We start from the raw sequence: 72,089 nt of genomic DNA, 5'->3' as shown, positions 1-72,089 counted from the left end.
GTATACATGCATACAAAGATATAGACCGAGGCGTCCTTCCCATGGCACTGCACCACTGCACTAGTGGTGCAGTGCCATGTTTTAGTCCTCTGCCTTTCATGTCCTCCATTAGGGGTTCCCAGTCTTTCCTCCTGCCGTGACCTGCCTGTGGCAATACCTTTTGGCCTGGGGCCCAAACAGATATTTTGTCCAGTTAAATAAGCAATGAACTCAGATTACCTGTCAGAAAGATGAGATAAATTAACCCACCTCTCTGTATTGTTCGTCAATCCAGAATTCCTCTTTTCGGTCTCAGCCGTCACCTACTAATGATCAGATGAACCTGACATGGCATGTCAAGTGCGCTTTCTTTCCCTTCTTCTTTTATTTCAGTATAAAACAGATGTCCGATCTGAAAAATGAAAAATAAAGTACAATTACTTTTTTTTTTTTACTGTCTCCAAATAAAATGTGTTCATTCCCGTTGACATCCCGCGGCCCATCCGGCCTCCTGCCATGGCCCACTTGTGGGTCTCTACCCATAGTTTGAAAACCACTGCGTTACATTATGCTTTATTATTGCTATAGATAGTCTTCTCGTCCCTGTACTGTCTGATATAGAAACGTGTTACAAGTTTTCAGGGGGCAGCACGGTGGCCCAGTGGTTAGCACTGTTGCCTCACAGCAAGAAGGTCCTGGGTTCGAACCCCAGGCCATTCCAGGTCCTTTCTGTGTAGCGTTTGTATGTTCTCCCCGTGTCTGCGTGGGTTTCCTCCAGGTGCTCCGGTTTCCTCCCACCATCAAAAATATATGTATTTTAGGGTTAATATTCCTACCTGTACCCCCAAGCAAGGCAGTGGAAAGATGAACTGGAGTTGGTCCCCGGGCGCTGCAGCTGCCTTCTGCTCCTATACAACAGGATGGGTTACATGCAGAAGCCAAATTCATTGTAAGAATACAATGACAAAATAAAGTGGCTTTCTTCCTTCTTCTTCTACAAGTTTTCAGTCACCCAGAAAATCATCCATCATCAAAACTAACCTGTGCGGTAAACTGGGGAAATTAAGCACTTCTGATATTTGATCAGTTCTCTAGAGCCACGTAGTTTGATATGAGCGTCAAAATACAATCGCTCTTAATTCAGTAAGAAGCAACGAGTCAAGCGAACTAACAGATCTTAATGATGTACAAAACATGAACAGTGCACTTATTGTATTTAGAGGTCCCATCATGCAAAACCTTGTAGGTGCAAAGGAACATTGTACAGTCAGTCCCAAATGTAAAGCCACTAGAAGCCAATGAAAATAGGCCAAAATGGAAGAACAGTGAGGCCTAAGATCCTCGAATACCCCAATACAGATTGTGGCGAGGGTTAGTATTACTATCCATGATTTTATCCACAATTAAAGTTGCTACCAAAAAGCCGTGAGTAACATGTCATAAATAAAAGCAAAATTGATTGATTTACTGCATTTTTGGCACATGGAAGCCTGTATTTCTGTCATGGTGGGAAAAAAATGCTTCACTTTCAAGTTCTTTATCTATTGAGCCCAAATTAATGTTCTAAATCTACACTGTCCAGCAAAAGTAATGGATTGGATCGGTGCTCGGTATCGGCCGATACTTCCTCAGAATCGGCACCAGCAGTGAAGAAGCGACACCGGTGCATCACGACTATGATCAGTCATAATCTATAGCCTGGCTGCAAAATGCTGCCATGTCTGCAAATAAGTACTAGCTGTTTGGTTGAAGCACGTATACAAGACATCCCACTGGTCAAGATGTGGGAGGCTCGCAGGGCTTAGTAGGTCCCGGAAGAGACAGGACTTTGGCTGTTTTATTCAGCTGAGCAAAAATTACACCCATTTTTATTTTTAGATGTTTACCAGTTATTAGGTGCTAGTGGACGGAGGCAGTGGCTAATTTGCATTTGGCTTGGCCTACAATGTCATCGGTTCTATTGAAGTTTACACGGAGAGAATTGAGTCTTTTCTAACGGCCGGACAGTTGTGCAGGATCTGTGTATTACCAAGGTCATTAGGATGTACTGACACGTGTCAGGGCTGCGTGACCGCCATCAACCTAGAAGCAGCAGTGGTAAAAGCAGGTTATGTACCACTGACATCAAGTATGAGCGAGTAGCTACAGCGGGCTGCATTACATACGAGATGAGTGAACTGGAGGGAAAGTGCCTCCACCACATAATACCTTTCACGTCAGAGGATGCTGACATTGCACGTTTTGTTTTCCTTAAAAAAATGACTCCTACCCTCCCAGGAAATGAGGACAGGTGGGATGAGATGTCGCTTATAGTTGGAAATCGATCGGCCGCGTTGTTGATCAACCCCCCCCCCCTTTGTTTCAGACTCAGTGTGTCAGTGTTGTACCCCTGTCCTCCACATTGCCATGTACACACAGTATGTTTGTAGAACGTAGTTGTACATGTGTACTCATGTGTTAGCGTATCCATGTGTTTACAGTGTGCATAAATGTACATTTGTATTGAGGGGTTTTAATGTGTAAGCTGTTGCAACAAATTTACTCAATAAGGACATAAAAAAATCTCTATCTATCTATCTCTCCATCCATCCATGTGTCTCTGTCTGTGTACCTATATGCTTCATACCCAGATAGCAAAATTGCTGTGGCCCGGACCCGTCCCACATCCGACACCTCATCCGGTCCACATACTGCGTGGAATGATGGCACTTGGGCGGTCCGCTCCTGCTTGCCAGATCTGGGCCAGAACCAAGCCATAGCAATGCCGCATGTGACACTTATTTGCCAAAGGTGGCCCATATCTGTTTTGTGATATTTGGGCCATATTCACCATTTACCACACGGGCCACTTCAGGGTCACATCCAGATTACATGTTGCCCAGAGCACCGCATCTTTGCCAGAAAAGGCCCACATTTGATTTGGCATATTTGGGCCGTATTTGCTATTATACATGTGGGCCACTTCAGGCTCACGTCCATTTTGTCAGGGCCAGAAGAAGGCCATCAGTGCCGCATCATTGCCTGAAGTGGCTCACATCCGGATGCTATGTGGGCATGGTAGTTCTGAAAAGAGGATTTTATTTGTTGTGATATTGAAATTCATATCTGTAATGATGTTAAGCATACACGTGTTTTTATTTAAAGATAATATTGATCACTGAAAGTAAGTGATATGTTAAGAGTAAGGGACTTTACTTGAAGAAAAAAAAAGCTGTAACAGTAGTATTGTTGTTCCTAGCTTGTTCCAGGGACTAATTTGAGTGTGACACACTACAAGAGGAAGGCTGGCTAGAGCTCCATGTAATGGCAAAAGTGTTATGTTGATTAAGTCAAAAGTAAGCAAGTTCAAGTGATTTAACCATCCATTCTGTATCGTTTAAAAAGAACAACAAAATGAAACACCATCTATCTATCTATCTATCTATCTATCTATCTATCTATCTATCTATCTATCTATCTATCTACTGGTAGTTTTTAAATTAAAGGTATATTTCGCATTTTGTGAGATCTATTTTCTCTCTTTGTTGATTCACCGCTGGGCGTTGACGATAACAGAAACATTTGGGCCTAATCTGGTGCACTTTTGGTATTACGGCTCAGTTACGGCACTGGCAACTGTTGTGTGGGCCAGACGTGGCCAAAAAGGCCATAAGCCGGGCCTGACTTGGGTTACGGCAAGTGTGTGGGCCAGACATGGCCCAAATGTAATGAACCGGGCTTGACTTGGGTTACAGCACATACTATGTGGCCCAGATGTGGCCCAAGTGTGGCTGAGTTGCGGCAGCCACACTCACCATGAGTCGACGCCGTCATTCAAGGCCAAATGTAAGATAACGGCAGATGTGGGCCACATTTGGGCCAAAGATTCTTTGCTATCTGGGATCAACTTCCATGCTTTTTTTTTTTTATGGAACGGTTTCAAAACGTGAAAAGAAAAAAGAAAAAGGAAATAAAAGAGAAGCATGAGATGTTTCTGGGAACAGAAGGCCTTCCAAATGCATTGTGAATGCAAATTATCCCCATGAACAGAATTCATAAGTAAACTCAGGGGAGACGGCGGCGCTCTTTCTCCCGCCTGCTATTTGTCTTCATGTTAGCATAACTCCTTGCAGAAAACACCACTAGTGTGAGAGAACACACCGGGCAACGTGGCGAATAAAATATGCAAATTGAAAGCAGCGTGCATCCATCAAATGTTTCTCTTTTGTGTTGGCGGATGCTCGCGTTGTGCCGTCTTTATTTATAAATGCCCCAGAACCCCGCGAAAACACGACAGGTTTACACGCCCCCCCTTTTTTTGAGCTGTACCCCACCAACCACCGCCAGCTAACGCTCGACGCTGTGAGGCTCATGGTGTTTGACGTGCACTTGTTAGACATGCAAATGAGCTGACACTGTTATGAACAGCTGACTGCTTGTCAGACTCTTTGTTTGGTGTCAGTTACACTTAACTTTTAATCTGAAGATCTTCCCCCACCCTGAACAGCGCTTTTACACTTCACGTAGCGTAGCCACATATTCATCGCTCATGGCAGCCGAGCTATGTCAGTACGGGGAGTACCGATAAGACAGACAACATAAATAAGATGGAGTCACGGTGCTTCTACTAACATGCTCTATACATGTAGCGGATTAATAGCCCTCCCAGATAGCAAAATTGCTGTGACCCGGACCCGTCCCACACCGACACTTTCATCCGGACCACATACTTGGGCAGTCCGCTCCCGTTTGCCAGATCTGGGCCAGAACCAAGCCATAGCAATGCCGCATGTGCCACATATTTGCCAAAGGTGGCCCATATTTGTTAAGTGATATTTGGGCCATATTCACCATTTACCACACGGGCCACTTCAGGGTCACATCCAGATTACATGTTGCCCAGAGCACCGCATCTTCGCCAAAAAATTTCCATCCATCCATTATCCAAACCGCGTATCCTGCTCTCAGGGTCGCGGGGATGCTGGAGCCTATCCCAGCAGTCATTGGGCAGCAGGCAGGGAGACACCCTGGACAGGCCGCCGGGCCGTCACAGGGCTAGGCCCACATTCAATGTGGCATATTTGGGTCATATTTGCGATTATACATGTGGGCCACTTCAGGCTGACATCCATTTTGTCAGGGCCAGGAGAAGGCCTTCAGTGCCGCATCGTTGCCTGAAGTGGCCCACATCCGGATGCTATCTGGGCTAAATGCACATTTTATCTGGACAGCCCCATCCTCTGTCTGTGCTTTGGCACACTAGCTAGCAAAGTATTCTGAAAGCACCGACTGCTAAAATCCCCTTTTTTTTGTCCATTCATTTTGATGCACTGGCAGACCAGAATCTCTGCTGAACTGGATCTGTGTATGTTGATTATAATGTAAGGAGACCGTTTTAAAACACACATCCCAGCTAGATTTAGTTACCAATACACACAGCCAGATATGAAATCGCCAGCCCAGAACGAATCTCAAGCCGGGCAAACAGCAGGCCAGGGGTTCACATTTTGTAAAGTTAAAGCATCACCAGGTCACCTTTTTTTCGCCTCAACATACCGTAAAATACATTTCAGTGGCACAGCGTGATGGTTATGGGAGAATGACACAATCTCTGTTCAGATCAGTTCCCTATAGAAGCTTTGTGCATTTTTTTTCTGCCCCCCTGGTATGAAACCTCCCGGTAAATATAGAGATTGCTTTATGGCATATATCTAGGTATAGTAATTTGAGATTACCTCATCTGTGAAGACAGCTCTTCCACAATAGTCTTTTGAGCTACGGCTTGGACATAAATGCACATCTTTTTGCTACAAGAAGAAGGAGGAGGAAAAAGCGCCTTGGTTGTCTTTGCGACAGCAATTAAAAATTATGTTACCAAAATCCAAAAATTTACCTGGTGCCTCTTTGAAATAAGCAATAAATTCTCAAATCCTGTCAGAAAGTGAGATAATAACAGTTCTCTCTCCTGCCGGGTTCAGTCATGGCCAACTCAAATGACACAAACAACGCATGTAAACAATAAACATGATTTTAGTGATAATTAGAACCATCACTGCATTGTTTGACTTGACTATCGACCTATGAAAATATTTTTTTGTATTTTTGTCCTTTTTACTGAAGTTCTATTTCTAAGCAAACTCAGGAATCAGGAACACTGTCATTTCACTGAAGTGAAACGAAATATAATTTCCCCCAGTCCACAGAGGTGTAACACAAAGACAAAAACACATATCCAAACTACAAGAACACATATAGCCAAAGTAAGAACACATGTTCTTATATGTGGGGAGAGGGCGGCGCAAATTCACGTTTGCAGCGGCCTCACCCAGTGCCGTCCATGCAGTGTCTTTGTCCACGTCTGCATCTGTTTGTCTTTGTTTGATGGCTGAGAGAGATGGCGCTTGATCGGCTGGGAGAGCTTGGTCTGCTGCATCCTGTGGGCCCAGGGACCGCAGCCCTGCCTGGAGCTGCGCCTGAAGACTTAATGCCAAGGGCGGTGTGACAGGACGCGGAAGCGGGGCAGGCTACGCTAACTGCTAGCCCATGCAAACCTGCAGTTCTGATAACACTGAGGGCTTTCTGGCGGCGGCCTCGCCTAGCCTTGACTGTGTTTTTAGTGTCGTCGTGTGGAGTGCGGGGAGGTGTGTCGAAGGTGTCTGGCTGGGAGAGCTAGCGTTAGATTGGCTGAGGGAGCTTGGTCTGCTGCATCCTGTGGGCCCGAGGACCAAGGCCCTGACCAGAGCTGCACCTGACCAGCAGTTCCGACAGTCATCCTGGCTGGCGTTCGTTCTCCTGGACAGTGATTTTTGTTGTTGTTTAGTTTAGATATATGTTCTTAGTTTGGATATATGTGTTCTTGTAGTTTTTGGATACGTGTTTTTGTCTTTGTGTTGCACTGCTGTGGGTTGGGGGAAATGATGTTTCGTTTCATTTCATGCCAAGTGTTTCTGATTCTGTTTCTGATTCTGATATAGCCAAACTAGAACACATATAACCAAACTAAGAACACACATATCCAAACGAAGATTACATATGTCCAAACTAAGAACACATATATCCAGACTAACACAAAAATGCAAACTAAGAACACATATATCCTAACTAACACATATATCCAAACTAAGAACTCACATATCCAAACTAAGAACACACATATCCAGACTAACACATACATCCAAACTAAGAATACATATCCAAACCAAGAACACATATATCCAGACTAACACATATGTCCAAACTGAGATCACATATATCAAACTAACACATATCCAAACTAAGAACACATATATCCAAACTAAGGACAAATATATCCAAACTAAGAACAAGTATATCCAAACTAAGAACACATATATCCAAACTAAGGACAAATATATCCAAACTAAGAACAAGTATATCCAAACTAAGACTAAATATATCCAAACTAAGAACACATATATCCAAACTAAGAACACATATATCCAAACTAAGAACACATATATCCATACTAAGAACAAATATATCCAAACTAAGATCATATATATCCAAACTAAGAACACACACACACACACACACACACACACACATATATATATATATATATATCCAAACTAAGAATACATATATCCAAACTAAGAACACACATATATATATGTATCCAAACTAAGAACACATATATCCAAACTAAGAACAAGTATATCCAAACTAAGACTAAATATATCCAAACTAAGAACAGATATATCCAAACTAAGAACAAATATATCCAAACTAAGAACAAATATATCCAAACTAAGAACAGATATATCCAAACTAAACACATATAACCAAACTAAGCAACAAATGTGATTATTGTGGACATCCCACAACCAACCTGGCCCATGCTGGCTGTGACCCATTTGTGGGTGGCGACTCATAGCTTCAAATCCATCACACCAGAAGACGTTTAAAGTCCTAATCGACTAGGAAAAGACTTGGCATCAAACATTTAGCAGCTGACCATCACAGATTACAATCATAGACGAGCACGTTGGTTAGACATGCAGTCATAGAGGTGCACACACTTGCTGATAAACTCAGATCTGTCCAGTTTCCGGTCATAAAAATAACATATGTTCGATATCATCATGATGGCTCCTACCAATTGAAGGCTCAATCGGGCGGCGAGCAGTTTCCTCGCACAATATAAAATAACAGAGGTTAGGGTTTCACATAGACCAATTCACTCGCCACCGTCTTGCAAATCAGTCGTCATGGCCAAACAGAGGTTATAATCGTCCTTTTAATCACGTGTTCGTGGCTTTTAGATTCGGAAGGCAAAGGGTCTGGATTAAAATGAACCTCTCCTGTTTGTCCAGCTGAATGTGCCAGTGACTCAAAGCGGTTTGCTGGCTGCATGTTGGCACTTATCAATCTGTTAAGTGCCAACATCCTCATTAGAGCCCTCTCCGTTCTCCCCCCCCCCCCACCCCCTCCGTGTTTCCCCGGTGTGCTGCCTTCCTGCTGATGTGGGGTCCTGGTGATTCGAGCCGATGACAGTCCTAAGTGCTTTCAGGGACATGTATTGATTGTAGGTATTGCGAGCCATTTACACAGCTTGGCATCTCTCATCTACTGCACTAGAAAACGGCTTCATTTTGTGCAGCACTTTGCTAAAATGTGCCTAGCTGAGGTTTTATCTGGTGTTTCCAGTTCAGGACGTGTAAGAAAACACAGACAGGGTTTTACAAAAGGGGGAAAAATAACTATAACAGTGACACACAGTAAGTGTCTGATGAATAATGCAATACAAAGGTCTGGGATGCGTGTGTGTGTGTGCGCTGATGGTTAATGACGTAGGACAGTTTTGCACCATTATGTTTTAAGTTGAATGGAGAGCTTTGGCCTAACCTTGATTAAAATATGACATTGATTTGCACAACTCATGATGGTCAAAGTTGGGATGTGGTTCTCTTTACCGTGAGAAGCATGACCTAGCTGTCGGGGGGGACCATCCTGCAGCTGGAAGTATAAAGGTGCAATTCCTGCGAGAGCCGAGTTGAACTACTTGTGAAAGAGTCCTTGAGCAAGACATTGACTCTCCCACCTGCTTCAGGGCCGGAGCGTCGAGGCCTCCAGTGAAATGCATATGTGGAGAAACCACAATTGGTCCTTATTACACGGTGCATAACATGGTGATTAAAATCGAAAAGGATCTACTACATCCTGTAACCGACAGACAGTGGAGTTGTAGGAAAATATCGACACACGAGTATTGCAATACTATCTTTAGCAGTATTATGTTGCTTTTCAAAAACATTACATCGATTTTAAGATCCCAGGCAGCATCCGGATGTGGGCTACGTCAGGCAATGATGCGGCACTGATGGCCTTCTTCTGGCCCTGACAAAATGGATGTGAGCTTGAAGTGGCCCACATGTATAACAGCAAGTATGCCAAATCAAATATGGGCCTTTTTTGGCAAAGATGCGGTGCTGTCGGCAACATGTAATCTGGATGTGACCCTGAAGTGGCCTGTGTGGTAAATGGTGAATATGGCCCAAATATCACGTAACAAATATGGGCCACCTTTGGCAAATGTGTGGCACATGCAGCATTGCTATGGCTTGGCTCTGGCCCAGATCTGGCAAACAGGAGCGGACCGCCCAAGTGCCATCATTCCACGCGATATGTGGGTTAGATGAAGTGTCGGGTGTGGGACGGGTCTGGGCCACAGCAATTTTGCTATCTGGGATTAAACACAAAGTGGCATGGCAGCGGCACTAATTTATTGTGTTGTTCACATCTCTGACCAGTAGGTGGCAGGTGCAGTATGGTAACAGGGCTTAACAGAACAGCAGCAGCAGGCGTTGGCAGTGCACACTAGCACTAGCACACTAGCTATGGCTCTGATTACTCTGATTTTATGAATATTGGGGTGCTTTTTGATGACTGTTTTATTTGCTCAATAAACACATTTACAAAAATAAAGACATTAAAGACATTATGAATACGACATAACAGGTGCTTGGCTACAGAACAAATCTAAATGCATACACACATTTCCTGACCCTATCTGTATTTAACCCAATTTCCGAATATTTTGACGAAATATTGCGATTTATCACTGCATTTGTAGTATCATGATATATATATATATATATTACATTGAATCGCGAAACTTGTATCATGACATGAGTTATATCGCCAAAGTCTTGCCAATACGCAGCCCTCGTAGATGAATACATTGGCTGAAAGACGGATCGATACGGGTCGATTTTGTTTATTCGTGCCTTGTGGTCTGTGTCGGTGTTTCCTGTATTTGTGTTTTAGCTACCTGCTCCCATCTGTACAGCACTTTGCTCAGTGTGGGTTATCTTAAATTTGACTTGACTTGATACAGATAAATTGGCTGGCTGATTGACTGATTGCCAGAATCGTCATTGCACCTGTTGTACGTCCTCGTTTTCTTCAGTCTTGGCGGTAGACAGACAGGCCTCGGCTCTTTCTTCCATTTGGATAGCTACCAGCTAAGGTTCAGCCCCCCCCCCCGTGCCCTGCTCTCTGACCTCTCGTCCTGCCCACACCGCATGGTGGTTTTGGCTCTGGCCCCGGGGTCACTGACCCTGACCAACAAACGTGGTCATTATTGCCAGCGGTCTGCTCAATCGCTCTCTATCAATCTCTCGCTCTCTTCATCTCTCTCTCCCTCTCCATCGCTCTTGCTCTCACTCTCTCGTGCTCTCTCCATCTCTCGCTCTTTCTTTTTCTCTCCATCTCTTGCCCTCTCTCTCCATCGCTCTCTCTCGCTCTCTCATCTGTCTGTCCGTCTGTCTGTCTCCATCTCTCTCTGTGTCTCTCGCTCTCTTCATCTCTCTCTCCCTCTCCATCGCTCTTGCTCTCTCTCTCTCGCGCTCTCTCCATCTCTCGCTCTTTCTTTTTCTCTCCATCTCTTGCCCTCTCTCTCCATCTCTCTCTCGCTCTCTCCATCTGTCTGTCTCTGTCTCTCTCTCGCTCTCTCTCCATCTCTTGCTCTCTCTCGCTCTCTCCATCTCTTGCTCTCTTTCTTTTTCTCTCCATCTCTTGCCCTCTTTCCATCTCTCTCTCGCTCTCTCCATCTGTCTGTCTGTCTGTCTGTCTGTCTGTCTGTCTGTCTGTCTCTCTCGCTCTCTCTCCATCTCTTGCTCTCTCTCGCTCTCTCCATCTCTTGCTCTCTCTCGCTCTCCATCTCTTGCTCTCTCTCGCTCTCTCCATCTCTTGCTCTCTCTCCATCTCTCCATCTCTTGCTCTCTTTCTTTTTCTCTCCATCTCTTGCCCTCTCTCCATCTCTCTCTCGCTCTCTCCATCTGTCTGTCTGTCTGTCTGTCTGTCTGTCTGTCTGTCTCTCTCGCTCTCTCTCCATCTCTTGCTCTCTCTCGCTCTCTCCATCTCTTGCTCTCTTTCTTTTTCTCTCCATCTCTTGCCCTCTCTCCATCACTCTCTCTCTCTCGCTCTCTCCATCTGTCTTTCTGTCTGTCTCTCTCTCCATCTCTCTCTCTCTCTCCATCTCTCCATCTCTCTCTCCATCTCTTGCTCTCTTGCTCTCTCCATCTCTTGCTCTTTCTTTTTCTGTCCATCCCTTGCCCTCTCTCCATCACTCTCTCTCTCTCGCTCTCTCCGTCTGTCTCTCTCTCCATCTCTTGCCCTCTCTCCATCACTCTCTCTCTCTCGCTCTCTCCATCTCTTGCTCTCTCCATCTGTCTGTCTCTCTCTCCATCTCTCTCTCTCTCTCTGCCCAGAGCCGCGGCCGAACCTTAATGAGTGGTGAGTCCCCTGGCCAAGCCAAACATAAGCCCAGACCGGAGCTCTCTCCCCCACCCCACCCACCACCCTCACCCACCACTGCAAATAGAGCCAAGTGGGCGTAGTGAGGGCGAAGCTGCAGCCAGTCAACCACATCACCTCACAAGACTGGCAGACAGGAGATTTAAAAGGCATCGAGTTACAGTTTTCCCTCGGGAAACAGCGTGTCCCTTTTTTTTCCTTTTTAATTTATCTAATTAATTAGTCGACGGACGAAAAAGAGAAATGCTGTATCCCCGCCTGTAACGTGATGCGGTCTTTTCCATATTCGGCTCTGTGTCCTCTTACAAAACGAGCCCGAGCGCTTCCTTGAAATTGGCACCGACATCACGGCGTTTGTTTTCCCCCCCATATAATCAACCAATTTGGGATGATTGTCTTTGCTCCTCTCCTGCCCCCCGTGGCGACCGTCGATCGCCCACACGCAGCTGTCGCGATCTCTTAAACAAAGTTTTGAATATTCCGTTCAGGCAATTCCAACTTTTGAAATTAACTTTGACCCGCGGGGCACGCTCGCGGCTTAAAGATAATCACATTAAGGGTGAGGACCCTGACCCGTTTTTGCATCAGTAAGTTTCGGGGGGGGGGGGTGGTGGTGGTGAAAAACCACTCAATCGGCAATTGTTGTCTGGCCTTTTGTGGGAATGTGAATAGCACCTTATTGATTGGAAGCAAAATGTTTTTAATGATGTAGATGAGATTTCTGGGTTGCTAACTAACGGGAGGATGGAGGCCCACTTCAATCTATTCTCAAGTCAAGTTCCAAATGGGAAAATCTTTACGGGCATAATTAAGGCTGATCCGAGAAGAACGCCGAAACTTTCTCATTTTTTCCCCCTCTTCTTCACCTATCCAACCCTGACTAGTGTGTAAATACACGACCCCCGTAGAATAGAGATGAGGCCGTGCAGGAAAGTCATGAATATAAAACAGATGGCGGTATCGATATCTAACTTAACTTAATGGGAATGATAAACATGTCTGTGTTATTGTAATGTACTTTTCCTAGATGAGCAACTCGGTGACGTTATTCAAGTGCGTTTTAAATGATTGTGAACTGCTAAAAAGACTCACTGGCCGATCAGCCAGGGGCTCGGCCCCTTTGGTCGAGCGGTTAGTCTCGTGGTGCAGTACAACCCTGGTTCGAATCCCGCAGCGGGCGGAAATAGGCTTGGTTACATTGGTGGCAGCGGTGGGATCCGGAAGTGTGCAGATCCTCATAAGTCTCCTCGGAGCGCGGGAATAATGAAGTGCTTCTGGGAGAGGGTGACCTCTGTAAACTACTAAAAGACTCACTGGCCGGTCGGCCAGAGGATCAGCCCCTTTGGTCGAGCGGTTAGCGATGTGGCGCCTCGTGGTGCAGTACAACGCTGGTTCGAATCCCGCAGCGGGCGGAAATAGGCTTGGTTACATTGGTGGCAGTGGTGGGATCCGGAAGTGTCCAGAAACGTGCAGATCCTCATAAGGTCTCCTCGGAGCGCGGGAATAATGAAGTGCTTCTGGGAGAGGGTGACCTCTGTAGACTACTAAAAGACTCACTGGCCGGTCGGCCAGAGGATCAGCCCCTTTGGTCGAGCGGTTAGCGATGTGGCGCCTCGTGGTGCAGTACACCGCTGGTTCGAATCCCGCAGCGGGCAGAAATACGCTCGGCTACCTTATTATGGGTTCAAGTAGCCGTGCTAATGTGGAAATTTCAAACAAGACCACATCAAGAACTAATTCAAATCCTCCAGTTTAAGTCAAAAGGACGCATGCTGTAGAGAAAACGTGTCTTGTTCATTCATCTTTAGGCGCGCGGGAAGACGTTTTAAGCAGGGGGGCTGCCAACTAAAATGAAAAGTATTGTGGCGACACGGCAGAATGAGTCGGGAGGCTGAGATCTCTTTTTAATCGCAGCTCCTGTGCCCCATACACCGTACGACCCCGGGGGTGCCAGAACTGACAACAACGTAACAAGCCCCCCCCCCCCCCCCATGGCGACATCAGACCCAGTCACGGTCCTCCAGTCAGTTAGTCAGTAAACGGTCTCCTACTTAGTCTGAGTCGAACCCCCAAAACAACAACACAAGAATAACCACAGCATGAACGCCACATCATTAAAACAAAAATTTAAATCTAACATGAACAGTCCCATCAGCCATTGCGCCGCCCCAGCGCGGAACCGCCGACAGCCAGAGCGACCGCCTCCCCCGGTGGCTACAGCATGACGTCATTGTTTTGCTTGTAAGGCGCGTGTGGAGCAGACTTGGAATGGAGAGTATACTACTTTATTATTAAACATGTGCGTTCCACACAGCCCTGACCCACTGTTCAAAATAAAGTTGTGTTTTATTTTACTGCATTTGTACGCTAGGAAAAACTGGGTCTAAGATGTTACACAGCCACCTACCACTACTGGGGAGGGGGGGGGGGCTGCACCCACCACCACTAGCGGGAGCTGCAGCCCCCCTTCCCGCGGTAATGCATACAACCGATTAATGAGTTAGCTCCTGCTGGAAGGTGCATCGCAACAGACGAAAACGGCACATCTCTTACCCGTTGACACAACAAGTATTGGCGTTTTCCTCACTACTGTTTACACTATGCTGTAGTGCAGTAGTACCACCAACCATAAAAACAGCATTGCTCTGCATGCATAATACATGAACCGCTTGCAAGGAAAGCCCCATGTGCACTGAAGCTTCTCAGCACGAGCAAGAGGGATTCACAGCGGAAGTGTATGGCGGACTTCTTTAAACTCCTAGCAGATACGTCTATCCCAGAGCAGCTTGCCCTCTTCGACCCGGGTTTCCGCCGAGTTCCTTCATTCCTTCAAGGTCACCAGTCCATCAAAAGTAAAGCCGGAATTGATGGTGTTGGTGAGCCTGATGATGGATTGGGTGGGCTCACGGCAGTGTTGCAAGAAAAAAAACAAAAAAAACAACAACTCTGCAGGATGCTTTTGTTATTCCTGGGTCTCATGACTCAATAAATGTTTCCATCCGACTTTCGAATAAATTTCAAGCAGAGATAAATGTCCCAGAAAAATAAAGTCAACGTGCATTTAGGTGTAAAAGGTGCATTTTTTTCGGCTCTGCCTCCAGCAAACACAACCTTGAATGCAGGCGTACATGTGCTAGTGTGTCACACGTCCATACCTGCACACCCACAGGAGAGATGGATGGAGACCATCAAGAACCCATTCATGTCACACTTCTTTCTTATTGGTTCAGCCGATGGTCATTTAATGCTGTCCGAAAAAAAGAAGGCAAATTGCACCCAACAATGTTACTGTGCAGCAAATGGACCTACATCAAACCTTGATAAGTAGCTGCACCATGAAGCTGCTGTTTCCTTTCTAATATCTCATATCTAACCTCATATCTCCTGTCTAATATCTGGTGTTGTTCTTTTCATATATCGAACGAAGGAAGGTTTCTAGTAGGGTTCAGAAAATATCCATACACTCGATTTTCACGATATTATCTTTTGTGATACTGTATCAATTCTCAAAACCACTGTATTGTGGTGGACACGTATTGGGGACAGAATTCAACCCAGGAACTAAGGGTTAAGTCATGGTTGCCCTGGCAGGTTAACGCAGGGTTAAGTTATGGTTGTCCAGCCAGTTTCCTGGTTCTTCTCGCCGCCTCCGCTCAGTCGAGCAGTGGCTTTGTTGTCTCTCTGATTTACCGTGGATTAAAGAAAGTTGCCTACACGGCTAAAGTGTGAACCTACGGTCTTCTCTGTTCCTTCGGCTCTACAGTATCGATTTTTAATCGTTTACACGTAAAGGTTCATGGCGAACATTTTGTGTTGTGCGTAACCCCGTGACCGCTAGATAGCAGCGATTGGCCTCTTCCTCTTGAGACAGGAAGTAGCATAAGCACAAAGAACACAGGCCTATGAAACCGCGATATATCGCCTTTCTTACAGTATCGCGATATATCGCGAGACATCGAAACGTAACCCCTCCTGAGGGGTGGAGCAGCGACCGGGACAGCGCGGAAGAGCTGCGTGATTGGCCAAGTATAATTGGGGAGGAAAAGGGGGAAACCCCCCCCCCCAAAACAATCAATATTGTGGTAGCGTCAATATCGGGTAATCGTGTATCTGTCATTTACCGTCACCATTTTGTGCCAAGAGAGATGATCGGATGTAAAGCTTGGAGGTGTGTATTCCAAACCTTTCTGTCTTGTCACTTCGTCCACAGTGCACGTGAAGGCGGGAACCTGCGAGGTGATCGCCGCACACCGCTGCTGCAACAAGAACAAGATCGAGGAGCGATCCCAGACCGTCAAATGCTCCTGCTTCCCCGGACAGGTGGCCGGGACAACAAGAGCGGCGCCATCTTGCGTGGACGGTACGGCGGGCTTCTAGTTCAACTTTTGGGGATTTTTCTTTTTTTTTTTTGTACGTCACATTTAGTATGGCTGAAACCAATGGCGGCTGGCCAGTAGAGGGCGCTGGGCAGCTGCCCCCTTCAAATATCAAGAGATGAAAATCTACTTAAAATATGATAAAAATAATTTAGTTGTGTAATGCAGATAATTATGAAATAAAATTATTTTTCAGCCTGTCAGCAGCCATTAAATACTGGTTTCAAATGGTATTTGGTTGGTTCCTGTCTGAATACATATACTTCCTGGGTGAGGGGCGGAGGCCAAACCATACCTGATGTAAGCCCTCAAACTTGTGGCGAGCAGGTGACCCGAGGCTGCTCTCTGATTGGGTGCTGCAGATTTTCCAGGGGGCGTCGTTGGTATTGTTTTAATGTTTTTTTCATCTAATGTGATTGGACAATTCTCGTGGCTGTCAATCATGTTCACACCCACCACGACGCCTCGTCTCGGCTGCCAATCACCCACCGCCTACGAACCCTGATAAAATCTATAGGCTACATTGTCCTTCTGAATAACTGTGTGGCTGTGGACATTAAAGCAGCTGTTAGGTGTGCTGCGCCAAGGTACATTGCCCCCCCCCCCATTTTTAGCACCAGCCGCCACTGGCTGAAACACAGCGAGGTGTAACGCCAACTGTCAGCCCTTTCACTGAGCCGCTGGTGCTTATTTCAATATGCACGACTTTCGGCGCTTTTCCCACAAAACAACAAATGTGTGAGAAAGGTGTTGTGGTGTGGTTGCGTTGGGAGTTAATGACCCCGCTGGATTGTCTCCCGCGGGGCTCAAATCGAACCGTCCACCGGTTCATTCACTCCCCCTTTGTCTGCAGTTAGCTACAAGAGCATATCAGACCCCCGCGCTCAGCCGAGTGGAGAGAAGGCCAGGTCATTTAATATCATGTCAACAGTGGCCTCTGTTGCAGGTGAATCGATCCCGATCTCCTCTTTTTCTCCCATAATGGCTCTGACAGGGGCGTCCTCCATTTTGACAGTCCTCTCCACGCTTTTAGAAATGTCAAGGGACACTGTCACTCCCCCCGTAGGCCTCCTCGGAGCAACTTAAGACCTTGATGCGCCAACCTTTCACTGCTCACTTTATTACCCCTCCTACGCACACACACACACACACACACACACACACACAAAACGCTTCACTCATGCTGGCTGCCTGTGCTCACAGCGCTGCAAGGCTTGACATTGACCCACACACTGTAATTCACTGCCGAGCACACAAAGGCATGGTGGGAATGACGGGTTACCCTGTCAGCCGCGGATCAAAACGTGTTGCCTTCACTCTGCCTGACGTGTGTGTGGAAACAGGCAGCGTTCTGTGACTGAACCCACTTCGGCCAGAGCCCCGCCGCGGCTCTTACCGTTATAATTATGATCATCACGCCGAGGACATGCCAACACAGTCCCCGTCCAAATGTCAGCTGGTTTTATATGAGCGAAGCTCTCAAATGGTCAAAGTCCAATTTCAGATGTGGATTAGTAGTGTTCCCAGGGCGTCCGGGTAGCGTAGCGGCCTATTCCGTTGCCTGCCAACACGGGGATCGCCGGATCGAATCCCCGTGTTACCTCCAGCTTGGTAGGGCGTCCCTACAGACACAATTGGCCGTGTCTGCGGGTGGGTAGCCGGATGTGGGTGTGTGTCCTAGTCGCTGCACTAGCGCCTCCTCTGGTTGGTCGGGGCGTCTGTTCGGGGGAGGGGGATAGCGTGGTCCTCCCATGCCCCAGATAGCATCCGGATGTGGGCCACTTCAGGTAATGATGCGGCACTGATGGTCTTCTTCTGGCCCTGACAAAATGGATGTGAGCTCACATGTATAATAGCAAATATGGCCCAAATATGCCAAATCACATGTGGGCCTTTTTTGGCAAAGATGCGACGCTCTGGGCAACATGTAATCTGGATGTGACACTGAAGTGGCCCGTGTGGTAAATGGTGAATATGGCCCAAATATCACAAAACAAATATGGGCCACCTTTAGCAAATATGTGGCACATGCGACATTGCTATGGCTCGGTTCTGGCCCAGATCTGGCAAACAGGAGCGGACCGCCCAAGTGCCATCATTCCACACGTTTATGTGGGCCAGGTGAAGTGTCGGGTGTGGGACGGGTCCGGGCCACAGCAATTTTGCTATCCGGGGCGCTACGTCCCCCTAGTGAAACTCCTCACTGTCAGGTGAAAAGAAGCGGCTGGCGACGCCACATGTATCGGAGGAGGCATGTGGTAGTCTGCAGCCCTCCCCGGGTCAGCAGAGGGGGTGGAGCAGAGATCGGGACGGCTTGGGAGAGTGGGGTAATTGGCTTGATACAATTAGGGAGAAAAAATCCACAAAAAATAAATAAATAAATAAATAAATAAATAAATAAATAAATAAATAAAAAATAGTGTTTCCAGTAGCTGGTCTCCTGGTGCACAGGACTGCATCAAAACACAATCACCACAAAGAAAAACAAGAGACGGGCTGATAAGGATTAGTCGCCATCGATGAAATTAAAAATTTGTTTCTAAAGCTCTTTTTTTGTGTCATATAATCTCTTTATTGGCACGTCAAATTTCCTGCCTCAGGCTACCGTGAAAACTAATATTTCAAAGATAAGAACACACACACACACACACACACACACACACACACACACACACACACACACCTTCAGCTTATTCACAACTTCAAAATCAGCATGAAGTAGTGAAACGGAAACCCGGCCCTTGCTAACTGCCTGTCTGGCGTCCTCTCTCCCACAGCGTCCATAGTTGCACAGAAGTGGTGGTGCCAGATGCACCCCTGCATGGATGGGGAGGAGTGCAAAGTGCTGCCAGACCGGAAAGGATGGAGCTGCAGTACCGGAAACAAAGTAAAGACGACCAAGGTGGGTGAAAAGCCCTCGCGGTTCATCACATGGTAGGCGTTACAGGGAAAAACGGAAACTGCAGAATAAGGGTGAAAGGTAAAATCACGAGGATTTACTTGCAAACAAATGTCGTCGTTTGATTCCGTCCGTTGCCGTCTTATTTTAGATAAAGTTTAAATCACAGGTATCCAAATCCTGCATGTTTTTGTTGTTTATTTCTACATTATGGTTACTGGCAGGTAGAAAAATAACATCCCGGGCGTCCGGGTGGCGTGGCGGTCTATTCTGTTGCCTACCAACACGGGGCTCGCCGGTTCGAATCCCCGTGTTACCCCCGGCTCGGTCGGGCGTCCCTACAGACACAATTGGCCGTGTCTGCGGGTGGGAAGCCGGATGTGGGTGTGTGTCCTGGTCGCTGCACTAGCGCCCCCTCTGGTCAGTTGGGGCGTCTGTTCAGGGGGGAGGAGAACTGGGGGGAATAGCGTGATCCTCCCACGCGCTACGTCCCCCTGGTGAAACTCCTCACTGTCAGGTGAAAAGAAGCGGCTGGCGACTCCAGATGTATCGGAGGAGGCATGTGGTAGTCTGCAGCCCTCCCCGGGTCGGCAGAGGGGGTGGAGAAGGAACCGGGACGGCTCAGAAGAGTGGGGTAATTGGCCAAGTACAACTGGGGAGAAAAAGAGGGAACCCCCCCCCCTAAAGAAAGAAAATAAATGCCCACATAATGTTATATGATGAAGCAAAGCTGATGTAGGTGTAGTTCGGTCTAAGAAAATAGTTCCTACATGAAACTGCTCACAAGGTCTGTGGACTATCTTGAGTAACCGGGTCATGATTTCTGGAAGGGGAGACAGCTGTTGAGTTTTTCAAATGTATTGCTCGCCGCTTTGAGCAGCACAAGCCGAGTGCCGCCCAGTGCCATTGTGTCCCGAGAGAAGGCGGACATCTCCACGGCCCATATCTCCAGAACTCCTCGACTCACACCCAAACCATCCAGATGGATAAACGGCACTGCAAATACGAGGAAAAACATGTATTTTGGAGGTGAACCGTCCCTTTAAATTCGTGACAGGAGATAGGGAGGGACATTTCTTCAAACACCAGGTTTATACCTAGCCAACACATTTTGCATCCATACATCCATTATCTGAACCGCTTATCCTGCTCTCAGGGTCGCGGGGATGCCGGAGCCTATCCCAGCAGTCAGTGACGGACTTGGACAAAAATAAGGCTCTGGCATTTGGTCCCGACAGGCCCATTTTCCAAAGGGGGGGTTGTGTATTTTGTAATGCAAATATCACATACACATGATCGGCACCAGCAGCACTTACAGGCCTTCTTAACTAAATGATACACACACTGAAGCAGAGCACAACACGTTCAGACGACCATCTTAGAATAACACAATGGCAATGAGTGGAATACGCGTAAAGAACAGGAGGTTATGCTCGCATAGCTTTGTTAATGCAAATGACGCTCCGCAGTTGGCACCAACAGCCCCCGCTACAGGCTTCCACAATAACGACATATCCCATGAAGTTCATTCATATTAATGTCTCTCTAGTATCTCCTCGTTAGCTTGACTCCCTCCCTTGTTATCTTGTGTCTCTCCCTCATGTCACTCTCCCTTCTCGTTAGCCTGCCTCTCTCCCTCCTCGTTAGCTTGTCTCTCTGTCTCTCCCTCCTTGTGCTCCTTTTCCTCCTCCATGCTGCTAACGTTAGCTACTTTAGTCGTTTTGGACATGGCGGGCTGCATAAACATAGTTGACTTGGCCCATTTAGCTGCGCCAGCCACAAGGCGTGTTCTTCTTCCTCTCGCTCTCTTTTTCAGCACCTCCTTTTCTTTTCTTTTCTTTTTTTTTTACTGTTTTCTTCCATTTTTAACCTTTTATTGTTGAACTCGACCAAAGATGAACTTGACCAACTTGACCGCATTGTGATTGCACGTAAGCCTAGGCCTGGGCCGATCCACTTGAGGAGGGGGACCGGCCGCCACCTTACACTAACATTATTCAACATAGTTTACCAGGGAGCCCCTCCCCCCCTCCCTACAACAGTGGGCCACCTCATCCTGTATAATTGGCTGGTGTGATACGTGATTGTAGCCGCCTGCGTTGAATAAAAAATAAACTTACGCTGCTATACTCAGAGTATAGCAGCCCAGAGGCCCAAAAGTGCAGCGGCATTTGCCAGAACTGCCAGATTGCCTGTCCGGGCATGCCAGCAGTCATTGGGCAGCAGGCGGGGAGATACCCCGGACAGGCTCCCAGTCAATCACAGGGCTGACACACACACATTCACACCTAGGGACAATTTAGTATGCTGATTCACCTGACCTACATGTCTCTGGACTGTGGGAGGAAACCGGAGCACCCGGTAGAAACCCATGCAGACACGGGGAGAACATGCACACAGGGGATGACCCAGGACGACCCCCGAGGTTTGACTATCCTGGGGCTCGAACCCAGGAACTTCTTGCTGTGAGGTGACCACACTAACCACTTCGCCACCGTGCCGCCATTTGGCATTCATGTGATCATTAGTTTATGTATACATCTTGGCTGTGTAGCTGATGTTATCTCCAGCCTCTACCTAGCTTGCGCCGTGTTAGCTACAAACCAAATCTCTCTTTTTCTTACTGATTCTCACCAGAATACAAAACTTCTTGGTCCTGAGCTGAAGTTTGTATGAACTCAAGAAGGCCTCTTAGTTTCTGTGTGACCCATGAGCAACACCTCCATTTCATCTCCGCATCTGAATTTTCACCCACATTTATGCAGCAAGAATTTGGGCTCCAGGGTTCAATCAGTGGTCTCATCTTACACGGACGTATCAGGTCAAAACGACTGAGATCATGTCCCAGAGTCATCAAAAGATAGTATTTTACGGTAAACACATTTATTTTCCCTGATTTACTATTATATACAGTGGTGTGAAAAAGTGTTTGCCCCCTTCCTGATTTCTTATTTTTTTGCATGTTTGTCACACTTAAATGTTTCAGATCATCAAACAAATTTAAATACTAGACAAAGATAACACAAGTAAACACAAAATGCAGCTTTTAGATGAAGGTTTTTATTATTAAGGGAAAAAAAATCCAAAGCTACATGGCCCTGTGTGGAAAAAGTGATTGCCCCTTAAACCTAATAACTGGTTGGGCCACCCTTAGCAGCAACAACTGCAATCAAGCGTTTGCGAGAACTGGCAATGAGTCTTTTACAGCGCTGTGGAAGAATTTTGGCCCACTCGTCTTTGCAGAATTGTAGTAATTCAGCCAAATTGGAGGGTTTTCGAGCATGAACCGCCTTTTTTAAGGTCATGCCACAGCATCTCAATCGGATTCAGGTCAGGACTTTGACTAGGCCACTCCAAAGTCTTTATTTTGTTTTTCTTAAGCCATTCAGAGGTGGACTTGCTGGTGTGTTTTGGATCATTGTCCTGCTGCAGAACCCAAGTGCGCTTCAGCTTGAGGTCACGAACAAACGGCCGGACATTCTCCTTCAGGATTTTTTGGTAGACGGCAGAATTCATGGTTCCATTTACCAAAGCAAGTCTTCCAGGTCCTGAAGCAGCAAAACAGCCCCAGACCACTATATTTTACTGTTGGTATGATGTTCCTTTTCTGAAATGCTGTTATTTTTACGCCAGATGTAATGGGACACACACCTTCCAAAAAGTTCAACTTTTGTCTTGTCAGTCCACAGAGTATTTTCCCAAAAGTCTTGGGGATCATCAAGATGTTTTCTGGCACAACTGAGATGAGCCTTTATGTTCTTTTTGCTCAGCAGTGGTTTTCGTCTTGGAACTCTGCCATGCGGGCCATTTTTGCCCAGTCTCTTTCTTATGGTGGAGTCATGAACACTGACCTTAACTAAGGCAAGTGAGGCCTGCAGTTCTTTGGATGTTGATGTGGGGTCTTTTGTGACCTCTTGGATGAGTCGCCGCTGCGCTCTTGGGGTAATTTTGGTCAGCCGGCGACTCCTGGGAAGGTTCACCACTGTTCCATGTTTTCGCCATTTGTGGATAATGGCTCTCACTGTGGTTCGCTGGAGTCCCAAAGCTTTAGAAATGGCTTTATAACCAGACTGATAGATTTCAATTACTTTGTTCCTGAATTTCTTTGGATCGCAGCATGATATCTAGCTTTGGAGGATATTTTGGTCAACTTCACTTTGTCAGGCAGGTCCTATTTAAGTGATTTCTTGATTGAGAAGAGGTGTGGCAGTAATCAGGCCTGGGTGTGGCTAGAGAAATTGAACTCAGCTTTCCAAAGATGTGATAAACCACACTTAATTTATGTTTTAACGGGGGGGGGGCAATCCCTTTTTCACACAGGGCCATGTAGGTTTGGATTTTTCTTTTCCCTTAATAATAAAAACCTTCATTAAAAAAACTGCATTTTGTGTTTACTTGTGTTACCTTTGTCTAATATTTAAATTTGTTTGATGATCTGAAACATTGAAGTGTGACAAACATGCAAAAAAACCCCAAGAAATCAGGAAGGGGGCAAACACTTTTTCACACCACTGTAGTTATCTGTTTTCAGTTCAGTTTGAGAGTAGCTTCCCCAACATGGCTGACGAGTCATCCTCATCATCCTCATCACCATCATCATTGATATCACGCATCATATGAGATATTAAAGGTACACATAATGAATAAATATTATACCACTGATCACTTTTTGAGTGACTACAACCACAATGGAGAGCTGAGTGACACGATGATGATGAAGTTTAACCACAGGGCCACATTAACATATGTAGCGCCACCTTGTGTTACCATACACCGACCGCGTGTCACTTAAAAGAAAAAGAAGAAACCTAGAGGTGAAGAAACACCTGTCACAGCTGTTGTCTCGAACACCATGAGGTGAAGAATATTTTGAAAGCAAAGAGGGAAAGAAGGGCTGCGCTGTAAATTTACAGTCTCTATTTATGACGTGTTTTGGTCACATCACTTTCTTCGCGAAGTTCATTGCTCTGACCTGTGCAACAGTCTAAATTTGATTTTAGATTATTGCCAACATGTCTGGTTACAGACGCACCGTGACCATGAAATACTGCATTGCAGTATGTACAGGAGTTGGACAGCGGCCATTTTAAATTGTTTGAAAAATAGTATTGAAAGTTGTTAGAATTTTAATTTTGGAGTCAGTTAGTTTCATAAGACATACTAACACGTGTAATGCATTAATATCTCAACTGGGTATTTATCTTGACAGATTATAGAGTTTAAAAACCGTGGCGGTCAAAATGACCGCCCATGGTCGTTCTAGTAGTTTTTAAGTTCCGGTCGTTGTTTGGGACTGTTTTAATATTTAGTTTCAGTTCTTTTTTTTTTTTTACATTTCACGTTTTATAGGCCTTGTTACATTTGTTAGATTAGCAATATGTGTTCTCCCTTTTGTTTTTCAGGTAATATTTTCACTTTTCAATTTTGCTGTTCAAGTTCGACCATATCTCTCTGAAGTTTAAATTGTTTAAAAATAGTATTATAGTTGTTAAAACGTTAATTTTGGTGTCAGTTAGTTTCATAACAGATATACTAACATATGTAATGCGTTAATATCTCAACTGGGTATTTATCTTGACAGAATATAGAGTTTAAAAACCAGCAGTCATTTTGACCACCCATGGTCATTTTAGTTAGGAGTTAAATCCCAGTCGTTCTCGTGTTAAAAAGTCAGAGCCGGCTTGGACGCTACTTCAGGCGTGTCAGTAATGCCTTGGGTACACTTGTCTTTTCAATGCCACTTTTGGCATCCGATCATGCCCGGACACATTAACTGTTGAAGCCGTTTGCTATTTAAGGTATCTAGATGTGAGGCTTGTTTCACATGACAAACATTGTTAGTCCTGCACACAATGAGCACGGTGGTCGGGCGATCTAATGGTTACGCCATCACAGAAGTGAAAGAACAGAAGTCAGGAAGTAGCGAGCAACGGGACATAAACAAAGCAAAAAGCCAAAAAGAGTACAATTTGGTGCCAATCTACTCGCTTTGTTTCTACAGCCTCCCGTGTTGTCTCTAGTTCTATTTCCTGCATCAGGGTTCTTACACTTTTTCACCAATGATTTTCCATGACTTCTCCAAAACCTTTTACTGAATTTCCATGACCAAAAGAAATTATTCTATCTCAATGGGACCACCGAAAACTAATTATCGTAACACTAAGTAAAAGCACTCTCTCTACGTAGGTTGTCACACAGGGCCAAAGCTTCAGAGCTTGGTCAGACACACTGACATTTTCAAGCCAACGGTGTCTGCAGAACTTGAGCAACATGGTGTTGCATCCAGTGGCGGTGACGAAGTCCTGATGACGAGCAGGACAATCATGGAAAAGCCAGTATAGGCTCGAGAGTGTGTGCTCAATGTCCCAGCTGGTAGCTTTGCATCCCTCTCTAAAGGCGTTGTGCATGATATGCAAACCGCAAGAACCAACGTTGAGAAGCGATCTGTCCACCTGCTTTTGCATCTCTTTCTGTAGAAGTCCGAATGCTTTCCAGTTCACATGTGGCTCGTCCATAGACAGCTGGATGAGGTTATTAACTCCTATCTCAGACAGCACGTTGCTAATCTTTTTGACGATATCAACTGCAGTGGAATGTCCCAAAAATTCCGAGCCAACATATTTAGTCTTTACTTCTGCTCCATCCCACAGCCTCACATGTAAATCCATTTGTTTGGACTGCAAATGGTGGTTTAGGCTTTCGTCAAACAGCACTGCATATGCCGTTTGTTGGGACACTTCTGACTGTAAGAGTCTTTTAAAGTGTGGAGCAAGCTCAACAGTGCAGACATAGGCACACTTGTTCTCACCACAGGTACATTTCGCTGCAATCTGGCTGTCCGGGAACATGGCGGCGAAAAGACGGCTCGTGTCCTCGGATGACTTGAATGAATAGTGTGAATTCATGATTTTTAGGGCCCACAGTATCTCCGCTTTGAGGACTTCATTTTTTGCAGAAACGTCCAAAGTTGTCTGCTTTGTTGCCGTGGAAACTGTAGTAGTGTTGCTGGATGTCCTCACAGCATCCGCGTTCATAAACTCACCTATGGGTATTGCGCTGCTAGCAACTGTGGCTACAGTCTTGTGCTGTTTCCCCTTCAAGTGGCTAACGAGCGCTGCCTTGCCCATATGCGAAATGTCAAATGTTTTACAGCACAGTTTGCATTTAGTACGCCTTGGGTCAGTGTCTTTTGCCAGCCATAATTGGTATTTATCCTTAAAAAGCCATGTATTATTGAAGCTGCACTTCCCTGGCATTTGGTCGGCATCGTCCGTTTGCTAGCAGAAGCAACTCCAGGCTAGTGGGCGTGCCTGCAGTTCCTAGGCGCTTGCACGCCGCAGGCCCAGTAACACAGACTGAGCCAGACTGAATAAACTTTTCACGCCACCAAAACATCACGACGGTCCGTGGCAATTTACATTTTATTATGCCACATTGATTTTGTTTGGATTAATTGATGAAACTTTAAGATATATTTCCATGACTTTTCGAAAACTTCTGAAAAAATATTATTTTCCATAACTTTTCCAGGGCCTGGAAATTGCATTTTAAAATTCCATGACTTTTCCAGGTTCTTCATGACCGTACGAACCCTGCTGCATATAACTCTGATTTCCCTGGGTGGCGTGGCGGTCTGTTCTGTTACCTACCAACACGGGGATCGCTGGTTTGAATCCCCATGTTACCTCCGGCTTGGTCGGGCGTCCCTACAGACACAAATTTTTGCAATTTGTGATATTGGGCTGTACAAATAAAATTGACTTGACTTGATAGTTGGCTGTGTCTGCGGGTGGGATGCCAGATGTGGGTATGTGTCCTGGTCGCTGCACTAGCACCTCGTCTGGTTGGTCGGGGTGCCTGTTTGGGGGGGGGGGACTGGGGGGAATAGTGTGATCCTCCCACACGCTACATCCCCCTAGTGAAACTCCTCACTGTCAGGTGAAAAGAAGCGGGTGGTGACTCCACATGTATCGGAGGAGGCCTGTGGTAGTCTGCAGATCAGCAGAGGGGTTGGAGCAATGACCAGGATGGCTCAGAAGAGTGGGGTCATTGGCCGGATACAATTAGGGAGAAAAGGGGCGGGGGCACCCTCGGATTTCCCTCTGTTTCCTTCCAGTTACGTCATGCTGTAAACTCATTGGCTGTGCTTTCTAAAGGCCAGCAGGAGACAGAGTTAGAGTTCAACAACACAGATCTTTAGCCAGAGTGCTATAGAGCCAGGTTTGCGTGGTGCACACCGCCGAGGTCCAGCATGCCAGGAAGCTCCAGCATGCCTGGAAGCCGAGTGTCTCGCTGTCCTCATAGGAAAACAACGGCTCCGCCAGCACTGCACCACTTTGTCGTTCTTCACATGAAATGGCCTCAAGCCTTTGAGAGGTGCCAGTGATTCCAGCGGAAGCTCGTCTCTCTAGGAGGATGTTGTGTGAGAGGGTATAAAGGCTGCACTCTGATCAAGAAGGACGAGTACGGCTAAGAGCCCCGAGTCAGCTAGCTGCCAACAGATCATTGGTGATTTTCACCATGGCTGTCTCCGTATTGTGAAAGGAGCAAAAACCAGACTGACATTGTTCAAACGACAGTTGTCAGTCAAGTGAGCGTGTACCTGAGCTGCAACTGTTCTTTCAGGTATTTTAGAGAGAAATGGTAAATTTGAAATTGGCAGAAAATTATTTAAATTGTTGGGGTCTACACCTGGTTTCTCGAGAACTGGATTCATTGCAGCTGTTTGAGAGATGAGGGAACAAGACCAGAAGTAAGGGAGGAATTGTATCTGGCCAATTACCCCATTCTTCTGAGGTGTCTCGGTTGCTGCTCCACCCCCTCCGCTGATCCGGAGAGGGCTACAGACTACAACATGCCTCCTCCGATACATGTGGAGTTGCCAGCTGCTTCTTTTCACCTGACAGTGAGAAGTTTCGCCAGGGGGGACGTAGCATGTTGGAAGATCACGCTATTCCCCCCAGTTTCCCCTCCCCCCTGAGCCCCGACTGACCAGAGGAGGCGCTAGTGCAGCGACCAGGACACATACCCACATCCGACTTCCCACCCGCAGACACGGCCAATTGTGTCTGTAGAGATGCCCGACCAAGCTGGAGGTAACACAGGGATTTGAACCGGAGATCCCCGTGTTGATATGCAACGTAATAGACCACTATGCTACCCGGACGCCCCCGACCAAATATTTCGGCAACAGCTGGGAGTTTAAAACTAGATAGGGGAGAAAATAGTGGCTGTAAAATATTTTATACTGCGGAAAAAAGAGCTGTTGTGTTCCCTCCACCTGATCTCATTAAATTTGCATGATAGGAGGATTTCGCTGTGGAAGGAGCCTCCTTATAATGAAGTGTGTCGTTGTCGTACATGGCCTTACGCACAACAAGGCCAGTTTTTGCATAAAGCCGTTCCAGGTGATGGCCTTTAGCTTTAAGGGGCAGAGTGGGTAACAGAAACAAACCAGGTTTTTAAGGAGCAAGAGCATTTGAAAGACTATAAAGTCCATGGGTTTAATGAGAGGCCAGTCGGTCTGGGGAGGATAAATTGTCTCTGTTGGTGCTTTGTTGTGTTCTATTAGTGTTTCACACAGCAGCACCCTGGCTGCCCCTTTTCACCAAGCTCCTTTTTTGTTCATTTATGGATGACAGTTTTACATTTCTACACATCTTTTCCTTATAAACACACAACTGAACATGGAGGCGGTCATGCAGCGTGTTGTGGGGGCACACAAGTAAAGCAACGACCATTCATATTTTTAGAAGAGGGCGCTCTCTTGTACCATGTGCCATTTCCCCTGCTGTACCCCGCAGAAATATTAAATCCCATCAACATTAAATCTGACTGTTCTGCAAGAATCAGTTGTTGACCCACATATGTGGTTACAGTTTAGAACTGATCTTGCACAGCTGATGGAAAAAACCTGCACTGAAATGGCAAGTGTAACGACAATTGACCTTTCGCAAAGTCCCACCCCCCTTAGTTACTGTTGCTATGCCCGTCAAGCATTTCAGAACTATCCAGGAAGTAGCCGGAAAACACCAAAACATGAAGGAAGAAATCAGCGCATTGTGTGGGTAAAAGTAACAGTAATAATACGTTAGCTGTATTAGCTATCAATAATAGCTAGTAGCAAGCTTAGCTTGGAGCAGACAGGTATTGTTGTTGATTTTGGATGGATTAAGCTGGCCATGGGGTCTGCTATACTGCCAAATCTATTGCCCACATTGCGCTTCTTGCGTTCTGGGTTTCGGGTAGGGAAAGAAAATTACACCCCCTCCAAACTTTTCAGATATCTAGTATCCGATTTGCAGATCCCATAGGCACACCGGTTCAGCATTTTGCTGTGTGTCTGAAAGCTTGACGGACCGTTGCTAAGGTAGGATTGGACAAGCACCGTTCTGGGGCGGTACTTTGCGAAAGGTCAATTTAGATTATGGATGCAGGATATTGGGTATGAACGTTTTCATCCTCTCGGTCAATACCGATACCCAATGTACAATGTATAATGTACAATGCTACAATGTAGTAAATTCAGGGGCAGCCAGGATTCCGTCACAGCCGGGAATCGAACCCGGATAGCCCTGACCACGGGCGACTGTGCTAACCAGTCAACTAAAGGGTCCGACCCATTAGCCAAGGGCTAGCGAGTCTAGTCATCCGTGGTCGTTACACTACCCTCCCACCCCCACCCCTTCCGTCGAGGTAGTGCGTCCCTGCACTTCAGCATATCAGCTCCCTCACGCCTCTGGGCGCACGCGCTCCCGATGGCCTCCCGGTCTCACCATCCCACTTCTGACACCAATGTAGCGAATTCAGGGGGCAGCCGGGAACCAAACCCGGATAGCCTGCACCACGGGCGACTGCGCCAACCAGTCAACTAAAGGGTCCGACTCTTTTCCATTTCCATACATGACCACCATGTATCTCAGTCTCCCCTGCCTTTTATCGTCCTGTAACTGTGATGGTTGGTTCAGATGCAGACGTACACTCCTTCATTAGCGCCTGCCCTGATTCATTACTAAACACTACACCATTTTCAAGTGACTGCATTCACTAAAGGAGATGAGTACAAGTTACTGCAAGTTCAACAGAGGAAGTTTCACACTTATTCTGCCATAACATGATCAAACCAGTGCTCTTCTAATTGGCAGCAGGTTGGTCCTTCAACGTTTCATTGTAAAATGATGACTATGCTGCAAGTGAGTTTTTTTGTTTTTGTGAATTTCAAAAGGGCCTACATTTCTTTGTAGGCTGTGGCGCCACCTGTCATTCCATCAACACCTGTTGTTGCCGTTTGCACATAATGCATCATCATATAGCAGCAACATATCGGGCATCATTTTGATATCTGTCCTGATACCGATAACCCCCCCCCCCTTCTCCCCAATTACCCTACTCTTCCAAGCCCTTCCTGGTTGCTGCTCCACCCCCTCTGCTAATTTGCCTCCTCTGATACATGTGGAGTCGCCAGCAGCTTCTTTTCACCTGACAGTGAGGGGTTTCGCCAGGGGGACGTAGCGTGTGGGTGGATCACGCTATTCACCCCAGTTCCCTCTCCCCCCCAAACAGGCGCCCCGACCAATCAGAGGAGGCACTAGTGCAGCGACTAGGACACCTACCCACATCCGGTTTCCCACCCGCAGACACGGCCAATTGTGTACGTAGGGAAGTCGAAGGCAACACAGGGATTCGAACCTACAATCTCCGTGTTGGTAGGCAACGGAATAGACCGCTGCGCTACCCGGATGCCCTTGATAACACATTTTTAAAGTAATTATTGGCTGATGCCGATAAACTGACCAATATATGTTGTGCATCCATACGTAGGATGTGAGACAAAGGCAGGGAGAAGAGAAGGGAGGTAAAGGACAAGGCAGGAAGCAGAGAAGGGAGGTAAAGGACAAGGCAGGAAGGAGAGAAGGGAGGTAAAGGACAAGGCCAGAAGCAGAGAAGGGAGGTAAAGGACAAGGCAGGAAGGAGAGAAGGGAGGTAAAGGACAAGGCAGGAAGGAGAGAAGGGAGGTAAAGGACAAGGCCAGAAGCAGAGAAGGGAGGTAAAGGACAACCCAACTGAACCAAGAGCCCAGCAGTCATCTGGATGGATGCTGCGAAGCAGGGTCAGGAGAGGTCAGCATGTATTTACTTTCACAGATTAATAGAGATTACCCAGGCCAGTGTTTTGGATTTCAGGGTGTGGCGGCCCGGTAGCGTAGCGGATGGCTGACGGGGGTCTTACGGGTGACACGCGGTGGGGCCCGGGCCATCCATCACGTCCCAGTGTTTGACTCACCGAGCGCCTGTAGTTGAAGCCGCCTCTTCCATTATTCATGGCCGCGGGAGGCCCGGACCAAGCAGAGCTTTTTATTTTAGCCGGGTTAATAATTCATGGCCCCCTCACGCAGCCCCCAGGAAGACGGAAAGAGAAGCGAGAGGCGAGTGGGGGTACAGGTGGCTTGTAGGAGCCGTCAGAACCCTTTTTTATTTTTTTTTCCATTCGAGACTCTGCAGGGTTTCCCCTCCACGTTCACTGTCCTCCCGACTCCCACTGAGGGCCGGCAGGGGAGGGTCATTGTACGGCTACAGGGGTTTGTCCTCGACTTCCAGAACCGGTTTACATTTACATGGCCTGCAGAAAAGCCGAGTCCAAAATCACACACGATGTACCACGTACTACCTCCGTGTACTATTTTCCAGCATATTACTAGTATGGTGACTAAAAAGTACAACGGCTGTTCAGACATAAATACTTTGTCAAAGAGCTGCACCAGGGGGCCACTTCCTCTCAGCTCCTGGTGGTTATCGACGCCACGCAGCTTCTACCGCAGTGGTCACCCACAACCGCTGTTCAAATGTAACAAATAACAGTGATTTTAACTTCTTTCTGATCAGCATAGTGAAAGGTAATAATTACATTTAAACTGGTCCACCATGTTGCCGGATGCTTGTTTTTTTTTTTGAATCGCCCTCTGCCACTGTCGGTTGTTTTCGTGAAGTGTTGCAATGCTTTGTGGGATACTCATGCCAGCATTGTGTCTGTATTTCTCTGGCTGCAGTACTATGACATCTGGGTATTTTTGCACACTATTTGATGCATACTATGGTTTTGGACAAGCTAAAAAAACACATACTGTGCTGGTGTACTAAATACTATGCTGGTATGTGATTTCATATGCAGCCAAGTGTTATTTCAGGCTAATATCCTTGTTTGGAGCCCTGTGATGGCCTGGCGGCCTGTCCAGGGTGTCTCCCTGCCTGCCGCCCAGTGACTGCCTGGATCGGCTCCAGCATCCCCGCGACCCTGAGAGCAGGATAAGCGGTTGGATGGATGGATGGAGAATGTTGATAAATGATCATCAGTAGCGTGGATATGATGACCAAGCAGGTGGAGACGTCCATTGTTCGTCTCACTCAGCTAAAACAGCCGGACGAGCTCAGAAAATTGTCTCGCTTTGCTGTAACGCAGCCTCCAAGACCAGGGGAAGACAAGGCTCAAATTACATCAGGATGTTACGATTACGACCGAATTCCCAGACGAAATCTACCCTCATCTCACAATATCGATCTTATATTGATATATAGCCCGGCTCTTACTCTCACATCATGAGGAAGATAGACTGCCATAGATTTCTAAGTGGTTAATTTTATCAGGTTTTTTTTCTCCAAAACTAGGATCAATGTAACCCAAGTCCATGAAACCATATACAAGTTTCTCTTCTATTTTTTAATTCCTGGACAAAACTAGGGTAGTGTTTCTGCAAATATTTATCCATAATGAATTCAGAAGCAGTTTAGAGGCTGCCCGGTGCGGCCCGATGTCTTTATCGATAAAAGGAGACCGGCGGACAGCCTGCAAAGCGGGATGCTAAATCGTTCTATCGACCGCCGATGCGTTTCCCATGGTCCATGAAAAGACACGACGGGAGGACGGGTTTGACCCTGCGTGAGGTTTTCGGGGCAGCGGCGAGGACCGTGAAATACGACCCGGGGTACCTCGGCGGCTCTCGGTCAAGACGTGCTCGACCATGTTAGGCTGCAATCAGAGGTGCTTGGATTTTTATGGTATTAGTTCAGTAATTATAAAACCGAGTACACATGCAAACTCACACATAGATCCATGAGCACGTACACACACACACACACACACACACACACACACACTTTTGCACGTGAGCACACATGGTTGCGCATGCACACGTGGCCATTAAATGCTTATCCATCAAAGGGAGGGTCTTAGTGTTTCTGTCAATGGGACTTAGGAACCTGGAGCTGACCAGTCAAGTGTAGTCTTTCATCCTGAAGCAGCTTAAACATCAAAGCCTCAGGAGCTGACCTCTGTAGTGTTGACCCCCCCTTTTTTTTTTTTACACATTTACCCCTCTGATAAGCCGTAGCATGACATCTGCAACACCGAGGGATGCTAATTGTTTACATAAAGTTTCAACTGTGGGTTTTTTTTCTCATTTTTGCTGCCTGGTTAGTATAATTATTAGTATATCTAACTGGATAACAAAGAAGGTTGAATCAGTTCATCTGGATACAATGTTTATTGACAGATACATTTCATCACTCATCTAAGTGACCTCTTCAGTCTAAACTGACTGCAGCTATCCCACCCACCCTTATAAACAATACAGAACGATAAAGCTGCATGACGACCGAAACCATCGACCGGTTTCATATGCAAACATGGGTGTGACCACTGATCATGTGTACTATTCACAGAGGATTAGGGATTGTTGCGTTCACAGCATTGTAAGATGGTGACAGATGTTTAACGACCAAAAGCAACGACCAATTTCATGTGCAAATATGGGTGTGACCATTGGCTAGAGTTACAATGGCCATGTGTACTATTCACAGAGGGTTGGGGAATAGTTGCAATCACAGCATTGTAAGATAGTGATGGATGTAATCTTATTTTATCCCCCCACCCCCCGGGTTCAGGGATGGTCGTTCCCTCTTCACATAGATAGCCTGTTTGACTCCCCGTTCAAACCAGTGTTCCTCCCTATCAAGGACGTGCACATCCTCATCCTTGAAAGAGTGGCCACTGGCCTGTAGATGGTGTAGACTGTGGAGTCCTGGCCTGACGTACTAGCTCTCCTGTGTTGTGCCATCCTCTTGGCCAGCGTCTGTTTAGTTTCCCCGATGTACAAGTCACGGCAATCCTCCTGGCACTTAACAGCTACACTATATTGCTCTGCTTGTGCCGGGGGACCCGATCCTTGGGGTGGACCAACTTCTGGCGCAGCGTGTTTTGGGGTTGAGTTGAGTGATGAAACGTATCTGTCAGTAAATGTTGTGTCCAGATGGACTGATTCAACCTTCTTTGATTTTCTTACCTGGATCATTGAGCAGGGAGGCACGGTGACGCAGTGGTTAGCGCGGTCGCCTCACAGCAAGAACGTCCTGGGTTCGAGCCCCGGGGTAGTCTAACCTTGGTGGGTCGTTCCAGGTCGTCCTCTGTGTTGAGTTTGCACGTTCTCCCCGTGTCTGCGTGGGTTTCCTCCGGGTGGTCCAGTTTCCTACCATATTCCAAAGACATGTAGGTCAGGGGAATCGGCCATACTAAATTGTCCCTAGTATGAATGTGTGTGTGGGCCCTGTGATGGCATGGCGGCCTGTCCAGAGTGTCTCCCCACCTGCCGCCCAATGATTGCTGGGATAGGCTCCAGTATCCCCGTGACCCCGAGAGCAGGATGAGCGGTTCAGATAATGGATGGATTATTGAGCATACATCAAAACATCTAATTGGATACAACTTTCTACTTTTCTCCGACCGCATCAAATCTATTTTTTCATCCTGGCCTCTTTTACACACACCCCCTACTCCCGGAGGTCAACCTCTCTTTAGGCTGGTCCTCATCAATAAGAATTTATCCTTAAACGAGCTGGATTTTGAGGATGACAAATTACTAAACCGGAAATATACATACGGCAGTTCGAATTAGCATACAGTAATTAGAAACGTGTAGCTTAAAATGAACCAGCATGCCGAAGTAACATGTAGATGCATAACGTGTGCTGTGATCGCCATTTTGGTGCGACTGTGAGTAACAGCAGCCTGACAGCAGCTCCGCAGCATCTCTCTGTGCTGTGCTGCCAACACAGATATGCAGGAGGCCGTGGCTAATCTTCCAAAGTTTTGTCTCCAATAATGTCGTGACAAAATAACTTGGCACGGCTTTCCCCATGTACTGTACATATATACCGCAGCCTCGGCTCTGTGTTCCCCCGCCACCGGTGGAGCATGACCAACCAGTTTCTATATTCCTTGGTCCACACCCGCGATTCCCGAGGACTGTAGCGTCAAAGCGAAGATTAAATTGTGGGCTCCCCGAACAGCGTGCGCCATGTCTTCCGCCGCAGTGTCAGGCGGCAGAAGAATCACACCATTTTCTCCGCGATATTAGAAGTCTTCTGACTCGGAAGTCCTTACGGGGACGGGCGAGTCCCTTCATCAGGTCAGACGGTTGAGTCTCTGCCAAATGCTAATTGAATGGGTGCCAGTATTCACACTGGGTTGTTTGTGTGTGTTTGTGTTTGCTCATAGGCCAACTCCTCCGACAAAGCCTCGTGCATCAGACGGCACGTTGAAAAGGAGCATTCCACTTTTTTTGTTTCAGGGTAACACTGCCAGAGGACAATACTCACCTTCTGGAGTATTTATAGACCAACAGTAAACGTGGCGTGTACTGTGTCTTCTTCAGATCCAGTATTTCGATATTCATGAAAAATCCCTGAGAAAACTTGTGCCGGCAAAACGTCATTATGAATAACAGCCTTCCCCGTGTTCCAATGGAGATGATTAGCGCCGTATGCAGATGTCGTCTGACTTCCAGCGGTTCACAGTTTGCCTGTTTATATCATTCCGTCTTTTTCCACAGTTCAACAGTTTAACACCGCGATGACAACTTGGGAGCTTTAAACATCAGATAAATGTTATTCTCTGAATAGACTGCCGTTGTGTGCGGCAGCAAAAGAAGAATCGTTCCCCTTTACGTGTCCGTCTACCGGTTGTGATTAAGCCACAGTGAGGCTACTTTGAGAAATGACTGATGGTATAGAAGAAGGACAGTTTATGCTTCGCTAGCTCAACTCTGAACGACGACACCAATTTTGGAAGCCGTTATTTCTTTGTCTCGAAAACAGATTTACAGTTTGGGGATCAAAATGGTCTAGTAGTGACGCTCAGCTGATGATGGATCCAAATCACGTTGGTCCATGACTGATACAAAAAGTTAAAACATCAGGGGCGTCCAGGTAGCGTGGCGGTCTATTCCGTTGCCTACCAATACGGGGATCGTAGGTTCGAATCCCTGCGTTGCCTCCGGCTTGGTCAGCCGTCCCTACAGACACAATGTGTCTGCGGGTGGCCAGATGTGGGTGTGTGTCCTCATCGCTGCACTAGCGCCTCCTCTGGTCGGTCGGAGCGCCTGTTCAGGTGGGAAGGGGAAGTGGGGGGATAGTGTGATCATCCCACGCGCTATGTTCCCCTGGTGAAACGCCTCACTGTCAGGTGAAAAGAAGCGGCTGTCGACTCCACATGTATCGGAGGAGGCATGTGGTGGTCTGCGGTTAGTTAGTGAACCCACCACGTCTCATATAGACACCGGAGGGAACCTTCCATGTCATATATCAATGCTTCAACAACAGCAGCAATATATGACGCCGCGGGATTAGAACGGGCTCCCTTTTTCTAGTTCATGACTCAGATTTAACTTGAACCTTACATAACTTGTTATCTTTTCTCTTGTCTAGGTCACCCGATAGTCCCCTACGTCCAGGATAACCTTGTTTAGCAGCGGACGTCTCCTTGTCTGACCGATACCACGGGAACCCTGGACGGATGTCATCTGTTGTGAGATAATGGTGGAGACCAGGGAGTGATGTCAAGGACAAAGAAAAAAAGAAAAAAAGAAAAAAAAAAGGGCACTGACATTCCACTGAAAGGATGGAGGGAGATGACCAGGGGACACCTTATGAGACCACATATCCAAAAAGGACTACTGTTCGTAGACCCAACATCAACAGTAGCTTTTTTTCTGAAATGTCCCGCCCGCCAGATTTCTCTTTGTGCTATGGTTTTCTTCTTATGGACTAAGACTCAATCCCCCAAAGCTATTTATTGAGTGAAGGACTGTTGGTTTAACAAGAAAAGAAAAAAATCATTCTTAAAAATCATGTGATGTGTAATTTTTGTGTTATTTCCCTGCCCCTGAGAGCCGCGGGACTCTTGACACGTATCTATGTCGAGGAACTAGAGAGAACATGGACATTTTCATTCCTGTTAGCCTTATTAAGCGGAGATCTCTTCCTTTTAAGGCTTTGTTGATTTGAAACGATCGAGTGTTTGGCTTTCGTAACTTTGCTGGAGCATCGAGTCTTCTTTTCAAAGGCTTGACACGTCAAAACGGAGACCCCCACGAAAGGAAAATACAAAAATAACATAATGATGTTTGACGAGGAGTCGGCGTCCTCGACAAAGCGATTTAAGATGACACAAGCTGAGTTCCTCCCAGCTGTTTTAATGATATCTGTTGTTTTCAGAACCTCGTGACCAACATTGATTACAAATGTCAGTATTATCTCAATAAATCTATCTCAATGGGTATCGCTGCATGGAAGAGTTTGGGTTTTCTCTCGTGTGCCACGCCATAATGCTTTGCTGTGTGTTTGACGAAGGGGAGGGAGAGGAGAACTGGAGACTCCGAACGTTGTGTTGAAAATGAGGACGCCAAGAATCAAACTGAGTTCATGAATGCAAAGGAGAGATCTCATGGCCACGACTCTTCAAATCAGGACACATCAGCTACTTGTCTTTTTCCCCCCACAAGTAAAATAATACCAAGTAATATACGAGTAAATTAGATGTCACTGAGCTATAATAACTGAGTGAAATATGAGCAAAACAGGGTCTTTTTCCATATCTCTATAGTTTACTTCCTTGTCATTATAATGTGCTGTTGAATATAATCTACATCAGAACACTAATGTGGGATAAATTCACAAGTCAAATTGTTCCAAAAAAAAGTTTTGAAACCTTTGTGTCACAGGGATAAAAAGTAATAAACTATTAAACTTGAATATAAGGTGAATATCATCATCGTCGGTGGTCACTCAGGGTCGAGTATGATCGTCCTCCCTCTGGGTCCTTCTGGGTCTTCAGGTGGGCGTAGAGGCCGATCCTGGAGCCGCACAATGGGAGGACACCTGGGCGTGAGAGCTTTTTACGTGAAGCGGCTGACGCTCCTGCAGCCACCACGTGGTCCTTGGCAGGAGGTGGCCAGAGTCCAATGGCATGGAGAACCAAGACGATTGGGCACCACCCTCTGTTGCAGCCTTCACCCACCTTCACTGCCGTTGAGACCTGGAGACATCTTCCTCCAGTTCCACCGTTGAGGTCTTTGTTGGATTGCACTTCGCCTAGAACAGAGGTGGGCAATCGTATCCAGAAAGGGCCGGTGTGGGTGAAGGTTTTTGCTCCAACCAAGCAGTTGCACACCTGATCCCACTAATCAACCAGTACAGTCTTTGCTGAGAAACTTGATTAGGAGACACAGGTGTGTAATTGCTTGGTTGGAATAAAAACCTTCACCCACACTGGCCCTTTCTGGATAAGATGTCCCACCCCTGGTTTAGAACCTCCCCCCTTGACCTATCCGTCTTGGGGGACCCTACCAGGAGCCAAGCTCTGGACGGCATATATAGCTCCTGGGATCAGTAGTACATGCAAGCTTCTCCACCACGACAAGGTGGCAACCCAGGAGAAGATAAGGTGAATAACCATAGTAAAGATAATTCACCTTATATTCAAGTTTAACAGCTAACTACTATTTATCCCTGTGACACAAAGGATTTAAAATGTTTGTGTTTGGAACAATGTGACTTGTGACTTTATCCCCCACAGGGTTTGATATAAATTATATTTAACAGCTCATCATAATATCAAGGAAGCAAACTACAGATATAGAAAAGAACCTCTTTTACTCATATTTCAATCAGTAGTTACCACTCATCATAGTTGAGTGACATCTATTTTACTCGTATATTACTTGGTTGTTTGTGCATAATGTATGACCTTTTAATTTGGAGTTACCAAATTATATGTCAATACCTGGGCTGGTGCAGGATTCCCATGTGTCTTGGGAAAAACTGGACCCGGGAAATGACAAAATTGATTAAATGTCCCAGAAATACTATTGAGATCATGGAAAACTGCTAGGTTATGTTACATAATTTTATTTTCCCTTGGCATATTTTTACCGGCATTTTTAGTCGAAATGGCAAGTTTTTGACCATTGAGATTGCGCACGAGTGTGGAAATTTGGGTGGTCTTTTCAGTGAACTTTTAAAAGTTACACAGTCCATTTAGAAACTGTTGAGACTTCCACTGATAGGTAAAGTGTAACTTCTCCCCCAGGTCTGAACTTAACCTCACCCACTGCATACTTTTGTAAATTGCTAAAAAGTGGGCAAGGGGCTAGGGGGCTGAGAGAGGGGGAGGGGCTGAGCAGGGGGCGGGGTTTGGAACCGAGTGAGGTGAAGATGATGGGTTGACACAAATCTCAACTCAACCTCCATGTAGTTAGAATAGCACTCTCGTGGAAAATGCAAATTGCAAATGTACATAGCAGCGGTGTTGCTACTGAGGCACCGTCCTGCCACTGACAACCACTGCTGAGTCATATGAGGGTCTGGAGGGAAAGAATGCACTCTAGTGGGGCTTCTATAGCCATCAAAAGCACAAGTCCAAACCATCCATCCCATCCATTATCCAAGCCACTTATCCCAATTGGGGTCACGGGGATGCTGGAGCCTATCCCAGCAGCCATTGGGCGGCAGGCAGGGAGACACCCGGGACAGGCCGCCATGCCATCACAGGGCCCTATTTCAGCAGCTCAGATATAGTCTGTATTTCAAAATTCAATACCTCTCCCAGATCTTAAATCTCCTCACTAGATTTGAGGTTTCTGGTTGGTGTTCAGTGTTATTTATGTTGATAGTCAGCCCACAGTAAATATGTTGCATTACCGTAGCGATAATTATTCTTCATGATTTCTTCATGGTAAGAAACATTGCAATATTTGAGATGACTTAAGGTCTGAAACCATGCAAAAATGTGATGTGAACATATAGCGCATTGATACTGCCGAACAATACATGTCCATCGTTTTCCTAACTTTTCCACAATTTCTAAGCTTAAGGATTCAGTTTTCCAAATTCTTTTTCTAGACATCTCCGGATGCTGCAGCTTCGCACAGGAACCCTGACATTCACTTTGTGAGGTCTCAGATGTGCCCCAGAACACATAAAGTTGAATAACACAGAAACAGGGACTGACAAGTCCAAACCATCGCACCAAAACTGAAAATGATGAAATACCATAACTAAAACTGTAAGCTGAGAGGAATTCAAAAGGGTGATAGAAAATGAAACAAAGGCACAAAGTTGGCCAGTAAACTGTGAATGACGAGGACGGTTTCACCGACTATATAGTATACTCAAGGGCGGGGCTGGGCGGGGCCAGGGCGGTGGGTCGTCCACCTCTGATTAGAGGGCGCTAACATTCTTTTCGTATAGAAATGTCATGACGCAAGTAAGTCCCAGCCGGTCGGCTCTACGCCAGCATCGGCCTTGCGAGGTTCAGGGCTGATTTAAAACAGTAGATTGCGTGCTGAGCCATTTTCGACCCATGAAATGCCGGTTTTTATAAATTTGGTAAGAAATGTCAATATGATGTGTTTCATCACCGCACATTCATGCCATTCAGTTTACAGCTGAAAAACAGGTTTAAGTGTATAAGTACCTCTTTAATACCGAATAGGACGACCTTCTGTACGCAAAGGTCATGGAAAATGTCCTTGAAAAGGCCTGGAAAATTATTTCCATACAAAAGTGGGAAACTTGCGGTGCTCTTTTTGTGTGGCTGTTAAATGAAAAAGACCCTGAACCGACACCCCCGGCCCCCCATCTACTACTCACGCCTCCATCCCAAATAAAAGTGCAGATTTTTTTTATTTTATTTTACTTTTTTGCCCCCTCTGGGAGATTTCCTGTTCGCCTCTGCCTGTGAGAAATCCCAAAAGCGCTGTTAGTGCATGTCATTAAAAGCTTACAAAAATAAACCGTCTCTGGGAATTCAGACCATGCAGCAGTGAAGCAGAGGGGGTGGGTAATAAAAAATACGAGGGGAAAAAAAAAAATGGACGAGAGCGAACGCCAAACTGCGGAGCAAGGCAGGATTAGTTGGGGCCCCGGCGGCCATGCTGTTTTTGTGCTGGCTGCGGCCATAATCTGTTGGGGGGCCAAGGGCGAATGACACGTTCCCCCTATTCCGCCACGGATATATTCTGTGGCCATTATTATTACTGATATCCTTATCAACATGCAGCTCCATCCTCCTCCCCGTGGAAGCCAAACACAGGTAATGAAGGCAGGAGGCGGAGAGATAGGCCGGGCGCACAGGTGGAGAGATGTGTTTGTATTTCACCCCCGTATGACACGTTCACCCCGGGGATGGCAAAGCTTATATAATCCTCTGATGTGATAATAAGAAACATTCTATTAATGTAAATACACACTGCTCGCTACATCTGTCGCGCTCACACTTTCAACACGCGAGCCATCTGTGGGGGCCGAGCCATCGCCGGAAATCCCAGGAAGATTGCGGCACTGTGTAATAACATAAAACGATCCTTTTCTTTTCTCTTTTTAAAAAAAAATTTTTTTTTTTAAATAGTTTTGTTCTGAGGAGACTGTCCTCCACCAAAAAAACGGCCCCATAGGTCGTTTGTACAAGCGGCTTATTACGACCTACAGATACGTTTTAAAGTTAGGCGACCTCCTGCGGTCGTGCTGCCTCCAACCCATACGACCACATGGGTCGTATACCCTCTAATACGACCCACAGGAGCGTCTCCTAAATCAGCGCCCCTACCGGCGGCTGGAGATACGCCACAGATACTTTTCGCCTCTGTGCATTGTGGGTTTTTATCTACTTGTTGACGTCCTTTTTATAACGCCTCATAGACAGGCTAATAAAGGTAAGTGGTCAGTAAATAGTGACAAAAACAAACTGAGAACAACAGAATATGTAGTCAGTGTGTTTTTGTGTTGTTTCACCGTCTAGTATAGTAACTAAGATTGCTATTGGCCGCACGGCCGCTAGAGGTCGCTTAACTTTAAAACCTAACTATGGGTTGTAATAAGCTGCTTGTACAAACGACCTATGGGGTCGTTTTTTGGCGGAGGACAGTCTCGTCTATACTGTAACGACCACGGATAACTAGACTCACTAGCCCTCGGCTAACGGGTCAGACCCTTTAGTTGACTGGTTAACGTGGTGCGGGAGACCCGGGTTCGCGTCCCGGCTGCGGTGGTTCACTACACTGGTGTCAGAAGTGGGATGGTGAGACCGTGAGGCCAGAGGGAGTTGGTATTCTGAAGCGCAGGGACGCGCTTCCCAAAAGGGCGGGGGGGGGGTAGTGTAACGACCATGGATAACTAGACCCGGTAGCCCTTGGCTAACGGGTCGGACCCTTTAGTCGACTGGTTAACGTAGCCACCCGTGGCGCGGGAGACCCGGGTTCGCGTCCCGGCTGCCCCCCGAATTCTCTCCAGTACATTCCCCATTCCCCATTTTAAATGAGCCGGTCTCTTTATGGGGGCATTTCATATCTTGCAAGTTAGTTTTCTTCTCCCTCCATAATTGAAACATTCGCTGCAGAACGCTCCCCATAATGAACTAAATCAATTCAGCAAAATGCTCCCAAAGACCCGGACCGGCGGTGCAGGGGCAGAGGGGCGGGGGCGGGGGTATGGAGGGCTCCTTACAGTGAGCTTTCCAGGTTGTTCTCTTGTTTGGTCAGAAATCATTAAATTACAGTAATGACTAATTTCTCCTTCGCGCTGGCAAATACGCCAGAGACCACCGAGGATTTAATAAAGACCCGGCGATGAATTACAAACGCCGCGCGGCAGAGGGAGAAAGGCTACGTGATTATACGGGGTAATTCAAAAGTGCATTAATAAAACAATCCTGAAACATTCCTAAATCATTTGAGATAAAGGCCATTTGCATAATTCATTAAGATTAATCAGACCACCACAGTGCCAGGAGGGGGGAGAGAGAGAGACAGAGAGACAGGGAGAGAGAGAATGAGAAAGAGAGAGAGCATGAATCTAGTCCCCCTGAAAAAGAAAAACCCTTTCACTCTACAAACAATGACACAAATCCACCCTTGGATCTGAGAATTAACCTTTTGTGCACTTTATAGCCCCCACAGTATTGAAACACAATCCCTCAGTGATTCACCTTTATGTGTGCTAATATTCTATTAATACTAAACTGTCTTTTCACTCCACACAGCCACTGGGTTTTCTCTGCTGTAGCATGAAAAGGCCGTCACAAAAGCTGAAGAAAGGACGATGGATTGATGTGTTTTGAAAGCCCACCGTGCGTTCTCTGAAAGCCGGCAGTCTGATGTCCCCGCGTGGCACCCTTCTTTCTCCGCCACCATGAAACGGGCCGGGCCAGGATATCCTCATGGTAGACACGCGGAGGTGGTTATGGATCAACACTGACAAGTCACCCCAGTTTGTCATCATGGACCACTGGCACTGCATGGAAGGGTTACTTCATCCATCCATACATCCATCCATCCATTATCCGAACCGTTTATCCTGCTCTCAGGGATGCTGCAGCCTATCCCTGCAGCTCAACCCCTGTGGCCACAAATATAAAGCAGATCCACAAAGCCGGTTAAGGTGTGTTCAAGGCCGGGTTTTATGAATGGGCACACAAGTTTGCACGGAAAAGGAAGTCCAGTTTGCACAGTGCTCACATATAGAAACATCATAAAAACAGCGTCCAAGAATATCGAAAGATTCCTACGAGTTCTCCAACCCATACGACCACATAGGTCGTATGCCCTCTAGTACGGCCCACAGGAGCGTTTCCTAAACTAGCGCCCCCAACCGGCGGCAGGAGATATGCCACAGATACGTTTCGCATCGTGGGTTTTTATCAACTTGTTGACATCCTTTTTACAACGCCCCATAGACAGGCTAATACAGGTAAGTAGTCAGCAAATAGTGATAAAACAATTTGAGAATAGAATATGTAGTCAGTGCGTTTTTGTGTCGTTTTGCCGTCTAGTATAGTAACTAAGATTGCTATTGGCAGCACGGCCGCTAGAGGTCGCTTAACTTTAGAACGTAACTATAGGTCGTAATAAGCTGCTTGTACAAATGACCTATGGGGTCGACTATCTGGAAAACTATTGACTAGTTCTCCAGTAATGGAAAACACCTGGAAAATGATAAAACCGATCGAATGTCCTGGAAATATCGCTGAAGTTGTGGAAAATCATAAAATTAGGTCACAAAATATTATTTTAGTCTGCTGAGCTGATACAGTTTTTCAACATTTTTGCCTGCGGTTGCTCATCGGTGCTTCAAGTTTGGGCTATATGTTCGGTGATCAGCTAAAAGTTATCCGGTCCATTTAGAGACCGCCGGTGTGTGTGGTGGTGCCAAATGTCACAACGGTGCTCGTCCATGAAGGTACACCAAGCTCCATTTCCTTATTTCAAACTCCCTGAGAAATATAATGTTGGTAAATGGAGACAATTCTTGTAAAACTCAAATGATCATTGTTTAAAGGATAAATCCATTTTTTTTTACAACCTGGGTCTCAGTTTCCTAGGTTTTGCCATCGTGCGTATTGGCTTATATATCATTTTACTCACTGGCTTCATTGTGGAGATCTTGGATATGGGACCAAGGCTTCCGGGTCGTAAAAAATTGGAATTATCCTTTAAGGAATGGTGTGTGTGTGTGTGTGTGTGTGTGTGTGTGTGTGTGTGATAGATAATTCTGAATAATATGACCTTGGGGGGCAAAGATGGTCATTTCATACCAGAGCAAGTCGTAGAAAATGTCCTTGGAAAACTTGGGAAGATGATTTCCTAAGAAAAGAGGGAAACCTGTTGACTGCATTCGAACAGCAACACGTTAGCTTTGGCAAACTTAAAGTCTATTCAAACAGGCTGCAGGATGGCTAAAGCAAGCTGCAGCCAAACAAGCACACCAGCAGCAGAGACTAACAGATCATGTCCCTCCCAAAGAGGCTAAGATAGTCCACAGGTTTTCTGAATGAATTTGTTCCAGTCAGTTTTTTCATTAAAGGTGCAATCCGTAATTTTCCTCCATTAATAACTTGTCGTTTTATCCATCTGGACCATGGAGTGAGGTTACATAATACTAAGTGGCACCCCCCCCCCTTTTTTCCCTCCCCAATTGTACTTGGCCAATTACCCCCCTCTTCCAAGCCGTCCCGGTCGCTGCTCCACCCCTCTGCTGATCCGGGGAGGGCTGCAGACTACCACATGCCTCCTCCCATACATGTGGAGTCGCCAAGCTGCTTCTTTTCACCTGACAGTGGGGAGTTTCACCAGGGGAACAGCCAATTACCCCATTCTTCTGAGCCGTCCTGGTCACTGCTCCACCCCCTCTGCTGATCTGCAGACTACCACATGCCTCCTCCGATACATGTGGAGTCACCACCCACTTCTTTTCACCTGACAGTGAGGAGTTTCACCAGGGGGACGTAGTGTGTTGGAGGATCACACTATTCTCCCCAGTTCACCCCTCCCCCAAACAGGAGCCCCGACCAACCAGAGGAGGTGCTAGTGCAGCGACCAGGACACATACCCACATCCGGCGTCCCACCTGCAGACATGGCCAATTGTGTCTGTAGGGACCCCTGACCAAGCCGGATGCAACACGGGGATTCGAACCGGTGATCCCCGTGTTGGTAGGCAACGGAATAGACCGCCACGCCACCCGGATTCCAGCTTTAAATGGTCCCAATCTATAATACAGCTCCTTTGAAAAGTAGCTGAGGAATAGTCATGCTCTCTGCAGGCAGGGAAACAGCCAATCATCTTGGAATGGACGGTGAGATCCAAGTTCCTCTGGTCGCTCAGCTAAGTATGTAGAAGTATAACAGGCATTCAGAGGACAGCTGAGATGAAGCACACCTAACCCACTTCTAGCTTCCAAAAAAAAAAAGCCACAATGCACACTTAGACATGCATTCAGTAAACCAGAGCTCTCTGGTACACCGACACCATCTGCTGGGTTGCGCTAAGGTCGTACCTTGACAGGACGAATTTCGTTTGAGAAACTGTCAGGCGCACCACGTGAAATTAAATTTTCGCACTTGGTAATGAAAGCTGACAAAGTGTAATGAAAACCCGGTGGCTCTTGTAAACATCCGAGATGAACTGTAAAAAAAAAAGTCTGCATAGAACCCCCACCCCACCCACATTTATTCATCTAATTGTGTTGTTCTACCCAGTTTTCAATACCGGTGGTATTTCCCGTCCCTAAATTGGATGTGGTAGTTCACTCTGGGCTGGAGTTTGATGTTATTTCGGGTGGCTGTTTGTGTTATTCTCGTCAACCGTACGCAGTGTATTTTGAAGTGAGCTGTGCCTCTCTCTCCATGCGTGCACTGCTGTGACCCGAGGCATAATGGGATTATCCTGCTCTGGGCAAGACGCAGACGCCTAGAATTTTAATATCCGAGTACCCCCCCCCCCCCATCGTACCCAACACATACTCCTCTCTATGTTTCTCATGCCTGAGTGGAGTGAGGGGCGATTAGCCCTACGTATCACGACACAGCACACAAGCTGCTGCAGCAAGGCACTTGCACACCTCCCGTCAAAGACATCCTCCTCGAAGCCTCGCTCCGGCTACCTGCGGATGGCAGTCCGCAGGACAGCAACCGGTTCTCCATGGGGCGGCGGATCACACCGGGCCTTTCTTAAAACTTGCAGACTTTGCTGCGTGCTATAGCGGCACGGACGCAAAGTACAAGTCATTGTAAACGGAACGATATGGGGATTTGTCTTGAGTTTGAAATTGGATGTAAAGGTCTAGTACTGACTGCTAACGGGTACATATCATCTGCACAAGTCCTCTGACCCATACGACCACATAGGTCGTTTGTTCCTACCCTGCAACGCTGCTAATTATGACGCACTCGTTTGAGGACATTGGGACTCTATTATTGTTCAGCAAACACAGCTCGGGAAGATTGGTGAAGAAACTAACAGTTTACAAGAGTATCAATACTTCTTGCACTCCCCCATCCGTTGGCTCGTCGCGTTTTGATTGGTAACGAAGGTCAAAGGTCACACGATGACGACGCACCCGAGACACCAGATTGTCGTTACTTACACGACCGCTAGAGGTCGCTTTACTTTAAAACATAACTGTAGGTCGTAATAAGCTGCTTGTACAAACGACCTACGGGGTCGTTTTTTGGGGGGGAGGAACGCCTCCATTTACACCTGTAACTGCCTGGATGCTTAACATTGACATTGTAAAACGGATCCTGTTGCAGCGGTTCAACAGAGCTAAAGTTAGCACGTCTCAATCATGTTTTTAGCTAACCCACAGACCAGAAAAGCAAGCTGACACATCAGAAACAATCAAACACTTCGATCAAAAGACTGATTTGTTTGAGCAGGTGACAGGCGGTAGAGAACGTCTCACTTACAACTCTGTCGATGGGGTTTCTGTGAAATCCTACCTTGAATGACATCACATGGACAATACCTAGTGACAGAATACGAGGGGGAGACTAAGAGGGAACAGCGGTGGAGGTGCAGAGAAAATATATTTTCAATTTTCTTACCAGTAAGGATTATAACGTCGATCAAAACACAGCTAAACGGTGGATTATATGTTGTCTCTTGTCTTAAGAGTTGCGCGACCTGCTCGAATCGAACCGAGTCCATTTCTGCGTGGGTGGAAACATACTTGGGTCAATAAACTGGGTTGTGAATCTCACTCTAAAAGGTTGACTAAATGTCGGTTTGTGAGTGGGTGAGTTAGAAGTCAGGGTCAGGAGTTACACATCTAAACACTGCAACGACAACAACCACTGTACTGTACTGTACTGTACCGTGCAAGGAGTCGAGCGAGCATCCTTTCCCGTCTAAAACAGGCCTAAAGCTGTGCAGTGCGCCGGAGGGGCCTGCATGTGTAAGTATGCGTTAGTGCCGGCCAGCGAGTCCGCTGCGACCCCTTCATTAGAGACACTCGGCGCTCCCACACTGCATCATCACAGTGGCCCCTGGGGTCAGCTGGGGAAGGGCCCTGCCGTAATGCGGAGAGGAAATTATCTTTTCCAGGTACCTACTCGGATGGATGGAAAGTGGGAGGGGGGGGGGAGAAGCATGAGACGGGTGGGGGGTGGTGGCTCTGTGTGTGTGTGTGTGTTTGTGTATGTGTATATGTGTTTAGGTGAGGGGAGTTGATAGGAAAGTGGAAAAATACTACTTCCCCTCTTGGCAACCTGTGAACAGGTTAATGGAAGTGAGGTTTGGAATGAGCTGATATCTATCTGGATGGGGAGAGGGGAGATGGAGAGAGAGAGAGCGAATGAGAGAGAGAGAGGAAGAGGGGGGGGGAGAGAGAGAGAGGGAGAGAAACGGCACACAAAAAATGACATCCTGATGGATTTCTCACCGCCCTTTTTTTTCTCCTTGGCCTGATTTCACCACGTGTATTTATTTATCAATTTATTCCATCTTTTAGCTTCCAGAGGAGAGCACAGATTTTCTCTAATGGTCAGGTTACACAGCACAGGGAGTATGGGTTGGGTGACTTGGGCCTTGATATATATATATATATACACACACATATATATACACACACATACATATATAGACACACACACACACATTATATATATATATATATATATATATATATATATATATATATATATATGGTGGCTGATGAGCTGAGGGACAAGTTGATGATGGCGGTGAAATTAAAGTATCATTCTACATTTCCAAGGTCAATGAACCCTCGCGTGTCGTTCAACGGGACACGGTGGTATATATGCCCCCCCCCTCCTCACGTTTCAATCACACGATGATGGGCTGCCATGTTTTTTTCCTGTCATTGCTGACACTGTCTCAAACTGATGTTTATGAGATGGTGACAGGATGCAGGGCGGGGATGTGTGTGTGTGTGTGTGTGGGCAGGAATCCAGAAACCCAATTCGCCGCTCCATTTTAGCGGATGTTTGACGAGCACGGCAGTATTCACAGTATCAAACAGAGAGAGGCGGACGACGGCGCGCTTCCCTCGTCTTCCTATAGGCTGGCTAAATCTGAGAATCAATCCCCGCTCCCGTCTGATGTTATCTGCGGAGACGGCACATGTCCACATTTCAAACAAAATCAGCTACACGGAAGATTAGATCACCCACATGGAGTTCATTTTAAGCACATCTTTTTTTTTTTTCCATTTCATTTTTCATTTTTTCATTTTTACTGTGGCTGGGGATGACAGATCCAACTTTAAAAAGAGGGAAAAAACAGATAAGCACCAGCGGCGGTTGGCCAGTACAGGGCGCTGGGGCGCCGCCCCCTTCAAACATCAAGAGATGAAAATCTACTTAAACATGTTAAATATAATTTAGTTGTATGATGCAAATAATTATGAAATAAAAGTGTTTTCAGTCTGTCAGCAGCATTAAATATTGGTTCAAATGGTATTTGGTTGGTTCCTGTCTGAATACATATACTTCCTGGGTGAGGGGCGCCGGCCAAACCACACCTTATGTAAGCCCTCAAACTCGTGGCGAGCAGGTGACCTGAGGCTGCTGTCTGATTGGTTTCTTCAGGTTTTCCAGGGGGGCGCGGTTCTATGCCCCCCAGACACTCCCACTTTTATCGGCAGTAAATTGGTATTGTTTTAAAGAGAGACTGACATGCCCTTTCTGAACACATTTTTTAACATTGGGAGTTTGAATCACAACCGAAAATAGGCGTGGTTTTAAGAATTCAAAGCTATTGGCTACTGTCTTCCTGGGTGGGCGGGGCTCGATACCAATCGATTACAGTTTCAAGGAGGAGGATTCGGTGATACAAATAACTGTTAGATAGATAGATAGATAGATAGATAGATAGATAGATAGATAGATAGATAGATAGCAATACTTCGTAGCAACATTGATAATAAAGTCTCAGCAAAACAGCACAAACTCGAGCCGAGTAGCTAGCAGGTGGGGGTGAAAGAGGGGCTTCTCAGTGGTTTTACAGCGTCTCGCTATGGACACACCCTATATGCAAATAGACTGGTGTCTACGTATCCGCTGGCACCATTTGCCATTGGACACCGTCTACAGTCAATCACAGATCTCTCTCGAGTGGCCACTGAATGTCTCCGTGGTCACATTCCAACTCGGAACATAGCCTATCAATAGGAATCTTCAGATTCTGACGTCAGTATCACTTTAATGTTTTTTGATCTATTGTGATTGGACAATTCTCGTGACTGTCAACACACCCACCACCACGCCTCCTCTCGACCGTCAATCATCCACCGTCTACGAACCCTGATAAAATCGATAGGCTACATTGTCCTTCTTAATAACTCTGACTGTGTGGACATTAAAACAGCTGTCAGGTGTGCCAAGGTAAATTGCGGCCCCCCCCCCTCAAATTTTTAGCACCAGCCGCCACTGGTAAGCCCTGAAGAAAGTACAGACTTGTGAAAATGTTAAATTAATTTATCTCTCTAGAAAAGTTTTTTTTTTTTTTTTGCTTGCATTTTCAACGCTTGGGTGCGACTACCCCATCGCGGCCATATGGCGGCGTACAGGTGGACCTTGGCGATTAATACAAACGATTTATCAAAGCAAATAACTGGAGCTGCTCACCGTCCTCCTCCAGCCAAGAGTGATTTAAGATCCACGGCCTGCAGAGGTGCGGGGGAGGGGGGGGGGGACCTCCTCCAACAGATGTTCCTGCCTAATTATCCATTGTAGCGCAGAATCCCAGAATCCCTCAGTTCCACTGTGGTCTTCCGGTGGGAGCCCGGTCATCCCTGTTTCATATCCTTGGCTTGGTCTCCTATTTACCTGCGGCGTTCCTCTCCATCTGTGAAGGGGAGCTGGAGAGACACACGGGCCGGTCCACCGGCAGCACGTACGCTGTGTTTGTACTACATACGTCCACCTTTAGCTGTCATCTCCAAACGCACACATCCCTCTAAGCCGCTGGTGGAGCTGAGCGGGAGAGGGGGTACATAAAGGCGCGAGAGTCAACAGCTGTTGTGTTTGTGTGGGGCTTTTCCCCTCACGGTGCCCGGCTGCCGACCGGCGGCACGCACGGTCAGCGACAAAGCCACGTGGGGTGGTTTGCTTTTGTGTTCCCCCCCCCAAGTTGGTTTTGGATCAGCCGTGCTTAGCAAGATCTGTTTTTTTTTTTGTACACCACAAAACTGCAGAACCAAAATATCAGATTCAGTTGTTTATACAGCCATCCATCCATCCATCCATCCATTCATTCATCCACCCATTATCTGAACCACTTATCCTGCTCTCAGGGTCGCGGGGATGCTGGAGCCTATCCCAGCAGCCATTGGGCGGCAGGCGGGGAGACACCCTGGACAGGATGCCAGGCCATCACAGGGCCAACACACACACACACACACACACACACACACACACACACACACACACACATTCACACCTAGGGACAATTTGTATGACTGATTCACCTTCCCAACAGTTTCATCCAATCACAGCACTAGTTAGGGTTAGTGCCAGTGCTGTGATTGGCTGAAACTGTAGGGGGCGGGGAGTGCCTTCCATGCAGCGCTGCCTTGAAGAGTACGTTGGGGGCTTAAAACAACATCGAGCCTGATTCACCTGACCTACATGTCCTTGGACTGTGGGGGGGGGACTGGAGCACCCGGAGGAAACCCACGCATTATCTGTCATATATGTTATTATGAAGGGCAGCACGGTGGCGCAGTGGTTAGTGCAGTTGCCTCACAGCAAGAAAGCCCTGGGTTCGAGCCCCGGGGTAGTCCAACCTTGGTGGGTCATCCCGGGTCGTCCTCTGTGTGGAGTTTGCGTGTTCTCCCCGTGTCTGCATGGGTTTCCTCCGGGGGCTCCGGTTTCCTCCCACAGTCCAAAGACATGTAGGTCAGGTGAATCAGCTGTACTACATTGTCCCTAGGTGTGAATGTGTGTGTGGGCCATGTGATGGCCTGGCGGCCTGTCCAGGGTGTCTCCCTGCCTGCCGCCCCATGACTGCTGGGGATAGGCTCCAGCATCCCCGTGGCCCTGGGTAAGGATAAGCGGTTAGGATAATGGATGCATGGATGAATAAATTCGGAGATGCTTGTGCGAGTCTGTGTGCAGATTTTAAAGCTGCTTGAATCACCTTTTTTTTTTTTAAGAAAGAAAAAAAATTGGGATCCGAGATGAAAATGAGGTTTCCTACTCTTATAACACGGCTGCCTGCGATAACCATGTTGGCACATTTATGCAGATGAATAATTAAACAAAGGAGCATTTACAAGAAGAGCAAATTGAAACAGCACGCACACTTGGACTTAAAACACTTGCCTTAATATTTCAGCGGTGGTGATGGGGGTGGGGTGGGGTGGGGGGGTGGGGGAGGTCAGGGAAAAGTGGGACTTTTTTTGCTACGTAACATGAAATGACAGTGCACCTTTGGTTCTGTCAGACGCCTAAGAACTCGCCGGCCTTCACGACAGTCTCAGGCTAATGTACTAGAAGGCCAGAGATAAGCCCCCTTCCTACACGACGGAGAGGACTTCAGCACCTCGGACGACCCGGGCCGGCGCCCCGAACGAATTAAGACATACGCCTCGGCTGCCTTTGGCAGCCTCGTCAACGTGGGCCGGGTGTCTCTGCGCCGTACAGATCAGAAGGAAGCAGCGAGGTCAGCGCCACTGGGAGACGTACGCAACGAAAATATTGTCCTGACAAGATGTGGAGTGACTTCTGCAGCCCCGGGCTTGTGTTTCAGATTAAACCAATGTTGGCTGAGAGAGAGAGAGAGAGAGAGAGAGAGAGAGAGAGAGAGAGAGAGAGAGAGAGAGAGAGAAGGCAAATTCAAAGGAGGTTGTGCAAAAAGGTGGATTTGATGGGTGTTGATGTTGCAACTGCCTTTAACATTCAGAGCACCGTTACCAGCGCTCACATGACATATCTGGGGAATGTTACTGACATGTGTGCTAATGAACGCGTTCACAACCTCTAACACGGATCACTTGCAGCGCTAAATGTGTAAGTCAGGAGGTCCCGGAACAGAGAGGGTGTGGTTCTGGTGGGTCAGGGGGGAGAGAAAAAGTCATCCCAGATAGCATCCGGATGTGGGCCACTTCAGGCAATGATGCGGCACTGGTGGCCTTCTTCTGGCCCTGACAAAATGGATGCGAGTCTGAAGTGGCCCACATTTATAACAGCAAATATGGCCCAAATATGCCAAATCAAATGTGGGCCTTTTTGGGCAAAGATGCGGTGCTCTGGGCAACATGTGATCTGGATGTTACCCTGAAGTGGCCCTTGTGGTAAATGGTGAATATGGCCCAAATATCACAAAACAAATATGGGCCACCTTTGGCAAATATGTGGCACATGCGGCATTGCTATGGCTTGGTTCTGGCCCAGATCTGGCAAACAGGAGCGGACCACCCAAGTGCCATCATTCCACACAGTATGTGGGCCGGATCAAAGTGTCGGGTGTGGGACGGGTCCGGGACACAGCAATTTTGCTATTTGGGATGGAACGCATCAAAAAATCCACAGGTCCTGGAGCACAGGACAATGCCTGGCTGTTAAAACTAAGCTGTCATCACAATCAAGCATTATTTATTTACATTTATTAATCAGAGCATTCACATTAATCACTCAAAATTAGCAGGGGGGGGTGCGTAGAGACAGCTGTTTATGGCTTACAGCTCTCTCTCTCTCTCTCTCTCTCTCTCTCTCTCTCTCTCTCTCACTCACTTTGTCTCGTTGACTGTCCCTTCATTTCCCTTCTGTCTGTGGATTGTGACGAGGGGAAAATTGAGTTAGGGCCAGAAGTTCTATTTCCAACCATGAAAAGCCACCAGGCTAAGAAACCAAACCAAGTGATGTGTTCTGATAGTAGTCCGAGAAGGACACAGTGTCCGGAGTTACAACACAGCATTGTGGACAACATCACAGCGAGAATCATTAAAGCTACAATCCGTTATTTTCTTGTTACTCTATCCATCTGAAAGGTGGTGGTGGTGGTGGTGTTAGACAGACAGTCAGTCTTCCAGTAGAACAGTGTTGTGATATAGTACATGTAGGGGGCAGAGAGAAACGGACCTGTTGACACTGACGTTCTGGGACTACGAACAAGGTGTAGCAGAACTACAAATGTGGTGTAGAAGGACTACAAACATGGTGTAGCAGGACTACAAATGTGGCATAGAAGGACTACAAACATGGTGTAGCAGGATTACAAACAAGGTGTAGCAGGACTACAAACAAGGTGTAGCAGGGCTACAAACGTGGTGGACTACAAACAATGTGTAGCAGGACTACACCTGTATGAGACGTGTTCTGTCTGTCTGTCTATCGATCTCCTCCATTCTGTTTCAGTACTATTGACAGCGCCATTATCTCTACCCTGTTGATCTGCCGAAACTACTTTGGCCTTCTTAGGGTCTTACTGACCTACTGATCTGAGGAAATTCAACAAATGTGATTGTCTTCTATATGCATGATCAACAGTCCAGGTAAGGAGATCACAGAGAGACACTTAGATGAGTGATGAAATGTTTCTCACAGTAAACATGTGTCAAGGTGAACTGTTCCGACTTTCTGAAATTTGACGGTCTTTGACATTTTACCAGTTTCCTCCTGGTTGCTGTAATTCACAACATTAATTCACGTGACGTGTACAAATCTGACACCAGGCGTCACTGAGTGACCTGATATCTCTCTCTCTCTCCATCTTTAAAAAAATCAAATTCAAAATGCATCCAAAATAGGCAGATAAGCTATTTGCAAGTAACTTCAATGGGAAGTAAAAGAATGACAGATCAGCTACACAAGATTTATTTACAGATTTTCATAGTGACAAAGCAGGCGTCGGATCCGATCAAGGCCTCAATCTGGGGAGTACTGGATCCGTTCTGGAAGGATCCGGCACAAATTAAGCCCTGGTCCCATCTCAGGAACTATTCATAAGTGGAGCGACTGCAGGGGCGGAGGGGGCAAACATCCACACTCAGTAGGGGCCCCGCTGGTTTTTACAAAACCCTTCTCATCAGCAGTGCCAGTGCTAAACGAAGTTTCAGCCGTTAAGAGAGTGTAATCCCTCTGCTCCCTTCCCAGGTCTCACTCCAGGAGGGGGCCCCGGTTTCCCTTTTCCGGGCAAGGTGCTGTAACTCTGCTGGTGTAATTTCATTGGGTTTCTTGGGGAATCACTCTTTGTCTGGCCCCTCCCTGGGACCAATTTGTCTTGGGAGACCCTACCAGGGGCTATTGCCCCTGAGAACACACCTCCCAGGATCACCGGGACACACAAACTCCTCCACCACATTAAGGTGACGATTCTCTGAGAACTCTCCAGAACTCGCTGGAGGGACTACATGTCTAATCTGGCCTGGGAATGCCTTGGGATTCCCCAGGAGGAGCTGGAGTGCCCTACTTAGCTTACTGCCACCATGACCCGACCCTGGAGAAGCAGCTGAAGATGAACAATGAATGTGTTCTCTGCATTTAACCCATCCTATTGTATAGGAGCAGTGGGCAGCTGCAGCACCCACGAACCAACTCCAGTTCTTCTTTGCATTGCCTTGCTCAGGGGCACAGACAGGAGAATTAACCCTAACATATATGTTTTTTTGATGGTGCGAGGAAACCGGAGCACCTGGAGGAAACCCACGTAGACACGGAGAACATGCAAACTCCACACAGAAAGGACCTGGGACGGCCTGGGGTCCGAACCCAGAACCTTCTTGCTGTGAGGCAACAGTGCTAACCACTGGGCCACCATGCTGCACCCCCCCCCCCCGGTGTTTTAGTAATCGAGTTACTCAAGGAATTGTTTCAGCCCTAATGTCTGTCTGCTGTGTCTATTTTATGTTTTTTTTTATAACTTTAGTTTTTATTGAAAGTTTTTAGGTCAATACAGACATGGCATCCGTATTCAGAAGTAAACATTAAATTATCTACATTTACTTGCACACAAGCCCAACTCAAAACAGACAAACAAAACACACAAAAAAATGGACTACAAGAGCTTCCTGAGGGTCTAACTTTTCAGTCTTAAGTGTTGTCATGAATTATGTTGTCACGTGTTTGCTCCTTAAACCATGTCCATTTCTTCCACTGGTCTTCCATCCGAGCTAATGTAAGTCTCAATCGATGAGTCAGTTTTTCCATTGTATGAATGTCCTCCACTATTTCCATCCATTGTCCTTGTGTGGGGGCGTCCACCTGGCACCATTTTCTTGTGATTGCCTTATTAGTAGCAATCAGCAGTATCTTAATCAAACATCTATCACTTGGCCCTATATCGTCGTTTTTAAAATTACAGAGATAGAGGATCATATAGCACTTTGGGAAGTCATATCCAAGTACCTTTTGTATTACATCATGAACCATCTCCCAAAACATCGCTAGCTTATTACATTTCCAAAATATATGCGAGTGGTCTACATCCTCTGTTCCACATTTCCTCCAGCATGACAGTTTGGTGCTGGAGTATCTATTTTTGATTTTTGGTGTAATAAAAAAAACGTATCAGATTTTTCCAGAATTCCCTCCATATCCGCGAACTAGTGGAGGATTGATGGACTTTCCACATATTCTGCCAGTCCTCCTCTGTAATTTCTGCGCCAAATTCTAATTCCCATTTTTCTTTTATATATGTAGTTGAGTGTTTATTAGTTGTGAGAGCTTGATATAGTACAGATATAGCCCTAGATTTTCTCCCGTTATATGCGTTGATTATAATTTGAATCACACCGTTCACCTCCATGGAGGGTCCTCTCCTGATAGGTTTGTTGTAATAATCCCTTAACTGTAAATATCTGTCTTTCATACCCTGAAAACTCTACATCTCCCCTTTTTCTTCTAGAGTGCACCATGCTGTGATTCCCCAGTTAACCCACAATTTGAAAACTGTATCATGCCTCGCTGGAGTAAAGTCACTATCATATGCTACCCATCTCAATAACTGTATCTCATCTTGTAATTGTCTATTTTATGTTAAAGTTATTCCCGTGTAAGAAAGACATGGTACTAAGACAATGCACCATTCACAAATCAATGCACGCATGCTATGTTTTTGGTGCTGAAACATCTGAACATGACTGGCAATTTGTTTTTTTTGTTTTTTTTCTTCAGAACAGACTTGTCTGACAAATGGGCTTTATTGTATGATTTCTTAGACATAGGCTTGCTTGGCTCAGTAAGTGACAATTGGATAGGATAGGATGGGATGGGATGGGATAGGATAGGATGGGATATATCAGGTATTTCACAGTTGTGAATTTTAAACTGACTTTATCAGAAGAGCCCCTCGAGAATTCTTTAGCCCCTCTGTGCTGAGAGCCTAGCTCCGCCCCTGGAACCTTTATAATAGTAGATAAAAGTTATTGCTTCCATGTCGCTGCTGAATTAACAACAGTTTAGTCCTCGACCCGTTAATATTGCCAATAACTTTTTTCTAGATGTGACACACCTTATGAATCTGGCTTCTAACTTACAGACTCACAAATTGACATTCAGTCGAACGTTTAACTGTAGCATCTGTGTGGAGAAGTGATAAAATTGGTAATATATATTATTTCTGCACCCCACCACTATTCTCTCTTAGTCTGTCACTTATATTCTATCACTTGGTATTTATTGCCCAAGTGGTTTCATTTCAGAGAAAGATTTCACAGAGACGCCATTGACAGAGATGTTAAGTAAGACGTTCTCTATTACCTGTAACCTGCTCAATCTTTAGATAAAAGGTTTTTTTTTCCCGATTGTTCTTGACCAATTACCCCACTCTTCCAAGCTGTCTCGGTCTCCGCTCCACCCCCTCTGCCGATCCGGGGAGGGCTGCAGACTACCACATACCTCCTCCGATACACATGGAGTTGCCAGCCACTTCTTTTCACCTGACAGTGAGGAGTTTCGCCAAGGGGGTGTAGCGCGTGGGAGGATCACGCTATCCCCCCCAGTTCCCCCCTCCTCCCCAACAGGCACCCTGACTGACCAGAGGAGGTGCTAGTGCAGCGACCAGGACACACACCCACATCCGGCTTCCCACCCGCAGATATGGCCAACTGAGTCTGTGGGGACGCCTGACCAAGCCGGGGGTAACATGGGGATTTGAACAGGCGACCCCCGTGTTGGTAGGCAACGGAATAGACCGCCACACTACCCGGACGCCCTGAGATAAAAGTTTTTCAGTGTTTCTGATGTGACCGCTTGCATTTCTGGGTTGTCGGTTAGCTAAAAACATGCTTGAGTCATGCTAGCTTTAGCTCTGTTGAACCGCTACAAAAGCATCTATTTTACAATGTCAACGTTCAGTGTCCAGACAGGATATGATGTAAATAATATACTAAATAGCCAACTGAAAATGTGCAGTCAATACCAGACCTACTTCCATTTACAAACTTAACACAATGATCCTGTGCGCTTCTGTTCTCAACAAAGTCACACAAGAGTTGTGGCCACATAAGCAATAATTCCCGTCAGAACAGTGAATCACTGTTTATACCTCCCTTAATAGCTTCCTGGTTCAACTACTGCACACTTTTTCACACATCACACTCCCATCATCACAATGTTTTGTTTGAATTGCTTCCCGAGACGTAATTTTGACAGTCGTCTGCACTATTCCTTACGGCACCAGTCACCTCAGCTGATATTTCCAGACAATTCAAGTCCCTTGATGGACCGCTGTCCTGATACAGTCACTGTGATGCCAGATCTATCGTCAAAACACATTTTTAAAAACAGATTAAGAAAGAGTTATTCCCTGTCATCTTGCCATTCTAAACATTTGCACAGTCCTTATATATATATATATATATATATATATATATATATATATTTATAGTTTTCTATACTATTGTGGTTGTTTGACATGTATTGTTTTCAGCAATTACAATGTCACATTTACTATATTTTTGCTTTGTTTTCACATGTTTATAGTTCTCATATTATGTAAACAAATACGGCACGGCAGCTATAGCCTATAGCTATATGCATACCTACAACTATACGTACATAGGCACACATTAGGGGCTGGGATGATTCACAAATCTCACGGTTCGACACGTCTCACCATTCAGGGCCGAGGATTTCCATTCGGCACGATACAGTCGACGCCTCGGCGAGCAAGAGGTAAAACGTCATTGCAGTTCTATATTTTTTTTAGTTATTTTAAGAATTAGGGCCAACATTTTGGCATTATCAAGGCACGTGTTCAAACGTAATGCAAGTGCAAAAGTTCTAACAAAATTGTGTGCCATCTTTTCTTGTTGTGTAACACAATTGCTTTACTTTAAAACTTTAAAAACTACTAGAGCGACCAAGGCGGTCATTTTGACCGTTGTGGATTTTCAAAGTTTATAACTTTGTGAAAAAAATAAATAAACACAGACCTGCCGCTCCCTGAATGCTCCTAAAATTACATATATTTGCATTAAATTTAGTTTTAGATCAATTGCACACAAACAAAAAAAAAGTTATGATGAGATCTACCTGAAGCAACCATGAGCGGTCAAAATGACCGCACGTAATTTGCGCGTCACGTCAATATTTATGACGTGTGTTGTTCGTGTCATTTCCTTCGCAACATTCACTTCTTTCTTTACATTTCACGTTTTAGAGGCCTTGTTACATTGTTAGATTAACAATATGTGTTTTCCGTTTTGTTTGTCAGGTATCACTTTCAACATGTCTGGGTACAGACGCCGTTTCAGCCGCACCAGGACTACCACCGAGGCCTTGCAGTATTTACAGGCGTTGGACGGCGGCCATTTTAAACTGTTTGAAACGTAGTAGTGTAACGATCACAGATGTGTAGACTCGCTAGCCCGTTGGCTAACGGGTCAGACCCTTTAGTCAACCGGTTAACGTTGTCACCTGTGGTGCGGAAGACCCGGGTTCGTGTCCCGGCTGTGGCGGATTCCCGGCTGCTCCCTCGATTCGCTACAGTGTTAAAGTTGTTAACATGTCAATTTCGGTGTCAGTCGTTTCCTAACAGACACACTAACATATGTAATGCGTTAATATCTCAACTTATTTATATTGACAGAGTATAGAGGTTAAAGTAACACACGATCTTGCGAAACGGAGAGTGTCTCGAACCGTGAAGACGGTATCGAACGATTCGGAATTGGGTAAAGTATCGTCCCACCCCCTAGTACACACATACCTACAGACACACATACATATCCATACATTCACTTATACCTACTATATACATAGACAGATATACATCTGTAATTAGATACACAGGGGCGCACCTATAGGAGTACACATTATTTTTGGATATCAGCATTTCATAGTTTAACGATGACGATTTTGTACCCTTGCACACCAACCATCTGTTATACAGAGGCACACATGCACACACAGACACACAAACAAGTATTTATTCCATCAAGTTCCTTCATTTGACTGTGCGTATATATATATATATATATATATATATATATATATATATATATATATATATATATATATGGTATGGTATGGTATGGTCCCGGGGACAGCAGATGGAACAGTAAAGGGTCCAATATGGAAAAGACGGATACCTGGTCTTGCTGGTAAAGCCTGATACGAGAGAGAGATTGAGAAAAAAGAGCAACGAACCCCCACAACTGAGCACTGAACTTCTCATTTCATATCACGACTCCGAGGGATGCACCGTCACTGCAGATAAGCTCTATCCGTGGCTTCTCAAGTCAATCAAATGACGGCAGGCCTCTTACGGGAACATCGTTCAACCAAGTACCACTCTGCGCTCCCCGACGGATCACCACAGGTTATTTTTCTAAATGAAATTTGTCCCTCATTAGGCCTGCCATTTACGGACCTGTCTTGTGATTCCGACTGTTTATTTCTGTGCTCTGGCAGTTTAGGCGGCGTTCTGGCTTGATCCGGGAGGGCCCCAGCAGTGCTCCCCATTAGTTTGGCTGATTCAGGGTTGTTAGCCATTTCTAATTTCCCATTAGACTCACAAAAGCTCTATTCATGTTGTCTCTCAGGTAACTCATTAATTAGCTGTGATGCATAGGAGACGATGAGTGAGGGACTATTGCCAAGAGCCAGTTAGCTTTTAATGCACAAAAGAAATACAGAGACCAAAGCAGATGGTCACAATAGGGACTGATGATACTGACACAATTGCATTGTCTGTGCATGTGTGTGTGCTCGGTTTGTCTGCATAAATGACATACGGGCATGTGTGTGTGTGTTAAGTATTTACATGTAGTTCATTAGGACACTTGACACTGATAACAAGGGTGATAACGTGAGCGTCCGGGTGGCGTGGCGGTCTATTCCATTGCCTACCGACACAGGGGTCCCGGTTTTAATCCCTGTGGTACCTCCGGCTTGGTCGGGGGTCCCTACAGACATCACTGGCCGTGTCTGCGGGTGGGAAGCCGGATGCGGGAATGTGTCCTGGCTGCTGCATTAGCACCTCCTCTGGTCAGCTGGGGCACCTGTTCAGGGGGGAGGGGAAACTGGGGGGAATAGCTTGATCCTCCCACACGCTACGTCCCCCTGGTGAAACTCCTCACTGTCAGGTGAAAAGAAGCAGCTGGTGACTCCACATGTATGGGAGGAGGCATGTGGTAGTCTGCAGCCCTCCCCGGATCGGCAGAGGGGGGTGGAGCAGCGACCCGGCACGGCTTGGAAGAGTGGGGTAATTGGGCAGGTACAATTAGGGAGAAAAGGGGGTGGGGTGTGATAAGGTCAATGTATGCGTCTCTGTGTCTCTGGATATTCACCGTACTGGCGCCCATTCAAAATGTGACCACTTGGAACGGGCCGATCGCTTGGCCTCCGGTACTGCCGCTTGCAGTTTTCTCGAGAACCACTCATTCAAACAACGTCACACTCGACACTGCACTTCCTGGGGTCCTCAGCAGTACACCCGCCAAGTGTGAAGTCGATCTGACGAACGGTTGCGGAGAGAACCGAAGGACAGACATAGAGATAGAGACTCCTTCCATTTTAGTTAGATTTGAGTGTGTGTGTATGTGTGTGTGTGTGCGTGTGTGTGTGTGTGTGTGTGCGTATGTTTAGTGCGCCGACATGCTGCCCTGTTCTCAGATTAGAAGTTAACTGCAGAACTTGCAAAGGGAAGATGCATCACATTTGGCGCTGCTGGGTCCAGAGAGACGGGGGAGTATTTGAACACGGAGCACAATCCGTTTTTGTGCAGAAGCGACAGAAGTACTGAAGCCGAACAGAAGGGCTGCTCGGGCCCAGCACCGCAGGACCCGCTTTCATTAAACTCCAAGTGGGTCTCAGCATGTAGGCCTTTGTTCTGGCACGTTTCTGCACGGGGCTACCATTTTTCACTTCCTTAACGGCCGTATACAGTTTGTTGGAGCCAGGAAGCTTTATGTTGTTGATGCAGAAAAATTCCCGTTTTTCCAGTTAGAGTTTAGGCTAAGACACAAAATATAAACCTCTCACTGGCCGTTGAAAGTGGGTCCCATGCAACGTAAGGACGCAAAGATGGAATATGAGGAATTGATTTTTAAAAAAAAATTTTTTTTTAGAGACATCCTGTCACGGAGCGTGAGCGACACAGTTTTTCCAACCACATACCGACATATTATCCAGGTGAGGAAATCCCAGAAAGGACATCCTTGGTAGGGAGGAACGCTGGTTTGAACGGGAAGTCAAAGAGGCCATCTATGTGTGAAGAGGGAACGATCATCCCTGAACCGGGGGGGGGGGGGGTTAAGAGTACATCTGTCACCATCTTACAATGCTGTCTACTACCACTACTATTACTACCACTACTATCACGACTACTACTTTCGGCTGCTCCCGTTAGGGGGCGCCACAGCGGATCATCCGTTTCCATCTCTTCCTGTCCTCTGCATCTTCCTCTGTCACACCATCCACCTGCATGTCCTCCCTCACCACATCCATAAACCTCCTCTTTGGCCTTCCTCTTGTCCTCTTCTCTGGCAGCTCCATATTCAGCATCCTTCCATCCATCCATTATCCGAACCGCTTATCCTGCTCTCAGGGTCGCGGGGATGCTGGAGCCTATCCCAGCAGTCATTGGGCGGCAGGCGGGGAGACACCCTGGACAGGCTGCCAGGCCATCACACAGAGCTGAGACACACACACACACTAAGAGTCTTATCTGTCGCCATCTTACCAGAGCACTCAGGTCAGCAAACCAGATGCTCTTACATGTTGCCAGATCCAGGCTTAAGAATAGGGGGGACAGAGCCTTTGCAGTGGCTGCCCCTGATCTCTAGAACAACTTACCAATACACATGAGATCTGCTCAGACCCTAGAGACTTTTAAATCTTGGTTCAAGACCTACCTCTTCTCGCTGGCATTCAATTCAAGTTGAGCTAGACACCGTGATTTTATTGTGGAAATATTGCTTTTACTCTTGTGCGTTATTGTTTACATTTTAATTCCTTTATTTTACTTTTACATGTATTTGTATATTCATATGTGTTACTTATTCTACTTTATATTGTATTTTAAGCTTGTGCAGCACTTCGGTTCAACTGTGGTTGTTTTAAATGTGCTATATAAATAAACTTACAACGCTGTGATTGCAACCATTCCCCAATCCTCTATGAATAGTACACATGGCCGTTGTAACTCTAGTTAATGGTCCTGGTAATTTGCATATGAAACCAGTCGTCGGTTTGAGTCGTTAAGCCACTGTGTTGTTTATAAGGGTGGGGACACCTGCAGTCAGTCCGCCGAGACTGAAGAGGTCACTTAGATGATGATGATGAGACGTTTCTCTCAATAAAAGTGTCCACATGAACCGATTCACCTTTCTGGGACTTGGTTTTGTGTTCTGAACGTCTTGGTTCTCCGATAGACTCCAACGTGAAAGGTAAAAATCCCTCCTAGGTAAAGCCACTTTTTCTGGTGTAATTATCAAAATCAGGAATATTTATTTGTCATTCAAAAACACATCCAAACTACAAGAACACATATAGCCAAACTACAAAAAAAACCCCACGAAAACTACAAAGCACACACCACCATATAAAAAAATGAAAAAAACAAAAATCACTGTCCAAGTCAGCAAACGCCAGGATGGCTGCCAGAACCGCTGGTCTGCATGGGCCAGCAGCCAGCCCCGCCAAACCACCCGCGGAGTCCCCCCGGCGTAGCCCCAGGCAGGGCTGTGGTCCCTGGGCCCACCGGATGCAGCAGACCAAGTTCCCCCAGCTGATCCAACGCCAGCTCCCCCCCGCCAGACACCCCCGACACACCTCCCCGCACTCCACACGACGACACCGAAAACACAGTCAATGCTAGGCAAGGACGCCGCCAAACCGCCCTCGGAACTGCCGGCCTGCGCGGGCCGGCAGCTAGCCCAGCCCGCCCCGCCTCCATATGACAAGACGTAATGACACGAGTATCTGGTGTGGGAGGTAACGGAGTCACAAACTTCCAGCGAAATCTCAGTTTTGTTTCTTCTGGTCTGATGAGCCCACTTGCACAAGTCCAATTAAACCAATTAAAGAGATGAAAATGTAAAACCAGGCATGGATTCCACCGCAGAACACACTCCAAATGTGTCGTTTGCTGTCTTAACGGTCATTTGGAGTTTTGTGTATGGGAAAATGTAACACAACGATTACATGAAATTAATAACACACACACACACACACACACACACACACACACACACACACACACACACACAGCAATCACAAGACATCACCTCCCAAATGTCAGCCTCCTTCATACAAAAGAAGCCGAGGGGAGCACAAAAATATGGAACATGAACTAATATAAATCAACATAGCGGGGAGAGACAACGGAGGGGGCAGCACTCGAAGGAAGAACCACTCAGCGGCTGGAGACACTGCAATTATAGAAACTATCGACTTGTGTTTCCAGTGGTATGATCAATTGCAGTGAAATAATGACATCTCGCTGTTGTTTTGACCCATGCACGGTGAAGGCAATTTATTTTGTGTGACAGGAGGCTTGCAAGGGGGACAACCGGGCTGATGTGTGCCAGAGATCGAGGGAGTGCAGGGGAGAGCTCTCTGCAGGACAGACAGAAACCGAGACTAGGAAAAAGGTCGTTGTTTGCCACGCCGGCATCCTTACATTTAAATCCCCTACATTTCTTTAAGGCGGTTAAGACAATGGATGGATATTTCTTTACGTCAAACCCAAACCGAAACATCTTCTAACATCACTCATTACTTATTGCATCATGCATTTTGTACTGCCTTTCTACTTAAAGAGGATATAACAGGGCTCCTCAAAGTCCGGACCTCGGCCCACATCCGGACCGAGCGGCAAGTCAATCCGGACCCAGCCCATAACTCATGTTATGAATACAATGTTATGAAAAGTAACGTTTTCTATTTTGTGTGTTGCTGCTGCAGAGTTCACGCGTTAGCACGATGCTAAATGACAGTAACGAGCCGGTATGTGAGTTTTGGTTCGGGTTAGAGCCAATCAGAAACAGAGTTTTGGTTCGGGTTCGAGCCAATCAGAGGCAGAGTGGGGCGGGTCTTCACAGAACATTATAAAAGTGAAAACTTATAGTAACAAAAGTTACAAGTGAGCTGATTAAATGTTAGTTTGTTATCGCCAATCGTTCCGGACCTCTGCCTTGGAATAAAAATCAGATGCTGACCTTTGAGTAATAAGTTTGAGAACCCCTGGTGTATGAGGTCGAAATCAGTTTTTCTTCTTTATAAAGAGCTGCCACCAGTTCAGCTTCCCTCAGCTGATTTATTATTTATCTATTTATTGTCCAGGGTGTCTCCCCGCCTGCCGCCCAGTGACTGCTGGGATAGGCTGCAGCATCTCCGCGACCCCAAGAGCAGGATAAGCGGTTTGGATAATGGATGGATGGGTACTAGTCATCAGACACAGTCATTTACATACAGCCAATCAGATCAAATCGTCAAAATGTGAAACCCCGCCCTCTGTACTTGTCAAAGGCAGCTCATGAATATCAGAGGACTAGGAAACGCCCTCGCAGAGCTTGAGACAATTGAGATCAGATGTGGATAAAGCGATTAAAAACACAATATTAGTTATTTATGAATAAAAAGACGTTGCTGACTGATATGGCATGCCTTCTTCAAGGTTTTTAGACATCCATCCATTATCCAAACCGCTTATCCTGCTCTCAGGGGCGCGGGGATGCTGGAGCCTATCCCAGCAGTCATTAGGCGGCAGGCAGGGAGACACCCTGGACAGGCTGCCAGGCCATCACACAGGGCCCACACACACACACACACAAACAAACATTCACACCTAGGGACAATATAGTACAACTGATTCACCTGACCTAACATGTCTTTGGACTGTGGGGCGGAAACCGGAGACCCCGGAGGAAACCCATGCAGACACGGGGAGAACATGCAAACTCCACACAGAGGACGACCCCCCCCCCCCCCCAAAGGTTGGACTACCCTTGGGGTTGAACCTTCTTGCTGTGGGGCGACCGCACTAACCACTGCGCCACCGTGCCGCCCTGTTTTAGACCTGAAAAGTTCAAATCAGATTACTAATTTTCGGTAAAGAACGGGTCCAAGTCTTCCACCGTATTCGTCCTCTCGCTGATGACAAATTTCCACCATTTGTAAACAGCTGAGTGTGGCTAACGGCAGTAGATCCCCACGGTACGGTTTTTTTTCAACCGTCGAAGGTGTAATATGTTCAGTAAAACTGCCCCCCCCAAGACCCGTGCGATCGCGGCCATGAGCAGCCGAGAGAATCTCTTGGGCAGGGACCGGCGAACAGCTCGAGGCCAGGTCTATGGAGGGGTGTGGTCTCCAGCCAGCTCTCCCCAAAATGAACTCCTCGCTCACAACCGCACATCTGTGTTTTGGCTGTGACACAGACAAATGGAACGATTGGGGACAGTAGAAAAAGTACTCCAAGTCCTTTCCCCGTTCACAGAGAACAATCCATCAACCCCGCCCCCCCACACACACACAATAGCAGCCTCTGCCTTGTCTGCAAATCACTTGATTCCTAGTCCCGATTTCTCTTGCCGTTATCACTGCTCTCTGCCGCGACTGAATGGTGCTTTTCAGCCGAACAAACCTTAATTCTAGAAAAGAAAAGAAGAAATGAAAAAACGAAAAAGGAACTGCAGATAAACTCAAGGCTCACTTGTAACAGCATTCCCACAGACAACGCCCAAAACCCGCTTCTATCATCAACCCATTCTGGAGGCAAGCAGTTCTGCACCGATCATCTACTTCCTGCACATCCAGTGGATGTGATGGTTGGTGCGTGGTGTGTATATGTTGTGTTCACTTGTGCAATTTATTCATTCGTTGTCCAGACCTGATCTGTGTAGCGGTGGGTCACAGGAGGCTATCCCAGCATGCATTTGGGCAAAAAAAGGCAGGGAGTCGCTCTGGACCCGTTGTCAGTATGGCTCACGCTTCTTCCATTCATCGCTCTGGGCGAGCTAGAGTATCCATGCAAATGCGGCGCGTCTCTGCGGACCGTGGGAGGGAACTCGAGAGGAGACCGACATGAGAAAGAAAATGTGCAAAATCCACATCGAATGGTCGAGACCGACGCCAAACACATCCACTGGCTGAAACACAAAAGGTGATAACCATTTAGACAACATGCCACCCGTCACTATACGGCGCTATTGTGTGCTGTAAGCTGGCGTGCAACATACACCGCAAAACACGCGTGTCCCCGGGCAGAAGTGACACATACTGCACACAGTTTTCTCACATGTAGAAGCGTAGCGGCTGCAACAGTGCGAAAGCTCTGCTTACGGCCTTTTTCCACAGACGTGTCAGAAACTGTCATGTTTAATTAACAACCGAATCACCTCGCTGACCCCCTTAAACGACGCACCGCCTCTCCGTCACGGAGGTCAAATGATATGTGACAACGGGCGCAAACAGCTCCGTGCCGCTCCGCAGACACAGCCTCCATATTGTCTCAGTCTATTTAATGAGGCCTTCCTTCGCCACTACGTGGGCTTCTTAGCCCGCCTGTCTTTAGGGTCTTTTTAACACGAGAACGACCGGGATTTCACTCCTACCTCAAACGACCATGGGCGGTCAACATGACCTCCGGTTTTTAAACTCTATATTCTGATAAGATAAATACCCAGCTGAGATATTAATGCATTACATATGGTGGTATGTCTGTTAGGAAACGACCGACACCAAAATTAACATTTTAACAACTTTAATACTATTTTTCAAACAATTTAAAATGGCCGCTGTCCATCGCCTGTAAATACTGCAACGTGTCGGTGGTAGTCATGGTGTGTCTGTAACAGCGTCTGTACCCAGCCCAGATAGCAGACACATTTGGGCCCAATCTGGGGCAGTTTTGGTACTCACGGCTCAGTTACGGCACTGGCAACTGTTATGTGGGACAGACGTGACCCAGATGTCATAAGCTGGGCCTGACTTGGGTTATGGTAAGTGTTGTGTGGGCCAGACGTGGCCCAGATGTAATGAACCGGGCTTGACTTGGGTTACAGCACATACTGTGTGGGCCAGATGTGGGCCATATAAGGTGGACCTGTGGCTGAGTTTAGGGCAGTCACACTCACCCTGAGTAAACGCCGCCGTTCAAGGCCAAATGAGGGCCGTAAGATAACTGCAGATGTGGACCATATCTAGGCTAAAGATTCTGTGCTACAGGGTCCGCGGTGGTGTAGCGGTCTAAGCATTGGCTGTGTGTCGATGCAGTTGCCCACTGGGGAAAAGGGTTTGCGCCCCGGTCTCATCAGATCTGCCTATGGCTGGACTCAATGAAGCAGCAATAATTGGCAGCGCTGTCTTCGGGAGGGGGCGGAATCGGCTTGTGTTCGCCACATGAATGCGTCTCTGTATGTGTCGGAAAAAGGAGCGGTTCGGCCTGGATTCGCCTTGTCACAGAAGTGGGGAGGCGTCTCCTTCGAGACTGCCGGCCGGAGAGATGCAGTTGGTGAACGCATGCAGGACGAGGGTGGGAGTTTGAACTAAAATAGGGAGCGATTGCCCACTAAATTGGGAGAAATCAGAAATAAATTTAGACAAAAGATTCTTTGCTAACTGGGAGACATGTTGGCAATCATCAAAAATCAAGTTTAGACTATTACTCTGCACTGGAGGACGTTAGTGTTTCTAGGACAGAGCAATGAACTTCGTGAAGGAAATGAGGCGACCAACACACGTCGTAAACCGTGACACGACACGCACGATCACGCACAAATTACGTGCGGTCACTTTGACCGCTCATGGTCGTTTTAGGTAGATCTTGTCATAACCTTTTTTTTGTGCAATTGATCTAAAACTCATTTTAATGCAAATATATGCGATTTTAGGGGTATTCAGGGAGTGGCAGGTCTGTACCCCCCCCCCCCAAAAATAAAATTATTAAACTTTGAAAATCCAAGACGGTCTAAATGGCCGTCTTGCTCTGAAGCACTGTCAACCATGTTTAGCAACGAGCCACCGCATGGAATTCCCACACTTTTTATTTTCCATATGTCTCATGAAAACCAGCGTGGCTCTTGACCACAAGTCACCGGCTGGTGTGTCCGTCGGTCACGGCTGGTGCGGTACCGTTTTCTCGCCTCCTTGCAGAAGTGGAAGTACGGAGAGAGACGTGTGAAAGCAGGAAGTGGGCGTTCAGCGAAGCTTTTCTTTTTTTTCATCTTTTTTTTTTTAATTAGATGCCGACAGGAGAGAATCTTAATAATAAAGGTGAGGGAGGCCGGATGGCAGGGGTTGGTGTGTGTGTGTGTGTGTGTGTATATATATATATATATATATATATATATATATACCATGTACCAGGTTTTTTGATCCAAGGAAAGAAAAACCTGAAACCACCTCCCTTGTGGGGACATTTTATGGGTCCCCATGGGGAAAAGGATCTATTTCAGGGTTGGGACTCGGGTTTAGGTTTAAGGTCAGAATTAGGATTAGGTTAAGGTCAGGCATGTAGTTATGATGGTTAAGGTTAAGGGCTAGGGAATGAATGTAGTCAACGAGTGGTCCCCACAGTATAGGGTAACATGGTGTGTGTGTATGTACGTACCAGGCTTTTCTATCCTAATGAGGACCAAATATCCTCATTAGGCTAGAAGTCTCAAACCACCTACCTTGTGGGGACATTTTATGGGTCCCCATGGGGAAAAGGGTCTATTTCAGGGTTGGGACTTGGGTTCAGGTTTAAGGTTAGGATTAAGTTTAGGTTAAGGGATAAGGGTTAAGGTAAGGCATGTAGTTATGATGGATTAAGGTTAAGGGCTAGGGAATGAATGTGGTCAATGAGGGGATCCCCACAAGTATAGGGTGGCATGGTGTGTGTGTGTGTGTGTGTGTGTGTGTTAAGAAAAGGGACTGTGGGGATGAGGTCCTTGTTAATTCCAACACTGTCTGCTTGCATTTAAGCGCTCATTAATCTGAGACGGGGCACACCCTGTTGTTTTACCGAGCATCTTTTGTGAAAGGCAGCATTAGCACTTCTGCAGCGTTGTGAAATTGTCAGTGATGTTCCAAGGGAGAGATGTGCCGAGAAAGAGAGCAAAGGACAAAGACAGAGGAGGAGCGAGAGAGAGAGGAGAGAGAGAAACCGATGCCACTAGCATACTGAGCATGGCCCTCTCTCTCCCTTTACAACGCTCGGGGAGCCAGAAAGCAAATCTATAACATTTTTTCCAACACGAGTGCAGCTCTTGGACGACGACCTTCAAAAGTTTACTATGAATTCCGATGAAGTGCCGCGCCGGTTAAGCACGAGATCTATTGCGTTTCGGTTAATTGAGTTATTGCCGGCAAAGATGAATGGACTCCGGTCCATTTTGTTTTGCCATTAGTGCTAATTTGATACCAAAAATGATACACACATATTTTCCTTTCTCCTCAATTAGAGGAGCATAATTTATGTTTGCAGAATACGTCTCCATGTACCGAGAACACCCATCGTAATTGCGCGCCAGACAATTAATTTGGCACACAGTAAGTCAATGGAAATTGAACAAAGGGTTATGTTTGTGTCATTAACTCGGAGCAATTGGCAATTTATATGCTCCGAGCCAAAGTTGTGAACATCATCCACGCATGCTTGCATATTCATTACTGTGGCCGCTCAATTCGCAGAGCAGGAAGTCTGAACAAAGGTGAACCAGAGGCTGAACCCCATCACTATCCATCATTATGTCTGCTTGAAGAAGCCTGGGAGGGTTGTTGCAGTGTTGCGTAAGTGTGTGTATACGTGTGTGTGTGCGTGCAACATGCATGTGTGTGCACGTGTTTGGGAGTGGAAACGTGGCGTTCTCTTCTCTCAACGATACCTGAGGTGCCGGCACCCCCCTCTCTCCTGGTTCCGTGTCGATAGCCCCTTCTACCGCTTCGACTCCGCCCGGCAGACAGCACCATGCAGCTGGGTATGGGCCGCGACTCAGCCTCCACCCCCAATACTGCCATTAATCCACTGCTTTGGGAGACAAAATCCATCTCCCCTCGGCACCTGTTTGACAGAGGGTAAAAACCAGGGATGAAATAGCAGGCCTCGGATCAATCCCTTCGATTCCCCCCCACCCCACCCCACCCCTTCATCCCACCAGTCATTCATCAGCCACTGGTTGCTGTTGTTATTGTTGTCCGACTCCACCCGGAAAACATCCATCCATCCATTTTCCAAGCCGCTTATCCAAATTCGGGTCGCAGGAATGCTGAGGCCTATCTCAGCAGTCACTGGGTGAAAACAACGAACTACAATTTATGGGTGGTGAAATTTTTGAGAGACAAAAGGACAACTCAAGGGGGTGGGGGGTAATTTTCTTACTTTTTCTACAAGTTGGTGTAACTGTAAAAACCGTGTCTATGAATTACATCTGTGGCATTATTTTCACCAAAGGTTATTTGAAATGTTTTCGTCAAAAGTTCACGCCAACCTCTAATGAAATAAGCCGCTTGGGAGAAGGTCAGTAGCATTATTCATGAGCCGGTACTCTGATTGATTCAAGATTTGAGAACTTTATTGTCATTGTGCAAGC

General features: G+C 46.6%; 1 protein-coding gene across 1 annotated transcript; it reads left to right on the top strand.

Annotated features, from left to right (window-relative positions):
- The first annotated feature begins 14,470 nt into the window (after nucleotides 1-14,470).
- On the top strand, nucleotides 14,471-37,603 carry LOC130132695 (chemokine-like protein TAFA-2). The gene is made up of 4 exons (XM_056301818.1): nucleotides 14,471-14,609; nucleotides 15,944-16,093; nucleotides 18,887-19,011; nucleotides 36,762-37,603. The coding sequence occupies exons 1-4, from the start codon at nucleotides 14,471-14,473 to the stop codon at nucleotides 36,771-36,773; spliced, it is 426 nt and encodes a 141-aa protein (XP_056157793.1). The 3' UTR covers nucleotides 36,774-37,603.
- Nucleotides 37,604-72,089: the final 34,486 nt, after the last annotated feature.

This window comes from Lampris incognitus, chromosome 2, assembly GCF_029633865.1.
Source record: "Lampris incognitus isolate fLamInc1 chromosome 2, fLamInc1.hap2, whole genome shotgun sequence".
Taxonomy (NCBI): Eukaryota; Metazoa; Chordata; class Actinopteri; order Lampriformes; family Lampridae; genus Lampris; species Lampris incognitus.
The sequence above is the reverse complement of the archived record's forward strand: the minus strand, read 5'-3'. Positions and strand labels throughout refer to the sequence as shown.

Coding starts and splice junctions, on each gene's coding strand:
- LOC130132695 (XM_056301818.1), top strand. CDS start 14,471: ATGGCGGACTTCTTTAAACTCCTAGCAGATACGTCTATCCCAGAGCAG. Junction 14,610..15,943: donor AGCCGGAATTGATGGTGTTG/GTGAGCCTGATG, acceptor CTTCGTCCACAG/TGCACGTGAAGGCGGGAACC. Junction 16,094..18,886: donor GGCGCCATCTTGCGTGGACG/GTACGGCGGGCT, acceptor TCTCTCCCACAG/CGTCCATAGTTGCACAGAAG.